This window comes from Barbatula barbatula (genome assembly GCF_947034865.1).
Source record: "Barbatula barbatula genome assembly, chromosome: 25".
Taxonomy (NCBI): domain Eukaryota; kingdom Metazoa; phylum Chordata; class Actinopteri; order Cypriniformes; family Nemacheilidae; genus Barbatula; species Barbatula barbatula.
In genome coordinates, this window is record NC_136788.1 from 9,865,195 (window position 1) to 9,937,283 (window position 72,089).

The 72,089-nt window shown below is 37.2% G+C and overlaps 6 protein-coding genes across 16 annotated transcripts; 1 reads left to right on the plus strand and 5 right to left on the minus strand.

The window, feature by feature from the left end:
* Positions 1–2,891: 2,891 nt before the first annotated feature.
* On the minus strand, positions 2,892–14,329 carry nptna (neuroplastin a). 4 transcript variants are annotated; one of them, XM_079449615.1, is made up of 9 exons: positions 14,044–14,329; positions 11,338–11,685; positions 9,970–10,153; positions 9,267–9,361; positions 7,107–7,240; positions 6,417–6,690; positions 4,319–4,340; positions 4,056–4,131; positions 2,892–3,844 (listed from the first exon to the last, which is right to left on the minus strand). In XM_079449615.1, exons 1-8 carry the CDS (start codon positions 14,114–14,116, stop codon positions 4,071–4,073), a joined length of 1,191 nt encoding a protein of 396 aa, XP_079305741.1. In that variant the 5' UTR covers positions 14,117–14,329; the 3' UTR covers positions 2,892–3,844; positions 4,056–4,070. The 4 variants fall into 4 exon arrangements, with proteins under 4 accessions (XP_079305741.1, XP_079305744.1, XP_079305742.1 ...); XM_079449618.1 differs by lacking the exon at positions 14,044–14,329 and adding an exon at positions 13,069–13,444; XM_079449616.1 differs by lacking the exon at positions 11,338–11,685 and having other exon boundaries at positions 14,044–14,260.
* A 1,719-nt stretch (positions 14,330–16,048) lies between these two features.
* ugt5a5 (UDP glucuronosyltransferase 5 family, polypeptide A5) lies at positions 16,049–18,680 on the minus strand. Its single transcript, XM_079450018.1, has one exon. The coding sequence runs from the start codon at positions 17,630–17,632 to the stop codon at positions 16,064–16,066; it is 1,569 nt and encodes a 522-aa protein (XP_079306144.1). The 5' UTR covers positions 17,633–18,680; the 3' UTR covers positions 16,049–16,063.
* Positions 18,681–18,949: 269 nt separating this feature from the next.
* On the minus strand, positions 18,950–25,502 carry LOC306890359 (UDP-glucuronosyltransferase 2B15-like). Of its 5 annotated transcripts, XM_079450017.1 has the most exons (3): positions 21,315–21,393; positions 20,208–20,783; positions 19,871–20,022 (listed from the first exon to the last, which is right to left on the minus strand). In XM_079450017.1, the coding sequence occupies exons 1-3, from the start codon at positions 21,350–21,352 to the stop codon at positions 20,001–20,003; spliced, it is 636 nt and encodes a 211-aa protein (XP_079306143.1). In that variant the 5' UTR covers positions 21,353–21,393; the 3' UTR covers positions 19,871–20,000. The 5 variants fall into 5 exon arrangements, with proteins under 5 accessions (XP_079306140.1, XP_079306141.1, XP_079306139.1 ...); XM_079450014.1 differs by lacking the exon at positions 21,315–21,393 and adding an exon at positions 25,397–25,502 and having other exon boundaries at positions 18,950–20,783; XM_079450015.1 differs by having other exon boundaries at positions 18,950–20,783; positions 21,322–21,428.
* On the minus strand, positions 21,825–25,497 carry ugt5a1 (UDP glucuronosyltransferase 5 family, polypeptide A1). The gene is made up of 2 exons (XM_079450019.1): positions 25,397–25,497; positions 21,825–23,523 (listed from the first exon to the last, which is right to left on the minus strand). Exon 2 carries the CDS (start codon positions 23,514–23,516, stop codon positions 21,933–21,935), a length of 1,584 nt encoding a protein of 527 aa, XP_079306145.1. The 5' UTR covers positions 23,517–23,523; positions 25,397–25,497; the 3' UTR covers positions 21,825–21,932.
* Positions 25,503–26,903: 1,401 nt separating the features above from the next.
* On the minus strand, positions 26,904–37,151 carry ube2q2 (ubiquitin-conjugating enzyme E2Q family member 2). Of its 4 annotated transcripts, none has more exons than XM_079450168.1 (13): positions 36,737–37,151; positions 32,481–32,585; positions 32,055–32,177; positions 31,897–31,953; positions 31,634–31,774; positions 30,655–30,739; positions 30,517–30,577; positions 30,329–30,419; positions 30,185–30,243; positions 29,909–29,957; positions 29,718–29,813; positions 29,528–29,594; positions 26,904–29,451 (listed from the first exon to the last, which is right to left on the minus strand). In XM_079450168.1, the coding sequence occupies exons 1-13, from the start codon at positions 36,887–36,889 to the stop codon at positions 29,420–29,422; spliced, it is 1,119 nt and encodes a 372-aa protein (XP_079306294.1). In that variant the 5' UTR covers positions 36,890–37,151; the 3' UTR covers positions 26,904–29,419. The 4 variants fall into 4 exon arrangements, with proteins under 4 accessions (XP_079306294.1, XP_079306292.1, XP_079306293.1 ...); XM_079450166.1 differs by having other exon boundaries at positions 31,619–31,774; XM_079450167.1 differs by having other exon boundaries at positions 31,634–31,777; positions 36,737–36,974.
* A 1,173-nt stretch (positions 37,152–38,324) lies between these two features.
* Positions 38,325–45,884, plus strand: il17rel (interleukin 17 receptor E-like). Its single transcript, XM_079450688.1, has 17 exons — positions 38,325–38,665; positions 39,437–39,464; positions 39,563–39,703; positions 39,986–40,092; positions 40,187–40,301; positions 42,348–42,392; positions 42,468–42,610; positions 42,704–42,775; positions 42,871–42,925; positions 43,174–43,334; positions 43,444–43,488; positions 43,833–43,890; positions 44,013–44,161; positions 44,444–44,509; positions 44,737–44,794; positions 44,888–45,010; positions 45,330–45,884. The coding sequence occupies exons 1-17, from the start codon at positions 38,564–38,566 to the stop codon at positions 45,371–45,373; spliced, it is 1,512 nt and encodes a 503-aa protein (XP_079306814.1). The 5' UTR covers positions 38,325–38,563; the 3' UTR covers positions 45,374–45,884.
* The last annotated feature ends 26,205 nt before the right edge of the window (positions 45,885–72,089 follow it).

Genomic DNA, 72,089 nt, shown 5'->3' on the forward strand with positions numbered 1-72,089 from the left:
CTATTAACTGCATCTACTCATCTATTGCACTGTAACCTCAATAACTGCATTAACTAATCTACTGCACTGTAACCTAATTAACTGCATTAACTCATCTTCTGGACTGCAACCTATTATTAACTCTTATACTGCACCATAACTTTAATAACCGCATTAACTCATCCACTGCACTGTTAAATCAACAACTGCATTAACGCACCTATTGCATTGCAACTTTAACAGCTAATGTCAATAATCTATGCACACTTAAATCACTTGCACTATTGTTTAGTCTAAATTATTATCTGCTCATATCCACCTGTACATTAATGTTCATAGTGTTAATGTTCATAGTATATAGTCATCTGTATATATTGTTCATAGTACATACCTACTGTCATATTTTCATAGAACATACCTACTGTAAAATATTTTCATAATCCATGCCCACTGTATAATATTTTCTCAATATTGTATTCTGTATTTATTCAAACTGTATATCCTGCACTTGCTAACTGCACTTCTGGTTAGACCTAAACTACATTTCGTTACACTGTACTTGTATATGTGTAATGACAATAAAGTTGAATCTAAACTAATCTAAGTGGGAACACTGTGAGGAGTAGCAGATCACTTGGCTGTTAGGGGAAAAAAACTCCACATTATGTGACATGCAAAGATGTAGACATTCTTGAAAAACGCGTCTGCAATTGTTAAGAAAACACGCACAAGGGCACGTCAGGTTTAAATGCATTATTTATGAATGACACGTGGCTTCGTGAACGATGACGTCACGGCTATATGTTTAATCAATTTAATGTAAAATGCTAAAATACATAAAATACTATGTTTAGTAATTATAAATGTATTTATTTATATAATAATATTAAACTGTATTTTCGCCATGCTTTTAAGCAAAATAAAAAGAGTCAAAGGGAATGAAATATGGTAAGGGCTACATTTCTTGATGTGACTTTAGTTTGACAGCGGATGTTGTGGGTTTACGCGTCTACACGCAATGACGCATCGAGGCGTCTAACGTCTGTACACGAAATTACGTCTTTAGGCGCAAACGCGTACACGCGTTATACCGTCTGTACACGTTACGTCTAAAGACATTTCTGCCTAAATGGCCTTCCATAGCAGGCGAGCGAAGTTGCTTTCAACCGACTGCGTTGATGAAAAGTCCACCGACTGCGATGTGAAGCGACTTGCTGACGACACAGCTTGAATGCTCATTGGGCGAGAATGTCAGCTGATATCTTTATCCTTAGGTGTTCCATTAATAAGCCCATTTACTGAAGAAGTTTTTGTGAATTATATGTGCAAAAAACACACCGATGTGAAATATATTGTCTTCATAGCCCCCTTCACGTAAAAGCAGTGGCAATTCAAATTGCATTGATTTTATCTGCGATAAAAAGCGCTTTTTAATTTTATTAAAGAACAACAAAAAAATACAAAACAAGATGGTAAACAGTTTACATTAAAAAACATCCATTTAAAGAGGGACTAAGACAAGGAAAAAAAAATAAAAAAGATAATACCACAAAGAAAACAAAATTATATATAATATCATTAATATTATCGAATAAGTCTATCAAAATTTCAGCGTTTTATTAGGCCTATTTGCTTTTGACAGCATTTTTTAATATTGTCCCAAACTATTCTTAAATACTGAATAAAATCATTCTCCAACAAAAATAAGTTATTAATATTCATTTAAAAAAGTTTGACACACTTTTTCAGTTTACATATTTATTTTTTTATTAACGACATGTATAATTCTAAAACATTTGACTAATTTAACCACAATTATTGCACATTGTCCAGGAAGGAAAGAACAATATGCACTGTGTTTTCTGGAGATGCGTTAGCCTACAGAATTTAAAGAATTTACAAAATATTGTAAATATCTAAATTCTTTCTTACAGCACATGTTTGAGAGTTTGTCTAATATGAGTCTTGCCTGCGCTGTTTTCCCTTCTCCCCTCACTGCAGCCACCTACCCTCGTCTTCTTTTCAGGCCAGGAGAGGTGCTTTTCAAACAAGCCTTTGTCGCCCACACCGGAAACAATTTAACATGTCAGATTGAAAAATCAGGGAACTAGATACACACTGAGCGAATAATGGCACGATAATCTGTAAGCGGCTTTGAGCAGAAAATGCCTTCTGTGACAAACGCTGCCTTTCTAAGAATCCTCCATCCCTATGGCTGGAGCAATGGCCATGAGATTATGGATGTCATTTTTGGATGAGCGTGACTGTGCAAATACCCTTTGTGCTGTCATATGATGATACCGTGTCCGTGTGTACCTTTATAAATAAATCTGTCAATTTCACGTATTAATATGTGTGTAGACTAATGAGTTTTTAATTTAATCTCATGTAGTTTGGACTTCATAATAAATAAACTGTGAAAACTGTTGTGTCTTGTAATGTCATTATATATATATATAAATAAAATGTATATTTATATATGGTTGAAATGTAATAGTAAAGGCAGATTATACGTTTGTAAATACTGTTATTCGGATAGGTTAAGGGTGTGGGTGTCTAAAGTTGTATCCTTGGTCAGCAATGCCCCCCTCTGGTACGCAGACATATTTATTTTAAGCCTGCACGCGTAACAGTGGCAATCTTGTGCCAACCAAACATTGCAAGAGTCTTTTTCTGCCGCTTAAATACATATACACCCACACAAACACTGAGCCAGATGCTACTTTTTCTTGAAAACAATGCAACATGAATAATACAAGCTTCTAATTTCTGTATTTGCGTGCTTTGATTTGCCTTTGATTTTTGAACTTGCAATCAAATGTTTATAAAGGTATTATAAAATGTATATAACAAAATATTAATTTTTTAAATATTCAATTGAGACCTATGATCAAATAAAAACAAGAACAAATACGACTTTGGACGTTTAATTGTTAAAAATGACATGTATACGCCTTAGTTCATTGACTATTAATTTCTCTTCATATTCTGTCCTTTATACGTGTAAGGAGCTCATGCAGTGACAGGTTAACCACGTGGAGTGTTTCTCCTGGTTGGAACAGTGCGCTCTGCTAAAATATAATGGTAAAGCTAATTATACACAACTGAAAGCTATAACATAAAAGATTTGTTCTACTGTATGTATAGATATTGCATAGAATAAAAGCCATGCTGTATACTATGCATACATAAAAAGCAGTCAGCCATGATAGACAGATCAAGTACAAACGTATAAAATGAAGTCACTGGTTTGCGAGAATATTTAGAAGATATAAGTGCATAAGTATGAAGAACATTCAGATTACTATAGATACTTCAAGTGATTTCATACATCAATGTACAATACATGTACAAATTAAACATGGCAGGACATTTTGCAAAGCCCTTAATTGTTTGATAGAATCTAATGCCACCATACATATACATACAGTTTACATAATATGATCCTCTGTACAAAAACTCTCATACGGGAAACATGGTGGCATATTTGCGATATGTTAAAGGCTTGCTCGAAATAGAAGTCATTCTTAAATGTACAAACAAAAAAGCCAGGAAAAGCCTGTATCAAACCGTAGGATATCTTGCATGCAGTTATATTCTTTTGTACTTTTGCGTGACATGGAAAAAGTTGACTTGAAAAGATTCTAAATGAAAAGCAACACAATCATGCAAGAAAATGTTCAGGATGTTCACGCTTTAAAATCAGGTTCAGTTCTGTTCACACACCATTACCACACCAGATTTCTAAGGCATGCCTTGGGTGCTCTGTTCATTCCAGTCTTCCGTTTTCACATTTGATTTGTTTACCAGTCCGCTGAACCGTTCATGAATAACTTTCATATGGTCATGATGTGAATGCTTTTATCTGTGAACAAAAAGAATAGACAAAAAAGGGTTAACATTGTGGCTTGTATCCTGCTTAAAATATCGGTATCAATATAAAATTTCAATATCTGTCAAAAGTTTTCACATTTTACAGCATTTTACTGCTGTAGTGTTCAAAAGTGTCCAAATACTTAATCACTGAATAACCATTTTAAAAATTACTTTATTTTACAGTGTCATCAAATACTCACATTGTGGTGAACAGATTAATTTGTGTTTCTCTGGCGTACATTTTTATCTTTGTGGTTGTTGGTGGAGTTGGTTTTCCTTGAAAAATGAGAACATGGCTAGAATTAGCACAAACGTAAAAGTGTCGAGTCTAAAATGTTTTTCTTATTACTTATTTATTATATACATTCACTACCTGCTGAGCTTCTGTATTATCTCATTCTGCTGGTATCACTTATCTGGCACATAATGCTAACTCTTATTAAAACGTGAATCTGATACTTACATTGGTCCAGCTGGTTCGTCATCTTTGGCACAATGGAAAGCAAAACAAAAGCAAATTTAGTTTCGAGTTGTAACAATCCCAACAATCCCAACTAGCACAATATTCCATTTATAATCCCTAAAGTAGACCATAAACAACTCCGAGACGTATTTTCTTTCATATTGAATTACTGTTGCACTGTAACACTTTAAGAAGCTATTGCCTATGGAATAAAACTGTAAACAAAGACTTTCTTCCATTAAAAGACTTCATTAAATGCCTTTCACTATACAGCAGTACAAGCGGAAACAAATGAACCATGCAACCTGTCTAAATCAACCCTTCATTTTAACACCCTACATGCATGTGTATATATACACATGCATCACATTTTAAACCTAATGTATAGCATATGTATAGATTGGCCGTCCTTTGCTGTAAGCAGTTACATTAGTCATTAAATTTGTACCCAAAAAAAGGAGAAAAGGGAAAAATGGTAAAATTTCACGCTCATGCCAACATTAACAAACATCTGAACAGACTTTAGTGAAGACAATGTTCTTAGATACAAAGGTCGTTTGAAGGTTAAAACAGCAACAGATGACATTCCAAAAATGAAGACAAAATAAAAAGCCATTGTAGCTTTCATAAAAAAGATGAGAGTAAACAGTGTAAGTGTAGACATGTAGTAGAATAATCTATACGGGCGATGTCTGTATAACAAATCAAGCAGCATGCAAATCTTTCACTTACCGCGGTGAAACAGGTTGTGCCATACAGAGAGAAAGAAATGTGTTACGTTCTTAAATATTAAATTATATCACGTATTTTCTAACGTTAGTTTTAAATGTGTGATTTAACAGTAAAAAGAAACGGTGCAGTGAGTTTTGGAAAAAAAATAGCAAGGTCACAGTGGAGCACAGAATATACAATAAACAAAATGTTTGGAACGGTAGCTGAATTTATACATGTTACAGCTGCATTTGTACAAATACATGTTTGCATGCACACAAAATATATTAGATTGTACAGAATATAGTTTTACGTAACGAAAAAAATGAGTTTTTGCAGATTTAGGCTGGTGAAACGATTGCCATGTAAAACCGCTAGGAGGCGATGTTAGACAACGTCCCACACAGCGTTCAAACGTATGAAAGATCAAAGGCATAGTGGAATGTGCACAGTTGAAAATTGACTACATAAATGTCATGGGAATCACATATGTGATAATCTTTTAAATGTGGATATGTTTTCACTGCTTTAAGAAGGTTTTAATCCTAAAAAGAGATCAGATGGACCGATAAGGTCCACTTCCAATATATTGTTGGTGAGTAGGTGAGTTATAAGTGGCGTGGGACTACACCTCCACACACATCAATAATTCACTGCCCACTACACCTACACTACAGACTCGTATTTCCCCGTGAATATCAGATTGGTCTCCAGAAGACCTGACACAAGTGCACAACAGAAGAAGAACTGGTGTGTGTGTTTGGGCTGGATGTGCTCTGAGTGAATTATTGAGTATTGAGACCAGGTCAGGATCACATAACACAGTACTGTATACGGTTTCAATTAACTTTGAGTTCAAGGTCTTGTGACATCTGTGAGAGTGTCGTTGAATTCATCAGCCTTTTCAAAACAGGTGATTGGTACGTGGAAGGTTATAACACGGATAACAGTGTAGCACTTTTGAGGCTAATGGGAGTCTTTTTAAAGAAAAATATTTATATAATATTGTGTAAAATAAGCGTTTATTTCCTGTAAAAATATCTTAAAATAAAAAAAATGTTTTACATGTGTTTTTATTTTTATTTTCAGAAATTTGCAGTTTTTAACGTATTTCAAAACTATGTGAAAAAGCTGAAAAAAATGCTGTTAATTCTGTAATATCAAGGTTTTTTTAAAGTGGACAATTTCCTCTGACTATATCTTATATGTAAACATTAAATTGTATTGTGTGTGTATATATATATGTAGATGTATAAATATATAAATATGTATATATACAGTGGCCTCAAAAAGTCACTAAGTTACTGTAGTTTCAAGCACTTGTTTAAACACGTATCCAATACAGTACAATTCAGTCGAGACTACCATAACACCCTTTAACACTCACCATCAGGTACCTCATCTGGCTTCTTGCGCTTCTCGTAGATGACGATGACGAGCACCAGAATGATGATCTCGGCAAGGACGCCCAGGAGAGGCCACAGGGGGGCCAGGTGACTCCTGACTCGCAGCACAGATGTCATAGAGGTGGAGCCGAAGACATTGGTGGCGTTGCACTCGTACTCTCCAGGGTCAGATGTAATGTCCAGATTGATGATGGAGAGCTCGGTGTAGCCGTCCTTGCTGTTGACAGAGAAGCGGCCTGTGGAGTTGTCAATATCCTAGAGATTGGTTAGATGAGGTGAAAGAGGGTGACGGTAAACCGGATTAATTTACTGACAGCATATACAGCATGTTACTGTTTATTATAGAAAACTACATTTAAAGGAACAGCACATACAAAGTTATTAAAGGGATAGTTCGCCCAAATTAATTTTTTTAACCCTCATGTTGTTGACGACTCTTTCTTTAGTGGAAAACAAAAGAAGATATTTCGAGAACTGTCTCCATACAACGGAAGTCATTGGGGGCCAATGTTGTTTGATTACCAACATTCTTCAAAATATCTTCTTTTGTGTTCTGCTGAAGAAAAAAATCATACAGCTTTGTAATGACATGAAAATATTTGAGCGAACTCCCCCCCCCAATGACGTATCAAAAGGCAGAGTCTTAATATGACTTAGAACCATGAAGATACCATGAAGACGCCGTTATCAATTTTACGCCAGGTCCACAGTGGATAAGGATATCCAACAGATTTGCAGTGGAGGATGGCTTTCTCCCCCTCATTCTTATTCTCACTGCGCTTGTGCCCCGTGATGTCTAGCGTGGCTGAGGAAGGACAGAGAAAGGACAGTGACTTTCAATATCACAACAGATTTCATTGCCGAAACCTTATTAGGCACCTTGATCTAATTCCGCTGTTTCTTCTTATGGCATCTGCAATGTCATTTTGCGGTAAATATCTTAAGATATATTAAGGAGACATTCAACAGTTGAATAAGCTATTCCATAGTCCATAGATATGCTGATATGATATACTGTCATGCAAGCTGATTTAGTTTAACATGTTGCTAAGAAATGTGAAAACATTCAAGCTTTATGTAATAATTCATAAATCAGAGGGCACACTTACATTTCAATGTAAAAACCACATACACTGAATATATGAGGACACAATGAGATGATTCACATCTCAGCAGTTAAGCCACTGAAACCAGCAGGACAATTACATTTGAAGTGTTTTAATCAAAAGAAGGCTAATCATTTATCACACAGCCAATATGCACACAAATAGGCTATGTGTCAAGCAGATTCTTCATGTTTTGTGAATCATAACTCATGATTTTTAAAGTAATTTTTTTTAGTTAAGAGTAAGACAGATAGAGACAGCAAGCGAGAGAGAGAAAGATTTCCACCCCACCCCCTCAGACAGGCAGGCCACCATCTGGTGCCTATGAGCTGACCGCAGGATAACTAGAAAGAGGTGACCAGGATACTTTATCAGCCCATGATCTCTCAAATACAGACCCAACAGCATATTAGCTTTAAAAACAATGATTTAATAAATTATGACAAGAACATCTAAGATGCCAATGCAATTGACCTAAGTGCTAATACTGTAATGCATTTCCAAAAAATCTAGGACCACATTAAAAATCAGGGTTTCAAATGTACAAATTGAATTAAAATATGACATTATACAAAATCACTTAATAAATAAGATTTTACAAGTATGATGTGTGTAATTGTTCATTCTTTTGTATAAAACAATTTTATGTTTTTCCAGGCACAAGATGTTCTTTGGAACATTCTCAAATCTTGCTGGGATAACATGTATCATCAGGTTTTGAACAAGCTTGCGCAGTCCATGCCAGCTTATTAAAGCAAATGACATAACAAATCTTCATCCCTTAACTAAAGTCACTGCTGTAGGAAGGTTACTAAAGTCATGGAGATTTTTCAATGCAATGGCTGACGCAAATTATACTGATAAAAATCTCTAAATGGCATTGCAAGAGGTGAAAGAGCATTTTTTCGACTTTAAACTATAACACATTTTTTAATAATTATAACAAAATGTACCTAAACACGAATTCATTTAAAATTCATTCAGCCTGTTATGCCTAGTGAACAAAACCTAAATGCCTTTCCCACCCGCCAAGCTAATGCTGAATGTCATGCTGTTATGGCCTAACTGACCGTCCAAGCTCATCTCTGACCCAGCATGAGCTGTGTGGATGAGACAGAAAGACAGATTGACCCCATAGACAGCTTTAAGATTTTGACATGCATTTAGATGACATCTCTTTAAAACGTCAAAAAATACTTGATTTGACACTAAGAAACTATTGACCAATGTCAATAGTAAAGGTGAAGTGTGTCATTTTGGAGCAACAAAATAAGTTTTCTGAAAACTCCCCCATCTGCCACCAGTCCAACAAAGATGCCACACTGAAACCCATACCATGGTTTAAGTTAATGTTGAAAAGTTAGAGAAGTCATTTTTTGATGCTTAAAAACCAAAGTGATCGTTTGTAAGCACCAGAGAGCCAATGTGTTTGCTCTTTTTGTGGAAAATCAACCTACAAATGACTTAAAAACACTGTAAAATTAATATATAAAATATTTTCCAGTACATTATCTGTAATTTTTTGGATGTATCCGTTGACGCTAAAACACAACGCAATGCAGTGCAACATTTAAAATACAGGGGAAACTGCTGTCAGAATTCACACAGGGTAAATTCTTTCATAATTATATCATTATATATCCTAATATGTTACATTTTTCACACTGTACATTGTAGTTTGAATATTAGGATATAATAGAAAAATGTTTTGAGATATAGCCTTACCTTTAACTTCAATGGTGGCATTTGCTGCGGGGGCCATGTCAAATAGGAACACACACATATACTCGCCTGCATCATCTGCCCTTGGTTTAGGGAGTCTGTGTGAACGATAACATCCTTCACTTAAAAAAGCACACTGTATTATCATGTTTTTTTTTTAACCAAAGCAATCTTGTTATTTTTAGGATGCAATATAGTCAAAGCTTGTTGACATAAAGTAACAGATCAAATGTGAATTGTACAACAAATCCTGAACAAATAAAACACACTCATGAAGGGTAAACATTACAGCAGTTCAGATGTTTGCAGTGTACTAACTAGTGAGTATACAGTATCTAAACTGATTAAATCAGGAGTCAGGCAGAGAGATTAGTAACACGTGCCAGTGAAGAGAGAGAGAGATGCCCAGCCTTTAGTCAGAACAGCATCAACACAGTCAGCAAGGGCTTGAGAGGCATTGAAAATAAAAGCTTATATTGTGTACTGTAATACGATAGTGACACAGAATTGTGCATTATATTTGGTCTCACTTTTTAACATTAGGCCTACCTTTTTATTATGCAAGAATAATGTTATCATGCAAGCAAATACAGTATAATTAATACTTAAGAATATTAATTCATGTAACTGTAGTCTTAGCTGATGTTGTCTCAGTTGGTTAAGTTGCAGCTCTACACAGAATGTTGAAAAACACAAAAGTGCATACTTGTACTCAATGTTCTTGCCAGTGTCTCTTGTGTCAGAGATCTCCTCCCCGTTCTTCATCCAGAAACTCTCACTGTGGGTGTATTGAGAAGATGTGAGGTTGCACTGGAGCATGATTGGTGGGGTGTGATAACCCATCACATGCTGTGGTATGATCATGTGATCTGACGATTCGATGGATGGTTCTGTAAATACAGATGCTTTAGTCAAGACCAGGGAAATACTTCAATACGCTGATTAATGAGGATTGGGAGTATACCTTAATATAGGAGTGTGACTGGTTAAATTTCGTAAACCAACAATAAAAAAGTGTAAATAGAGTAATGGTAACAGCCTTTATGAAAGATATAGAATTGTCTGGTACATAGCTAGCTTTTGTTGAAACTAGTAACTTTGTATTAGCACCTATTGTACTATTGCTCTTTGTATGACATATCGCTTATTGCTCCCCGAACTCGTTGTAAGTCGCTTTGGATAAAAGCATCTGCTAAATGACTAAATGTAAATGTGTTTTATGATTATATATTTGAATGGTAACAAAACTTCTGGTTTAACAGCAAACCTGGTGTAAAAAAATAATAATTTCAACTTCATTTTCTAAGTTATTTGACATGCAACTAAATTATTTATGTTTACTTTAATATAATATAAATTCAAGTGACTTCAGGTGAAGTTAGTTTGATTTTATCTAAATTTTTGTGTGTAGATGGATTCATCTGACGAATGCACGGCACCTGGCCTGAATGTCCGGTCTCTGGAATTAATATAACTATTTGTTTTATATTTAATTTATATTAATTGTATTAAATTACATTAAAACTACTCAACAATTGATTCTTTGCGGAGTTCTAGCGGTAGTAACGTTTGGGCCACATAACGTTTGTTACTGTTGTTGCCATTGAAACTGTCTGTATCTCATACATATTATTATTATTATATACTGTATGATGTGTGTCTATATTAGACTGGACTGAACACCATATATACTTTAAGCCTACGTGACATGCATGAATCAAATAAAATCAGCCATCTCTGCTCTCTAAAAATAAGTACTGACTATTAAAAAACGGGACAAACGAATTCCAGGAATTCCTTGAATCAGAAACTGTAACCATGTTATGGTCAACAACACAAAACAAGAAACAATGTGATGTATCACAAAGGGCAAGAACATATTACACTAAATAAGGATAGGCCTACTTAATTGCTTGTATCTAGTGGCAAAAAAGGCAGGATCGATCTAACTTTGTTTACTTGCCCCTTTGGCTGGAAAGAGAGAGACAATCCACTAAAGCAAACACTAGCTTACTATTTACTATTTGGGGGAAATAAAGGGGGCATGTGGCTTGTTTTGCCTCAGTTAACTCACTCTGCAACACAGTAACTGTTGCCTGGGCTCTTATCCAGGTGGTGGATGGATTCTGGCGTAAATCGTTACGCCGCGGGTCGTTACTGGCTCTGCACTCATAAATCCCAGAATCCTCGATGGAGACGCGCGTGATTGCTAACACGCTAACACCGTTGATGCCGTACGCCGTGTTGATATACACACGTTGCTTGCGCGCGCCATCCCACAGCTGAAAGAAGCTGTCGACCCGGTTCACCTCTGCATACCACCACTGGATCTCAGGGGTGGGCTTCCCCACGACATCGCAGTACAGTTCAAAGGTGTCACCCGTCAACTTAGTTTCAGAGAGGGGAGACTTTATAAACCCGGCTGAGGGGTGGCACAGATAATGGACAACAGAGAAAATGGAACAAAATATTATGAGAAAAGGGGAAACAAAGGGCAGAAAAAGAGGGCAGTGGGTGGAAAACAGATAACAAAGATTAAATAATAATGACTTTTTATGAGAAAAAATTATGAGAAAAAAATGTATGAAGAATTAGCTTAATAGAAAATTACAGAAATCAGGAAAAGTGTCCCTAAATACTAAACAAGCTTTCTGCATACTGAATACTTCCCAGTTTTATGGAATGTGGTGCGATGTATTATGGGATACATTACCCAATGTAATGTGCTATATTCTATGCACATTTTAGCAAATTTAGGTCATGCAGATGCATATAGAAAATCCACATAGATGCAGTGTGCATTGAACATACAATATATAATAATAGTTATATGCTGGTATGCTATAAAGAACATAGACAATAGCCATATCGTTTGTAAATGTATCAGAGCTGCTTACAGTTCAGAGAGTTACAGCGTGTGTATGGCCTTGAACAATGCTGTCTGAATCTTAACACCTCAGTGCAATCTGATTCATGTGTGGGTGTGCTGATACACAGGCTGTTTCAATAGAAGCACACTACAGTAGTTGAGCAGGTAGGCCATTTAAAATAGGGAGGGTAGCAACTTTGTATGTCTGCCGCCCCTCATGAACTCTGCAGAGACCGCATTCAGATGCAACGCCCAGTGTTAACAATCCATCAAGATCAATGAACAACTGTTATGTGTACATACTGTATAGTATAACCGTATAGGACTATTGATAGAACTGATCGAGACAAAGTGGTCAATGAATAGTGTTAGTACTTGCAGATTTTCAATATAAATAATGGAATACAAATGTATATATATATATATATAAATGTATAATACATAATGTAAATGTATTATAAAAGAAAAGCTAAACAATTGATGTTTTGCAGAATTTATACATATATTTATATATATTTATAAATTGCAGTTTATAAAAAACAATGTCAAATAGCGAGAGAGAGAGAGAGAGAGAGAGAGAGAGAGAGAGAGTGAGAGAGAGAGAGAGAGAGAGAGAGAGAGGGGAGAGAGAGAGAGAGAGAGAGAGAGAGAGAGAGAGAGAGAGAGAGAGAGAGAGAGAGAGAGAGCAAGAGTGAGAAAACGTGAGATGAAAGGTGTCTGTTTGATCCCCATGAACATTGAAGAACAATTTATTTTCACAAAAATAACTTCAATCAATAGGTCACCTTGAATAGCACATAACCCCCTTTGCACGCTGATATATTGCATTTTCCCTATAACTGATGTGCGTTAGAGGTAATAATTTAAGTCTGAATTATTTATGACGTAATACATCGTCAAAACAGAGAGCACATCAGTTAAACGACATAAACTCACGATAGTTTATGCGCTAATGTCCTTTCCCAAATTCCTTCTACGCATTCTTAAAAGCCCCTGGACATGTATCCGTCGGACGGCCTCGCGCGTTTCAGCTCATTAACCGAAAACGTCCATGACGTCATAATGCACCGCGGCGCTGCTCCGTTAATACTTTAGCGGGTCCGCGCGCACTGGGACATTAACGCCATGCATCCCGCTGCTGCAACGGCTCTATAAATAGAAACATGCAGCAGAATGGACTGGTGCTATTTACGGCGCTGCAGACGGCCGCTGCGGGTACCGTTATTCCCTATTTAACTTGTAGGTTAACGACAACAAAACGTGAAATAGTTTCAAAATCGACGGTGATTCGAAACGAACGCTGTGCGTGTGCGCGTCGCACCGGGGGATTGCATTCCTGAGTCATAAGCTTCGGCATTTGATTGTCACATGCAAATCGAGCACACGTGAGAAAAACAATAAAGCAGAAGGATTCATCCCCAAATCGTGTCGTATCAAGCAGATTTGGCTTTAACTGCAGCTAATGATCCATATATTCTGCATCGTCCCGTGTGCGTGTGAAAACGACGTACCGTTAAACGAATCTTCAATAAATCACCAAAAATATAGATGATAAAAAGTCACCAAATATTAAGATGTCGTTTGTGAGCAGTGACATTTAAACTGCCGCTTCAGGTTGATATGTTAACATTCCCTCACCCATAAAAGTCCATTGCAATGCGCTTTGCCATTTAAATCTACAAGGACACATTGTGTCCTACATTTTTATATCCACCACTGTCACTTCTAAGGCTATAGTGTCCTGGATATAGAGGCAAGAGGTTATCCTGTCCACTGAGTCGAGGCATATATCCTACTGCCGCAACCACGAAGACATCCCCTTATCAACCATAAGACAATCCGTCAGAAAGCCTTCATAATTTGCGTTAACACCATTCCATCAGAACAGCGCATTTTTTGCAAAAGCCTTACCTCTCTGAGCAGAGACCGAATGCAGCATCAACACTCCGAATAATATCATCAGCGGATTCCCCGTGCGAGACATTTTCTAGAACGTCTGGCTACCTGGAATATGCGTGGAGGGATGCGGAGGAAGAGGCAGCAGCGGCCCGCAGGTTTTCAAGGAGGATGTGAGCGGAGCTGCTACGATGACGAGGCGACCCTGGATGGAGCTCGAATCGGGTCAGGCGAAAACCCGTCGCCTAGCAATAGCGGATAAGTAGATGCCGCCGCTACTCTTACATCCGGTTTTAAAGAGGTTAGTCAAGACGATGGCGCTGTCCTCTTCACGCGATAGTAGAAGACCTGTCCTGCCCACATCCCAAATAGATGGATAGAATCATCAGGTGTGCAGATGATCAAATTAAACGTCGTACTTTACATGCAAGTCCTCGGAGAGATCATGGAGAAAATGAAAAATCATTTAGTTAGTCGATAACTTAACGCACCACGTTTAGTCTTGATAGAACAGATTAGTTAAAAATCACATGTTGTAGACTAGTATAGTCTAGAAGTCATATGCCTATATATGATGAGTTTGGTTAAAATTTTTATTGTGCATTCCAATGAATATCAATCAAACTGCAGTTGGTTTGTTTTTATGAAAGCCATAATAACTCCTAAATTAAGCTAACTAACATAATAAAACACAACAAAAACACACTAACATCATTAGAGTTATCTCATTTTGGAACCAAACTCTTCAATATAAATAATGTTATGATTCATGTTAATCATATTTCCAATGAATGTATCGCATGAAAATATTTTTAAGACCTAAATTCCTAAATTTAGTGTTTCTTATACATCTTCTTTATGCGCTTTCTTTCAACCAAAACTATTATACTTTTGACTAAATATAGCTGTATCTTTTTTGTAACGTTTAATTTATGAATTAGTCTAGAACACCACATCACCACAGTTTGGCGCATCGTAATGTCTCCATTGTATTTACTTTAATAGCTCAGCATTGTTACACTCGACCGTTTTATTAACACTACTGTTGATACATTGCAAATATGTTAACACATGAAAGTGGCATTCTTAAGGGGTTGAATGGGGTTTGCTTTTTTCTCCCCATGACAACTGTCTACTGCCATCCTCTGACCAGTGAACGTATCACATCAGTAGATCTTGTAATGCGTCTATGGACTTCAGAAATAGATCTTTAATTAGGCATTTCCTGTTTTCACTGTCATTTTATAAATGGGGTGTGATTTCTTACCTATTTTTAAAGAATTCAATGAGCAACTAAAGGACCTTATTGCAAGTTCGGTTACAGCCAACTGATAAATGCCTGGTGATGCATATCTGGTGTTGAAACAGTAATATCTTCCCATCAGGTAATTAAAACAGCAATTTGCATATCATTTGCACTCTGTCTGCATGCAGCCTCTAGACAAGGTGAAGAACAAGCACTACATTTTTTAAATTAGTAGGCATGAGTATTGCCTAAATAATATTTTGTGCACTAAGGCCAATATTTACAAACTCCATTCAAAAAGAATTTTGTTGGAAGATAATTTGAGCCATAACAAATGTTTATTTGTAGTTTTTATAACCTATATATTTTGCTGTAAATGTAAAATAAGAGTTAACAAATCTCCCTTTAATGTTAGCATTGAAGACAACGGACAATGATGATGTCATTAGGATATTTTTGCATGCTGCAAGTGGGAATTTTGTTTGCTGTTTATTTTTGTATTTTTCAGAACAGACCATTTACATTTACGCATTTGGCAGATGCTTTTATCCAAAGCGATTTACATTGCATTATTCTATACATTCTATACACAAGTATGTGCAATCCCCTGGGATCAAACCCAAGACCTTGGCGTTGTTAGCCCCACGCTCTTACCACTGAGCTACAGGAGCAGTAAAGTAAAATAAAGTAAAGTAAAGTAATGCAAGAGTGTATATAAAACTCTATATATATATGAGTTACGGTTGTAATCTTAATGTAATGACCATAAAAGTTAATTTGCGATATTAATCAATCAGATTTAATTTTCTTTTTAAATAAAATTGTACAGCATAGATATCTTACGAGAAGGTAAATCAGAAAACAAAACATTGCAGATATTATTAGAAGTGTGAAAATAACGTCTATAGAGTGGTAAGCGATCCAGGACATTCTGAAAGACTGTGTTCGTAAATGAGGGGCTCCTCCGTTCCTCATGACAAACTCAATCCAGAAGACAGCACGATCGAGAGGTTTCATTGGCTGATCCCGGTGCAGTCTGGACAGTATCTCCATATTCTGTCTATATGATGTGTTATGCAGCACTTCTTCCAATGCCTGTAAAAAAGAAGTCCTGTCCAACTCACCAACATCCACAATTTTAGCTGTGCCTTTCACCTTCATTCTAGACAGATTGTCAGGTTGATCAAATACTAAAGGCAGACCCAAAATGGGCACCCCATGGTAGATGGCCTCTTGAATTCCATTTGTGCCGCCATGTGTTATAAAAACTTTAGTGTGGGGATGTCCGAGTAGATCATTCTGTGGTAGCCAATCGATAAGTAATGTATTATTACCAATATTGGCAGGTTGGGATCCAGTGTGTCTCCAAATGACTTTTTGGGGCAATTTTGCAAAAGCTGCTGCAATTTCATCTGTGATGTCCTGTGGAAGATTTCTAAATAAAGTACCTAGAGACATGACAATGACACCGTGCTCTTGTGCATTTTGCACAAATTCTTGAAGATCACTCGGAAGTGGTTTAGCGGGTTTGCACTGGAAGCCACCCATGTAGATGACATTTGGCATTGTGGGACGTGGAAACTCAAAGATAAAGTCATTTCTCATGAGCCAGATGTCTGCATTTTGAAGGAGGGAAACGTAATTAATTTTGTCACCGAAGTATTTGGTGCAGAAGGAGTGGTAATGTGGGTAGACGGTCCTGGCTTTATGAAAATGCTGAAAAATGAATCCCATTACATTCAGAACTCTCTGACCAAAAGTCATTTTATCTGTAAGCTCCATACCTGGTATAGGAACGTAAGAAAGAGGCGAAGGGGCGATTTCAAAGTGTGCCTCTCCGTGCATAGTCCAACGTGCGTTTAATACAAGCGGCAGGCCAAGGCGGTGAGCCAGGAAGACCCCACTTCCAAAAGCAGGATCTGTCAGAACAAGGTCATACTTTGCGTCTTGGATTAAATCCATTAAGGTTTTATTTTCAAATATTTCTCCCATCATAGCAAGTTGATTTTGATGCATCTCTTCGATGACCTTTCCAGCCTTTGATATCAGCATGAGATGAGCCCGGAAAGACAATTTCTCTCGTCTGTTGACCAGGATCTGTCTTGTAAATGTGTCGAGTAATTCTTCAATATCACCGTCGTCATAAACAGTAATGGAGATGTAAAAAGGAGACATTTCCTTGATATACCAGCTGTTAGAAGCTCTCAGAACAGTTACATTGTGCCCCCTTATGTGTAATTCTTCAATAAGGACCTTCATGTTTACCCAGTGACTTCCATCTACCGGAAACACCAGCACTTTACCTCCAAACACTAGTGGTAGAATGCCCACTAACAACGTAACAGAAACGTAATTCATCTTTTAGGGAAAACAAAGGAAATCTACCTCTTGAACCGAAGTTGAAAAGCAGCCCACGAGAATACAAGTCTGGAAATGACGGAACAGGCATGAATGTCATAGGGAGTGTACAAGCCAGAGTTACGACACTCAAATAGACGTCCATTGGAAGAATGGAATGCGTAGGTAACTCGTGTCCTAGGGCGAACAATAGAGGGTATGGATGTGTTGTCCCTTAACCATGTGAACACCACGTGAGCGCACCCCCATGGGTGGCAAAACACTCAGCAAAATGACTGCTTACAATATCAGGAAATGCAATTCCACGCAACATTTCAGTGTCCAGGAATACCTGATTCCGTTGTAAGTCGTAGGGAAGCTGTAAGGATCGCCGTCGAGTCCAGTTGCTTGTAATTTGAGCAAATAATTGCGTGTTTTAGTCCCAGTTTCTTTATTTCTTCTATTCTCCTCAGAAATTTTGCTGCGTGTTTTACCACTCAAGGAAAGTGTCCTGGCGCTCAAGATGGGCATGTCCCAGTGTGTTCAAGTGGAAAAGTGACATCTATGCATACCCTCTACAGACACCTTTCTTCATCGACGTCACAGCATTAGCTAGAGGCAAAACAAAGGGAAAACTGGAGGCGGCCAATACAAACCAGCACAGATTTGGCTACATAAGGAGTGTAAAATATCATCTTGTTGTGTTGTTTAGTGCCACAATAAACAGAATCCAATTTTATGTTTTAACACATACCTGCTGCCATAGCCAAACAAAAACATTGACGACAGGTGTAGTTAAACTCAATAAAAAGAGCGGACCGAACAGAAACGATCATCAAAAATGCTTCATTACATTAAGATAAAAAACTACTGTATGTTGATGGTGTGGATCATGTGGATATGTGTCTAAAAATATCTCACCATATCTCATGCCCATATAAGAAACTGGGGAACAAGGTTATTTTCATGTAGCGTTAACTTTTGAACGCATAGGGTATGCTAGCGAACTTTGTTAGTTATACAACTAGCAGTTACCGATTTGTTTGGAACTGTTGAGGGCTCCATGAACCACGTGACCACACGGCGGCTAGATCGAGTGTCGCAACTCTCATATTCAACGGCTCTGGCACAAGGAAATTTTACACCAGCGATGACGTCACAGACATTCTTTGTTTGAACAAAACTTGCTCAAGCTTGTAGGCTACATAATATCTTGAGAGGTACAAAGATTAAGCATTCCTTGTCACTGCAAAAACTCAACCTCACTCTTTTAAATACACTTTCCTATACATAAGATATGCATTTATGATAGAGGGAAGATTTGAATTAGGTCATGTATTTTGTCAAAGATTTATTTTTGGACATATTAATGTTTTGTTCTTAAAGTCACCATGCAATCAAGCAGGAAGTGTTTCGTGAATAATTGAATACAATTAATATACAATAAATGATTAATAATATATATTAAATATAAAGAAATGTGTTATATAATGTAATAACCAAGCACAGACCGTAATTTTACTTCGGCCATGTGTGTATGTCAGATGAAACCATCTATACAATTAATGATCAATGATATATACTACATCACTCATGTTTGACTTTCTTCCTGAGAAAAAACGCACAAAAACATCTTATTGTATAAACTGTCACAAATACATATATGAAAATTGCAACTAATAGAGTCAAAATAACGTCTATAGAGTGGTAAGCGACCCAAGACATTTTGTAAGACTGTGCTTGTAAATGAGGGGCTCCTCCGTTCCTCATGACAAACTCAATCCAGAAGACAGCACGATCAAGAGGTTTCATTGGCTGATCATGGTGCAACCTAGACAGTCTCTGCATGTTCTCTCTGTAAAATGGGTTATGCAATACCTCATTCAGTGCTTCCAAAACAACAGTCCTGTCCAGATTTGCAATATCTACTATTTTTGCTGTTCCCTTTGCTTGCATCCTGGAGAGATTGTCAGGTTGATCAAAAGCTAGAGGTAGACCCAAGATGGGCACACCATGGTAGATGGCTTCCTGAATTCCATTGGTGCCTCCATGTGCTACGAACACTTTAGTTTTAGGATGTCCAAGCAGGTCATTTTGAGGGAGCCAATCTACAATCAAAGTATTATTTCCAAGCATGGCAGGTCGTGGTCCTGTATGCCTCCAGATAACTTTTTGGGGTAGTTGAGCAAAAGCTGCAGCAATTTCATCATTTAAATCACTCAGAAGCTGACCAAAAACAGTTCCCAAGGACATGATGATGACTCCATGCTCTCCAGAGCTCTGCACAAATTCCTCAAGGTCAGCTGGAAGTGGCCTAGCGGGCTTGCACTGGAAGCCGCCCATGTAGACCACATTAGGCATTGTGGGGCGTGGAAACTCAAAAGTGAAATCATTTCTCATGAGCCAGATGTCTGCATTCAGGAGTAAGGAAGAGAAATCAACATCGGGACCAAAATATTTCTGAGTGAACTCTTTGTAAGGATTACCAAAGAACTTAGAATGTTTATAAAGAGTTATTATATGTATCACCACATTCATGACTCTTTGACCAAATGTCATTTTGTCTGTATATTTTAACCCTGTAGCAGGTACGTACGAGAGAGGAGATGGCGCTGCAACAAAATGTGCTTCACCATACATTGTCCAACGGACGTTTAGGACAAGAGGGAGTCCAAGACGATGTGCCAGTAACACTCCACCTCCAAAAGCAGGATCAGTAAGAACAAGGTCATATTTGGCATCCTTTAGTGAATTCATCAGGGTCTCGTTGTCAAATATCTTGGCTGTCATATTGCAAATATCTTGGTGAATTTTTGTAAACCTGCTATACATCTCATCGGCAAGAGTCATTTCATTCCAAAATGAGTTTCCTTGTCTCTGAATCCGTAGTATGCGGGGCAGAAACTTTACCATAAAATCATTATTAAATTCACCAATATCCACAGTAATGGAGGTGTAGTAAGGAGACATATCTTTAATGTACCAGCTACTAGATCCTCGGATCACTGTCAAATCGTGGCCTTTTGAATATAACTCCACAATCAGGACCTTCATATTGATCCAGTGGCTTCCATCCACAGGAAAGACCAATATATTACCACCATAAGATCCTGACAAAGCAGATAACAGGCAAAACAAAATAAGACTGAAGTGATGCATCTTCATTTGCAACCTTTGAGGAGAGAGAAAATATTCAGAATTAATTTTTTATTTAGTAAATGAGATTTGAAATATTGCAGTGATAAAAAATTAATTGACAAAACATTTGTTGTCCTGAAATATCCTGAAATTAAGTATTTAATCTATAATTCATTCTACTATTAAACTATAATTTGTGAATTGGAGCTAAAGCAAAATAAATAAAATACCTGAGGGACCTGAACACAAATGCAAAGGTCAAACGAATTATAATGTGGAGAAATAACTTGCATCGGTAATCATGGATTTAAATAAGATTTGCTGTAAATTCATTGGATTCTAATACAATAGCTTGTTGGACAGTAAACCTCATCCATTTTAGGTTTATAAAAAGAGTAAAACTAATTTTAATAGTAAAAATATTGAATACGCATTGGAAGAAAATGTTTTTTTACAAATCTTGCAAACACATTTAACTAATACTTTTAGATTTAGATATAAACAGGCACATGCAATCATAATCATATAAAAGTATACACTTATTTCCACTCTGTACATCACTCACATTTTACCTTCGTTTTGAATACAACTCTCAAGAGACATCTGATCAGATGTGTAGTAAAAGTGTCAACATTAAAGTCAAAATAACGTCTATAGAGTGGCAAGCAATCCAGAACATTCTGAACGACTGCGTTTGTAAATGAGGGGCTCCTCTGTTCTTTGTGACAAACTCAATAATGTTGCAGTTATTCAGATGCATATTGCCTTGTAGGAAAATTTGCTTCATTGTTTCAGTGCATCAAGGAATGTAGCTCGATGTTGCATCTGTAAATATAAGAAACTGTAGTACAATGACAGATATTTTGTCCAACAATGCATGACAGCCTGTAAGTGATAACACATGCCTGTAACCTTTAGTATTTTTATGGTGTTTGAAGAACTTTATGACATTTTACACCTACAAAGCTGATAAGGAGAATCTACTTAGACTTTTGTATTGTCACTTAGTTATGATTGATATCTGGTAATATGAAGCTATATTTATCAACCAGTCAGTCAGTCAGTACAAAATGATCAATAAAACATAAGTTTATCTGAAATATAATTTTAATATCATAGTTTGGATTGCAGGATTTGTAAACCTAAGAGTTCAGAATACATTGGCTAGTTTCCAGTCTGCATATCACTCACTTTTTACTTTCTTTTTGAATGTAACTCTAAAAACACATCTGAATAAACACACGGAGAAATATACAAATATGAAAACTACCACCGTTAAAGTCAAAATAACGTCTATAGAGTGGTAAGCCATCCAGGACATTCTGAACGACTGTGTTCGTAAATGAGGGGCTCCTCCGTTCCTCATGACAAACTCAATCCAGAAGACAGCACGATCGAGAGGTTTCATTGGCTGATCACGGTGCAGTCTGGACAGTCTCTGCATGTTCTCTCTATAAGATGAATTATACAAAACCTCATTTAATAGCTCTAGAAAAACAGTCCTGTTCAGAGTTGAAATGTCTACATTTTTGGCAGTTCCCTTGACTTCCATTTTGTAGAGATTATCAGGTTGATCAAACACTAAAGGTAGACCTAAGATGGGCACACCATGGTAGATGGCTTCCTGAACTCCATTGGTGCCTCCATGTGCCACAAATACTTTAGTCTGGGGATGTCCAAGAAGGTCATTCTGAGGGAGCCAATCCACAAGCAATGTGTTGTTGCCAAGAGTATCAGGTCGAGGCCCTGTGTATCTCCAAATTACTTTTTGAGGGAGTTCAGCAAAAGCCGCTGCTATATCTTCGGTGACGTCCTGTGGAAGCTGAGCAATAAGAGTCCCTAAAGACATGATGATGACTCCATGTTCTCCAGAGCTCTGCACAAACTTCTCAAGGTCACCTGGAAGGGGTTTAGCGGGTTTGCACTGGAAGCCGCCCATGTAGATGACATTTGGCATTGTGGGTCGTGGAAACTCAAAAGTGAAATCATTTCTCATGAGCCAGATGTCAGCATCCTGGAGAAGTGAGAGGTAATGAACATCTGGACCAAAATGTTTGCGGCAGAATGAAACGTAGGGAGGATCAGCGATCATTGCAATCTGAAAAAGGGTAAAAATGTAGCTCAAAACATTCTTGACTCGTTGGAGAAATGACATTTTATCTGTCAACATCGCTCCAGGGACAGGAACATAAGACAATGGAGATGGAGCAATGGCGAAATGCCCCTCTCCATTAACAGTCCACCGAACATTGAAAACCAGAGGAATGTTAAATTTGTAAGCTAGTATCGGACCACCTCCAACAGCTGGGTCCGCCAACACCACATCGTATTTCGCATCTTGGATTGCTGTCATCATGTCTTTGTCTTCTATCATTCTGTCAATCATTTGAACCATATCTTCATGCATGGCTTTAAATTTCAGGACCACTTCGTACTCCACCTGAATGCGGTTCCAAATGGAATTCCCCTCTCGTTTGATTTTTAAGAGCTTGCCGATCATTGAACCGAAAAAGCCCTCGTCGAACCCTCCTGTGTTTGGAATGGTGAGTGAACTGTATAATGGAGACTCCTCTTTGATATACCAGCTGTTAGAAGCTCTTAACACGGTGATGTTGTGTCCTCTGTTATACAGTTCCTCAATAAGGACCTTCATGTTCACCCAGTGACTTCCATCTAGTGGAAATACCAACACTTTACCACCGTCGCCTCCAGATAATGTGCATAAGAGTGTCAGCAAAGTGACAGGTACTGAATGATGCATCTTCATACAGAACCTTTAATGAAAGATGATAACAAAAGAGAAGAAATCAATGAAAGAGATACAGAAGGCAACGGAAGATAAAGAAAATAAAAGTAATTATTCAATTAAACAATATTAGTGAGTACCAATTATAAGTTATACAGTAGACTAATGGTAATATTGTATTACTATTATACATTTTGTTCTTCAGATTTAAAAATGTGTTTTATTGTGATATGAATTTAATTTTTATATTAATGTTATACCTAAAATATTTCCAAAATAAAACTTTACAAAACTCAACTGCAATGCATGTCTACTTTAAAAAAAACAATACAATGTGTGGCAAAGACTACATCATTTTCAGAAAAGAAATATAAAAATTCTCACCTTTTTATGAATGGTATCTCAAGCTGCTTTTTATTGACCCCAATCAAGTTTTCCTTACTTATAAAAATGGTTCCTTTTATCTCAGTGGAATAAGATTGTGTGACTTCTACATTTCCTATCTGTAAACTAGGCTTTATACGGTTGTTCTGTAGGTATGTAAAACATTTGACCTAATCTGGCTATTTGGCTCATATAATGTGAAATGCGTACTGGTACTAGAGCACATATGCAATGTAGAAAAGACGTGAACACACACACTTGTACATGTGGTTTACGAGGACTCTCCATAAACGTAATGATTTTTATACTGTACAAACTGTATATTCTATTCCCTAACCCTACCCCAAAACCTTACCATCACAGAAAACCTTTGGCATTTTTTCTTATTAAAATATCATCAGTTAGTATGTTTTCTTTATGCGATTTAGTTTACAAGGAAACAGGACGTGTAATTACGTTGTTATGTCTACAAACACAAACATCAACAGCGGCCAGGGAGATCTTCAGCAGCACGAGATACAAAGCTGACATCTCAAAATGCACCGGAAATGAAAAGAAATTGACTATTTGAAAGAATGTTTATTTTTTATCTCTTTTTTAACGTTTATATATACATAAATTCACAAAATGTATCACAGAAGTTGTGATAGGAGCAGTTGGCCACTATGGCTCCCTAATGGCCCTCCGATGGTTAAAACAATTAATTGTATTAATCCTTTTAGGTTTATCTCTAATCAGCAGATGTCAGAATTCTACATCTAAGACCTAGATCAATATCCAGAAAAAACTTAAATACATTTGTATAATCATTTATGGATTTTTTCATAAAAATTTTTATATATCCCATTCAAGCTACTGGTATAGTTGAGGAATTTTGTGGTAAACAGGTAAAAAAGTACTTCATATGTCCCAAGACACAGCATTAATGTATAGATGAGAAGAAAACAAAAATAAATTATATATTATCTGTATAATTACAAATGTTTAAATTGTTTACAATTGCTTCATCAATTGTTGTGGTCATACTAACCCCAAAATACCAGTAGTGCAAACAGGACACAAGGACCATATGAGGGTTAAGTAAGAGAACGTTCTAAGTATGACTCAAATAACTCAGTTGCTCCAACATCTGAAAAAGCTTGGAGTAACAATTTATTGACTGTTTAGAAAAGTTAAATATTGCATTGAAATCAACATAGAACAAATACTAAAACATGTAACCTTTGCACCAAATATCTTTCACAGTAAAAGATTGTTTAACAAAATGTTATTTTGTTTTGGAAAACAATTCAGTAAATGGAAAAACAGGACACCTAAAAGTATACAAATATAATCAAAGAAACGTATTGTAGTTGGCTGCCAAGGCTTTTTACAATACTTGTGCTTAATAAACTCTTATTCGATTAAGCAATTTCGATTTAGAAAAATATTAGCCATAAAATTCATTTTTACGGTTACTCTTAAATCTGATCTACAATTTAAATTAAATATATTTTAGAAAGTATTTCAAAACTCACCTGAAAACATGCACACGCACTTGAAATTCACCTTCGTACAGTGTAGTCCTTTTAGAAGCCTTTCTAAAAAATGTTTATTGAGGGAAAAGGTTTCTTTGAGTGCGTGACCATGGGTAAAGTCTATCAGGTGCCTTTGGGCGGGGGCAGTTAAATAATGCCCAGATAATAGGGCTCAAAGATCATATAACCAGCAAAAACAAAATAACAGCCGCATAACTATTTCAATTATACAGGGATTCTTTGGTTTTGTGTAGCAGAAGGTAATAGTTCACATGATAGTTGTCCAAACAGGTGAGATTAAATCTCTGCTCTCTGGCTTTGTAAAGACAGAAGATCATGCTGCAGTCTCACTGACCACACATTCAAAGGAGACTTGAATGGATGCTTTTAGCAACATTGTTTAGGTTGGTTATATAACGGGCACAATAAAGGGTGGGAAATTTGTGCAGTTTGATTCTTGACACAATGAACTAGGACTCTTAAATGAGACTCAATGTTACACAATCACTAATACAGAAAACTCACACTTTCCAAAACTGTTTGAAACATTCAAATCCGTTCCAATAAAGCAAGAGTACATTTTTTATTTAAAGCAGTATAATGTTCTGTACCGCTTGTAAAACACTGTTCCTTAGTGTAGTCATGTAATTAAACATGTAGTGTTATAAAGTCATAGTTCACCCCCCAAGAATTCGACTCACTCTCTTGATGGGAAATCACACAGTTTGAAATGAGAAAAGGCGAGTAAATGATGAATTTTCGTTTTTTGGGGGTGAACTATCACAAAGTTCACCGTCTGACGCCTTCGGAAATGGCTTTTTTATTTATCAGTTTCTATTGAATTGTCAAAATAAGAAAATCAAAACATTTATTACAACAGCTAAAGGGATATTGATTTTTTAAATACTATTACAGCTAGTTTCATCACCAGCCAGAACAGTGATGCAATCGTGTTAAAAGACCAAAAACCATCCACATATTTACACCTGTGACAATCTAAATTATATAAATACTATAAATTTAATTAATTCCTCTACCTTTGTAAAACATATAAAACTAATTGTATTTATAAATATTTAAGAAACAGTGTTCAAAGACTCCTTTAGCATATTTAAAAAAAATAGAGTAATAGAGCCACTGCGGAGTTACATATTTAGCTGTAGCTAACTATTTTGACCGCCTAATTAATAAGCAAATGAAATAAAAATGTTCAGGCCAAATTGTGGAGTTAGAGGACTTTCAAAAATGGTAAACAGCGACCCCGTGTGGCAAGCAAAAAATGCTTTTTATATAATCTTCCATTTTGGTTTGGCATTTCAAACATGAGACCAGAGAAATTATAAATACGTCACAACAGTGTATGGGGCAACTGTGTGGAAAAAAAACATGAAACTTTTTCTAGTGAGAACATCACAGAGCACTTGCCAAATAGGTCTCGGCAAGCTAGCTTGGTTGTGTTGGAAATGGTGAAATGCCATTTTACAAATACATCACGCAGAACAACCAATAAGGTTCCTCATAAAATTATTTATTCATAAACTTGATGCAAGTTTACAAATATACTGTACATGGTCAAAATTCTCATCATGAAAAAAACCTAAAATAAAAAACCCAGAAGGCATGCGGACTGTGTGAGCGCAGGGAACCATTCCATTCTGAGAGTGCACAAAATTCTGTTATTGGTTATGTGAGGTTCACGTTCAAAGAAAATACAGAATATGTACTGTTCAGACATGGAAATAGACTATTGACTATCAGTCACAGAAACCTTGGTCAATGCAGACAACACTGTCATTCACTTTTAGAGAAAATGCAGCTGTTTTTTTCAGAGATGATAAATCTTTTATAAAACTGTAATATTTAAAGAAACATCAGTTGGAAAGGTCTTCTTAATTCTCATTGATGAAACTGACGGAGCACAAAGTTGCAGAATTAATTTCCAAAACAGACTAGAGTTATTTAAAATATTCTGTAACAACTCCTGAAATACAACAACGTGTGATTGTAGTACAAGATTACATTTGCATCCATGTTTAAGGATAAAAGCAACGTATCCAAGAGTCTGTCTGTTATGTGATGCTGGACACTCAGGAAGGATTAGAATTCAAACTCAGGACCCTCTTTACACTGCAGATCAAAGAGGCACAATCACAACATTATGTGCAAATACTGAACCCAAATTATTTACAACTGGAAAGGTTTTTCAATCAGAGGGGAGCCGAAAAAATAACCGCTTGACCTCAAACAATAAGGAACATTTAGATTTCCTTTGTATTTTTGAGCCATTGCTTTTCAATTACCATAGGCATTCAACACTTATCAATACGGAATAATAAGCTCCTTAATTAAGTACTGGCCACAGGAAGCTGGTAAAAATACTACTGCTTTGCTTAATGGAACCAAGAGAGGTTATTTTCTTAACAAACACATCAAAGAAAGAACAGAATGGATTTCCTGAGTTTTCAATGAAAACTGAGAGAAACCTTCAGATACACCAGCCTTTGATAATTCATTTGTTTTAATTTTTACGCTGCAACACACAGTTGTACGGGGACAGAGCAATATGAACTTCGATGTGAACGTTGAAGCACTGACCATTAAGACAATGCAGTAAATAAATCTGAGAGGTATAACACAACGTCTTAGGTATAATGAGAATTGTCCACATGGCATAAAAAGCAACAGTGCTCTTGTAGTGTTGTGCTATGAAAACAGGATTATTTGCAAAATTGTATCTATCTATGCTCACAAGGAAACTAATGGTACTTAAATTGAAGTACTGCTGAAACAAAGAGGTTCATTCACGTAAACCTCAAATGCATGTAATCTGTAACGGAGCAGAAATTGAACACCTTTCAAAACAGCAAAGATTATGAGTTTGTGTGGGAAAAATGTCTGTTCATTTCACTTATATAAATACAAATTTTTAAGATATTACCCCCGTATTGAGCAATTTTTTGAGGAACGACAACTCCAACCCCCCCCCCCCCATTATGAGATTCAAAGTCTCACGTGAAAACAACTCTGAATACTCCCCCACTTCACATAAACACCACATTTAAGACGCCTCATATCCATTTACAAGTATACAAGTAAAGCTCTGTTCAATTGTAGAGCTATGGCATGTTCTGCTTCACCCTTTCAAAGCCAGACTTTGCGTTTGTCCAATATTGGTCTGATCAGCCACATGCTAAAATTGAGAGATAAGGAAATCGAGTGGAATTCATCCTTAGTGGAAAATGAGAGCTTCGAAGCTGAGGTCATATAACCTCCCCTTTTTTCTCGTTCTCGCTGTTAACATTATGGTTGCTTAACAAGCTTGCGCATATAACTGTGGCAAGGAAAGATCCATCAGCATTAAATGTACCAGTACATGTTAACTCAGAATGCATGAGCAAAGTCAGATAGATGAGCGGTGGCACATTGTCTTCACATTGTCTCTAATTGCATCCATTTCCTGTTTTAAGTTCAGTAAACCACCACTTGAGGTCAAAATGGCAGGGCCATAAGATCGTCCTTAAAAAGCCAACAGAGAGGATCAGATCCAGCATCATTGTTGAGCATATCCATCTACGTGTTAATCCAGAACAGAGCCGTTCTCCGAACAGAGAAGTCAGGAAGGGCAAGGAAGCAACAAAGAAAAAGCACACCTTTAAGATTTCAAAATTCTGTGTTAGATGGAGCCTGTTAGTACCAAGGCTCTGAACGTCCTGTCAGTGTATGAGAAAATAATCGAGAGATGAAAGTGACCATAAGGAACAGAGAAAGATCCAGATGCCACGCATCGAAGTGCGATACAGGCATGGGATCTGGTCAAAAAAGTCTAGCCGCACATGAAAATAAAAGGATGATGCAAATTTCCGAGCATTCAAGAGAGCAAGAGGCCAAACGCTTTCCCTACTGATGGTTTCCACTTGGATGAGAGCGCATCATACCCAAAAAGGTGAATACCATTAGTAAAATAAAGCAACGTTTTGCCCAGATATCCCATGTTTGCAGTGTGCATGACGATCGATGCTTCTTCTAGCCATCTTCTTTAGGAGGTGTGTACCAGCCTAAAAAAAAGAACAAAGAAGGTCAGTTCCTTATTTCCACCACGTATACCTATGGAGAGTAAGGGTTTTTACTTACCGTTCTTTTCGTGAATCTGAACCAATGATTTGTATGACTGTTGTGCTCTGGCAAGATTGTATTGATTCTGTAAAGAAACAAATGGAAAGGTCAACACTCCAAGTCCTTCAAAGATTCAAGCAGGCAAACAATACACAAACGATAATGCTGCAATATTGAACTTGACGAGGACAAAAGGGGCTGAGCAAACCTTATTTGCTCCAAACTGCACTCTGGCTTTCCCTTTGACTAAGGTGGCGTTGATTTGCATGATGACTGACTCTATTGAGTAGGCACTGCTCCAGCCCTATGATCACAAGCAAAGACCAGAAGATTCACTTCAAATCCAACCAATGTGTGCACACTGAAACATTAGCAATGTTCATCTGCAGGAACTCATACCTGTTTTGTAAGTAGCTCCATACATAAGGCTCCTCCTCCAAGAACATAGCTAGAAGACACAAATGATCTTCATAAAAATCTGATTGCAATTTATTTCTATTCTTAGTTCATGAAAAATGTTTTATTCTTGATGACAATGAGCACTGATGATACAAAATAATACCAGGCATGTGTATTAAGAAAGTAAGCTGGTGATTTAGATTTTATGGTACTAAGAATTTTAAACCCAGAGAGCTGAACAAAACGATTTAGTTCAAGGAAGAGAAAAACACTCACCCTCCAGACAGAACAGGAGAAATAACCCGTACAAAGGGAGGATCAAAAGGGAAATTATCCTGCCATCACAAATACAGAAATTCAGAAGCAGTTCTGCATAATCTCTCCTCCTTATTTGATAAAAAATGGAAACCAACCACTAACTTTATAAGAGAAATTGAGCAGAATGTAGTCCATGCCTTCTTTTTCCTTCAAAACCTGCAAGTCGCTGTGCAACGGACTGTCTGGGTCAACACTTAAAAGAAAACAGCAGAACGTGGAATACTCAGATCTAAACACACATAACATTAAAAGCAAACATTATTGGACAACATGTACACAACTGTACTTACGTCCTTAACTTGACATGCCACTCATATAGGCTATCATTGACTAATTCCACTGAATAGATACCTTGAACAGACAGAATGAAATGGTGTAAGTGAGACAAAGCCAATGGAAAATCAAAGGGCATAATATATTGAACTTACCCGTCTTATAACTCTGTGATCTATAGATCTCCCTGAGTTCCTTCATGAGACGGTCAGAGGCCTGAACTGAACCAGAAACAGCACCCTAAGAGACCACCAACAGGGCAGGATTTAAGAATCGCACGCAGCACAGCAATAACATTTCCATGTTTCAAACATTTCCTCTGTATGGAAGGGAAACTAAAAGTACAGCCGCATAAATATTTAAGAGACCATTTCATTTTTTAGGTTTTCGGAATTTACTATTCAGGTGTTTAGGTAAAATTATCAATTTTGTATTTCTCCACCATTTCTTCCCAATCTATTGCTTCCATTTGTATTTGCATAAAATGAAAACTGGACAAAATAGCTGAAAATTATACTCAAATACTCAAGTTCATATTTCCTTTTAAGCAATACCAAAATGCATATTTTTTTTATTTTTTATTATGTGATAACCTTTTGTCTTTCACATTGCTGTAGGATGACTTTGTAACACCGGATGTTTGATTTTGTTGAAATTAAACAGACTGGAATGACCACAACAAATCTAGAAATGCTGATTATATGAAAATTGGAATGGTCTCTCTATTTTTCCATGGCTGTATATACAAAAACAACATCTAAGTAGTAAATCTTTACAGACGTTATTCACGTTTATTTTGAAACATATATAATGAAACAAAATTGTCAGCAAAAATGTTAAAGAACAAAGAGTACAGTAATGATATCGATTTAAGTTTCTCAAACCTTAAGTCAGTCATGACTGAAAAAAAAAAGACTTGCTTTCAAATGTTAATTCAGGAACCACATGACAGATGTATTCCATTCATTCAGTCAGTTCATTCAGTGAAAGTTGCGTCCAAGGTATTCAAGCCAATAGCTCATAAATCTTTGAGCAATTTATTAAAAGAGCTCGGAAAACTGCTTTTCTAAAATGATAAAAGAACCACCCCACCCAAAAGATGTAAAAAAGGTACCTTACCGAATGGACACTTACGTTCAAGTGGTCCTGCCTCTGATTCTTGCGGATCTTCTCCAAAATGGCCAAATTCTCTTTCTCAATGCCATCATCCTCTGACTTTTTTCCATCGACCGGTTCCTCCTCTTTCATCTCATAGTGGTCGAGATCTTCAATATCCTGCTGCCCCAGGAACAAACCAAAGAAAGGTGTTGTGTGTCAGTGAGGTATCAAGAGTCTTTCCATCACAGGAAAAAAAAAGAATGATCGGTAACCCAATAAAATGCCCTGAAGTTGAATACCTCTGGCATTTCCTCCTCCTCTTCTTCCTCTGAGGTCACTTCATCTGTTGTTCCATGCTGGAGGGGAAAAGTGAACAACAGAACATTTGCGTTAAGTTACATATCTTTAAATAAGTGGGTGTATTAGGACTGCATACGGCTGCGCTGATTTATCTCACCTTCCTGTCTTGACTTATGGGTCCAGCAGGAAGTGGTTGGTCCAGCATCTCCACATCAGGATGCTGGGGCAAGTTATAGAGCCGGCATAAATCACAGATCAGCCTTTTCAGCTGCTGCAGGAGCTGCATACATTTTTTTGATAATTCTTAGTATTAAGATCTGCCTCATGTGATCCGATTACAATCGACCAGGCAAGACAGGCCATTGTTCAAAACCCTTTTTAGTCCAGAGGATGCAACAGAATTGTGTTTTTTTCTAACTACTTCTGAATGTGGTTTAAGTGAACTGATTCCAAAACATTTTTCATCTCATTTATACCTGGATTTTGGGATCAGATCCCCTCAAAAACGAACAGCATATGCAAGCCTGGTCTTAATCCAAGACCATGAATCATGGTTCAATACACAAAGGAAGCGTATTCTTACCAAAGTATTGCCTTTTCTAACGTCATCTAGTCGTTCAAGGACTTCCGCCAGACTTGGGTCATCGGAGTCAACAAACCATATTGGTGGGGTGGAAGGGTAAGACTCCTACGAAAATAAAGAGGCACAACATCAGCATCTTTATAATTGTATTATTTCACTTTGTCCTTTAGCAAGGTTATTCAAGTCTGAGCTGATCCATTGAGCCAGCTGCATGATAAACCGCCATTTAACTGCCAAAAAGCAATGAATCAAACTCTGTTGATGTACAAGCTGAATTTGAAAGAGTTATGAGTAAACAACCAGAAGAGACTACAGTAGGGCTGTCACGATTGGTCGATATAATCAAATGCGTCAACACTGATAACTAGTCGACTTCCAATATTTTTGACAGGTCGTTTTTTATTATTTAACCTTCTAAAATTTCTGAGCCGATTTCAGTCTTTGTCCATCAGAAAGGAGCACACACACATAATGACCGTGCTAGACCACACATTTACAGTCATGACTGGATATTCTGCTGTACCATCAAGTCTGTCAATCTATTTACTGATATACAGTGCCCTCCACTATTGCTGGCACCCTTGGTAAATATGAGCAAAGGCGGCTGTAAAAATGAATTTGCATTGTTTCTTGTTTTGATCTTTTATTGTAAAATCTACAAAATTCCAACACTTAATTCAAGTAAAACAATTTGAAGTGAGGGGAATATCACATTGTGAATTTTATTTTCCTCTAATACACCCTAGCCACAATTATTGGTACCCCTAGAAATTCCTGTGAGTAAAATATCTCCCAAGCATATTTGCATTTTCTGAGCCCACCAAGGTGACTAGAAGTCATGACTTCTTGTTTCAAAGGAGAATAACATTAAGTAAAACAAAGCCCATCCCCCTTAATCATTCATCACAATAGGTAAAACCAAAGACTATAGTTCTGAAGTGCAGCAAAAGATTGTTGAGCTACACAAAATAGAAAGTGGATTTAAAAGGAAATGGTTTAAACAATAAAGATGGCCATTTCCAACATCAGGGGAATATTTAAGAAGTTCTAATGGTCTGGAGATGTTGCAAATTGCCTGAAAGAGAATGTCTACGTTGTCTTAATGCCCAGCAAAGAGAATATTTTGAGTGGCCAAAGACTTTTCAAATATCACAGTTATTGCAGAAATTAAATACAATTATAATAAAGGAAACATGAACCTCCATCACCACAAGTTGTTTGTATACTGTTCAAGAAACAAATCTTCTGCTCTCATGCAAAAATATACTCCACCATATTAATCTGCCATACTGGAACTTCAACCAGGACTGGGGGTCTACGGCCATATGAAATTAAAAAGTTTTAGGCAACAATAACACGAGATCGGTTTGGTGCACACAGAGATTAATATATGTCCAGTTAAATATACCACTAGATCTTCGTTGTGGACCTACTTTTATACCAGACGTTCTGGACAAGTTGATCGGATACATGGCATCATGTATTATATCAAATACCAACAGATATAAAAATGAAAACCTGACTTGCTATTATGTAAATATTATAATGTTTGTGGTTAGATCTTTCATCAGCACATTAGTTTAAAACAAACATCCTAATCAACAAAAAATTGGTAACAGAACACAAAATCAAGATCCTGCCATAGCCATCCCAGTTCCCTGACCTGAAGCATATAGAAAATGAGTGGGATGAACTGAAGAAGAGGGAGCACTAACATTTGATGGATCTGGAGAAATGGATGACTCTCAAACCTCATCAGACTGAAAGGAAAACCATCAGAGACGTTTTCCTTCAGATTGTAGGTTAAGGAGTGTATTAAATACAAAGGGAGCCAATAATTGTGCCCAACATGTATGGAAGAAAAACATTTTTACAATGTGATATTCCCCCTACTTCAAAATTCCAACATTTCATTGAAGGAAAACAACTTGCAGATTTTTTAAATTAAAGATTAAAACGTGAAAGAATGCTGATTTATTTTTTCAGCCTTCTTTGCTCATATTTACCCAGGGTGTCAATAGTGGAGGGCACTGTAGATTGGCAAGTTTGGAGTTATATTCCCGTTTTGTCAAACGCAAGGCAACCAATATGTTCACACGTCCTTGTTTTTTTCAAGGTTATGCGGTGTCGTATAGCTGCCTCTAAATGCCGTTTTAATGTTGAAAATCACTTAAGTAAAAATATTCAGCACAAAAATATAATCGTTTAATTAACCCGATAAAAAAGCAGCCGTAATAAGGTGAAAGTTATGCATAGCGTTAATATGAAAATGGTGCTGGGCAGGCACACTAAAAGAATGAGAGCCCTGTCAGGAGCGATAAAAGCCCTGTATCACCACACAAGGAGACTAGTTAATTTTACCCTGAAGAAAACATCAACTTAATAAGTGTTTATAATGTGCCTATCTTTGCACTTTTGATCATCCCGTGTTGGTGTCGCGATCGCTCACACGGGCAGCAGCCCACCGGGGTAAACTCCCGAAGCTTCAGGCGGCGAGCTCCGCCATCTCACGTATAAAAGAAATCCTAATTCCTGAAAACCTCCCTCTGCGACATCTGACAGGGTTTTCCCAGATTGCAGCCTTTTATATAAAGTTTGTTTTCCCAGATTGCATCACCTCGACTTTCAACCATGCGTTTTTTAGATATAATTCAATTTTACTCTCCAAAGCATATAAAAATTAAATGATGATTTGTTCTCTACTTTAGTTATTGTGGCCAGTCTGCTTTATTATTATTAACGGGATTTCGTTTGCTTTGCTTGAGCTTTGAATGCTTTTTGATCTGAACCCTTTTTCTCAAACTCTGCATATTTGCACAATAAGAAACTCAGGATATAACATAGGATTGTTGCAAATATAACTAATACGCAATAGGCCTATTAATTCATGACTTAAAAAGCCATATCTTAGCCTAATATCCATTGATTTTTGTTGCATTTGTTTTGCAGTTCCAGCATGCACATATATACTGGATATTTCATCTAGAGTTTATCAATAGATTAAAATTATATATCTTTCTTTAAAGCTACTATTTTTGAAATGTCAAATTGTGGTTGTTGATAAAAAAGATTAGTTTATAAACAGATATAAAAATAGTGGCAGCCCTAGACCACAGGATATCTGTTAATGACGTTCCTGGGGTTCAGTGCCATGGCGTAACAACGTTTGCACATTCTGTTCCCATCATCTTGCTAGAAATCTCCTCCTGTCTTTATGTCCACACGTCGGGCGCGATTCTCAAGCAAAATTGTGGTGATTGTGAGTCACTTCTGCTTGTCAACGTCATACAGCAATACAGTGCTAACCAAACTAGTAACTAATCTGACTCGGACCAAAACATGAGCTGGTACCACTGCAGCGTTGGAAAGCTTTTATTGTGAACATTTAGGAAAATCCGTTATTAAATGTCTCACCACTTCCAATACGCTCCGAAAACCAAAACTTTGATCATTTTGTCCATTATTAAGCGGCGAACTTTAAACGTGTAGAAGTTAGAAAATGTGCTAATGTTACTAACAAATGTAATAAAATGTTTGAAATGTAAATATCCACCTGAAATCTCTAACAGAACAGTTTCTTACACATTGCAGTAGCAATAAACGCACAAAAGTTAATCGTTTTAAATCTACGCATTTCAAAGGCCTAGTGACTTGGAAAAACTTTAGCAAACAAGCTAATCGCCGCTACGTTCGCTAGCCCTGCTTAAATGAGTATGTCTACATAATAAAAGCAAATGTCTTACGGTTAAGAAGTCCGCAAAATGATGCCCGAAGTCCGTCCACCGAGATAAGTCACATTTTATGTGCTAAATGTTTCTCAACTGGCTAAAGTATCAGCACAGCTAAACTCGAACTCTAATTTCTAACTAACTTTTCTTTAAAATACCACAACAACGCTCAACACAACAGTCTCTTGCTATTTTAATTGTATTATCTCATTTCGGATACGTGCACGCAAGTCGTTATGTTAGCTAGCTGGTTTTCGTAGCCAACAAAGTTGAAACGATAGCTAACGCAGACAACTTTGTTAGCGAAGCAGGCTAGCAAGCTAACGTAGCTTAGTGCTACGAGTAATGATACTTCTCGCAAGTTTTTATTTCGTCATTACAATTGCGAAGATATTCGGAAACGATGTCCCTGCGTGTCTTTATTTACGCTACGAATGCTCAATTCAAAGCTTCAACCGGATTGCGTTGGGTGTTATTTCACTCGGCCATTTCTTGGTCGTCTGCTACACAAGGGCTGCCGAATCTTACCGTGATGTTGCAGTGAATAATTAGTAGCTTTTCTCCCGTCACGTTAAATTGGCAGCTGAGTTCATCGGGCTTCCAGTCTATTATTCGGAATCGTTCATGGTTTGGGTCAAAGATTGACTCCAGGAACTTTAGTTCGGCCTTCAGCCCCGACATCTTCCACTCATCTCATCAGCAGCCAGGCCGCGGGGGGAAGGGACTCAAGGACTACTGCGAGCGCGCAGCTGATCCCAGCGTGTGTGTGTGTATGTGGAGCTGAGGCTGGATGAGAGAAACAACAAAGAGGGGGTGGGGAGAGGCGCACTGGATGCAAGGGAAAAGAGAAAACAACGCCCGCGAACATTAATGCAAGAGGGACCAGAGGGTGCAAAAGACCGTCTTTACTCGCATGCGTGTTTTTTAACAGCAAACAAGCACCCAGAATGGGCATGCCTTAATTATTCATATTGGTTGCCTTTAAATGTTTAATTCATTTTTATATTTATTCGATACTTATAAATATACTTATATATTTACATAGTTTAATTGATGTGTAAAATGAACTATAAAATGAAGGGTAAATGAAAGTTCATTCTGTTCAATTCAATATTAATCTAACGTTTTCCCTTTGAGCGTATTATTTCTGTTTGTCTCCATCTAGTGGCGTTTTTTTGCACTATTCTGCGGCGCATTCATAACTTTTCATTTTGATTCATACGGTCCATGCCATGGTACAAACAGCACTGTTAGTTATATCAGTCACCAATAGGGGGCGCCCGCGAATTTGCTTACCTGAATTAAAACGCGCTTAAATAATCATCACGAAAATGTCAAAGCCATCAGGGGCTCAGTATCGTAAAAACAGGATGAGAAAAAGAAAAGGAAAATATATAGGTATGCTACCAATTGGTAATTGTTTTGTAAACTGGTCTATCATCATTACCAGCACAATATGGCACTGCATATTAGCACTGTAGCACGTGAACATTTCAGCAACGAGATATAGTAGTAACGTAGAATTAAAATAAACTTGACATGAAATGGAATTCGATATAAACAAAAAAATAGCGTTTATCAGAATTTATTGAATATCAAGACAAGAATAATTTAAAAACATATCAAATGAATTAATTTTTAGACTGTGGGTTGTGGATCAGAAAGTTTAAGATACCAGCTATATGTTAATGGTATAAACAAAACAATCATGACAGATGCATTTGGGAGACCCTCAGGCAGAAGAAGCATCAGAGGCAAGCCCAGTCCTTCCTGTTAGTAAGACAGTAGCATATGTTTATAATGTATATGTGTATTTTAGTCATTTACCTGTTACTTCCTTTGTGCATAGTTTTTTTTAAACTGGTAACTGTGTTTTACTGTATAATACTTAATAGCTGATTTATTGAAGTAAAATTGTGTTGTTCAGCTGAAGTTTAATATACAGTAAATGTTTAAATATTTGCATTTAGCAATAAGTATTAAATGTGTTTTCCCGAATGTTTCTTTTTCTTTCTGGTCGGTTGCAAATGATTTGTATTGGTGTAGAGGTGGAGCATGGTGGTAGGAGGGCACAGCCATTAGGGGGTGACAATGGGAATCTCGCTGGGAGCCAAATAGTCTAGAAACGGCCCTGCCTACATGCATGACGAGTGTTTAGTAAAGCCAGAGAGTGGTTTTGGAGTTGATGGTTGAAGTTGCGCTACTTTTTGGCATTTTGTATCTACTCTTTGAGATTTTGAGGGGCGGGACGTCTGTCATTGATATTCAAATTGCTACAAAGGTTTTTAACCCAAGTCATATACATCAAATGAGCAAGTTTTTACGAGAACCTCAGCGCACCAACACTGCACGAGCATGATATGCCTTCTCCTTTATCTACTGATAATTCTCCTGAGTCAAAGAGCCCACATGGAGCGTGTTGAGAGGAACACAGACTGTACATGGCGTTGTTCTGAGGTATGAATCTGACACATTATATCAAATACAATTGCATTAAGTAAAAAAAATATATAAAATATTTATGATATGCAGATATTCAGTTTTTTGTAGCGATAACCAGATGCAGGTTCCTAATAGCAGTTTTTCTAATATTATTAGTAAAACCGGGTTTCCATGAATTATTCTTCTAAACCATAATTTAATCATTATTTATGTATTTTTCATTTATTTATTTGGTCTAAGTATTTAGTTTAAAAAAAGCAAAAAGCAAATTTAAATCAATGAACAGCATTGATGCGAAGAACGCTAACCAGCAGTGACGTCTGTAAAGTATTCATTTGCATGCGTCAATATGTAGCCTATCTTAACTTTCAGTCCTTATTATTTGTTTGCACTACATGCTGTATAGGATAGCGACAGGTTCAGCTGAATTTATAATATGATCTCATCTGTAACAGTGAAACCTTCAACGTGACGTAATATTATAACTAAATCTATTTCTTACAAACCCAGGCTGACACATATCTGGATTGTGGATAGTTTTTACGTTCTGGAGAAATGTAATAGGGTATAAACAAAAGATTGCCATCACACATACACTCTTGAGTAACCAGGAACTGTGGATGTGTCATGAGTGGGGAAAACCCTTATTATAGTAGGCTATCATTATGTTATATTTCCTGTTAGAGAATAAAGCAGAGTCTGGCACAGGGCATGGATGGAACAAAATCCGCAATGACTCAGCTTAATGCTTTAAATAAATCAAATAATTTATATCTTTTATAACAGGGTCTACAGTGTAAACCTAAACCTTACTGTGAGTATCCATCCATCACTCAATAACCTCAATACAAATACACCATATCAATAGAAATGTAGGCATTTATAAGATGTATTTTTTTCTGTATCTTTCAGCTCCGCTTTCATTATCTTACTGCAAGAATCAACCGGTTAGAAGTGCTGTGTTTGACAATGTGATGCTGTCTACTGTATTGGGATGTGAGGGGAGGAAATGTTCACTGCAACTCAAAATTGCAACATCAGTGAATGTTACTGGTGTGTATCATTCTTTTCACACAAAGCCATTAGAAACCACATGCAGAAATTAGGAAGTTAAAAGAAAAGACAAAGACAAAGAAACGTGAAGTAATTATCCAAGCCTATGCATGACTGGCACACATGACTCATATCTCATTGTTCAGTCTCATAAATCAGTCCGACTTAAGTAACACATTTACCGACCATTTCCATCCCATTAAAAGGTTACATTGTTAAAACAACATCTGCACATTGTCATTCTCGGTATTTCTGATTAAAATCTTGTCCTTTATTCTTCAGGCAACATTCGCGGAATTTCAGTGTGTGTCGACTCTGCAGGAATGATGGGACACTGTCAGATTTATAACTTTGGCCATGGTGCCCGAGAAAACTTTACTGGAAAACAGGTGCACAAATCTGAAGGATTCATTCGTTTTCAAATGTGTCAATGTAGCTTAAGATCGCTACTATATCTGAGTATGATTTGTTTGTTACTTGCAGGCTGATGTGCAGTTGAAGTGTGTTCCGGTTAGACCCGGCCAGCATGTGTTTGTTACTCTCAAAACGGTTCCTAACTACTGTAAAGCCATAAGGATGCAAAGATACGTCGTCCCTGGTAGGAGTGTGTATGCTTTTTCTTCCACCCTTCTCATTACAGCCTTAAATGTGTTAAAGAAAATCCCCCAAAAAAGAGTGATTTTACACATTTAACCAACAAAAAGTATTAAAAAAAGTATTGGTCGGGCGGGTAAAGTACCTAATATAATTACTGATTAATTGCGGGTGGATAAGATCATTCATTAATTATGCAAATATTAACTACATTCTGTAAAATATGAACGTGTTTTAAATGCATTTTCATCAGGCAGACGTCCATTCTTAGCTACACAGTCTCACGGAAATTCGTGACAGTTTCACGAACTGGAATCTATTCATTCGTGTTTACTGACACGAATTTGCCCATTTTTTCGTGTCACCCAGCACGACTTTTAATCGATTTAATTTTAATACACGGTATCTTTCATATGTATAAATATATATCAACGAAATATGGTGGGGGTTCATACCTATTTTACAAGGTGGCTCATTCGTGTGAATTCCTATTTCCTGCGATCTCATTAGTATGTTTTGTTGTGATTTGACTTCTCAAGTCCGTGTGAAGGTGTTGGTTAGCCGCCCATCACCTAAAATATGTACGACCTCTTTTATCAGGCTATACATTAATGTAAATACACACGCTGTGACACGAAAAGAGAGTCGTGGTGAGTGATATTTAAAAAAGATTGTGTTAACTGACACGAAAAAATGGGGATATTCGTGTCCATGAACACGAATGAATAGATTCTAAATTTCGTGTCTATGCCACGAACTGCTGAGACTGGGTTGCAGCAGACATCGAGGCGAAACAGATCATGGAGAACATTTAAAAAGGGGAATTAAATCAAATCGGCGTCAACTCCACAGTACTTGGCTCCGATGTCTATTAGTTTATCCAGTCATTGCTTGAGCTGAACATATTTTGTGTGTTACAGTGAAAGAAACAGCGGTATTCCTATACAAGTCTGAAGGGAGTAATAACGCCTGTGTTTATATTATTGAAAAATGTAGGCAAATCTGGGCAAAGCACTTCTGTTTTGTAAGTAAAAGTGTTTAAAGCAGCCTAAGATCAGTGTATTATTTATCAGACATTCACAAATTAGGTCTAATGATCCACTGAATTCACACTTAAATCAAAGATTTACAATTGGAATGAATAATGTGATGATCTGGTGATCTAAATCAGAGAAAATTATGCGGGTGGGTGATTTGTGTGAAGCAGCGGATATGGGTTACATCTGTGCTGATCCGCGCATCTCACTGCGACTATAATAGAAGTATACTGATAGTACATTTTTAGATGAGAGTACACTTTGAAGAACACTTTCAGTACATTACGTGTTTAATGTTTTTTATACTGCAAGTATACTAGTAAGTTTTTATTAAGTGAACTTAACCTCATACTTAAAGTTGACTATTTATATATAATGTTTGCACTTTAAGTTTATTACTATGTTCCTGTTTACTGTAGGTATGAATTTTTGTACTGGAAATGTAGCATTGAGTGTACTTGAACACTTTAGGTAAACTTTCCATTATCGCAGTGTACAAAGAAGATCAGCAGTTCAACACATGTTGTATTTATTCTAAGCTATTCCTTTTCAAAGTGTACTTTTTGCTATATAAACTACATGTAATTTCATGAGACAGTATGTAAAGAAAATATGAAAAGGCTCTTCAATCAAAAGAGTAAACGCAACTACAAGCCAAGTATACGTCATTGTACTTTAAGGGATACTGAAAATTCTGTCATCATTTACTCATGTGATGTCTTTGTTCTGATGAAAATATGAAGAACAAGATTTTTTAAGAATGCTTAGAACCAGACAGATTTTGCCCCCCATTGACCATAGTTGGAAAAAAATCTGTTTGATTATAAATTAGTACATGATGACAGAATTTTAATTTCCTTTAAGTATACTTTTATAATTTTAGTTTAAAAGAAGTTGATTAAACTTGTACTAGTACTTGAATAAATCAATATAAATCACCTTTTGCAAATGAGATCATGGTGAAGCCACATGTAACATTAATAACATTTAACATTTTGTCTTTTTCTTCAAAGGATGCAACCATAAAGATTTCAGAGATAATATCTCAGAGTGCATCAGTAAGTTTCTTAATTTTTATACTATAATACTCAATGGAAATTCTTGCATGTATCATTGCACTGTTATCATTGCAGCTGGAAAGATGAACTATACTGTGGATAAAGCCAGAAGAGAGATAACCGTGACAGTGACTGATGCTCCTGTAAACACGGATTATAACCTCAGGCTCTGTCATAAACGCAATGTAATCTGTGCAGGTGAAGGAATACACAAAACTGTAAGAACCCACAGTACGGTGTTTCCTTGGAATTTTTTCAAAAGACTTTGCCATTGTGACACTGAACCCATTTGTGTTTTACACGTGTTTCAGATAAAACCACAAGATCTACAGAATAGCATCACATTTCAGTACTCTAAGGCTCTACCTTGTTTGTGCATTGAGGTATGAAATTTTGATTTGGTGAAAAGTTCAGGTTGACGACATGCATTGCCTTTGGTGGAGATGAAACGGTGTGCCATTGCTGTGATTTATTTCAGGGCTGGCCTGCCAGGGTCGATGCGCGGCGAGTTCAAGCATGTCCGTTCAGAAAAGGTACGTGAGGCTTGCTATCTAATTATCTTAAATACATGATGTAAAAAGGTTTTGCCAGGTAATATAAAAATGTGAGTCATGTGGTAATATCTAATTTAGATGCAAGCTTAGTCTGGACTCACTATAAACAAAACCTGAATTATTACAATTCAATTACAATTCATTATGTATTCAAAGCATGAAGATTTTAAACGATTATTGGGTATCTGTCTATTTTTTTCTGTAAAATATTAAGTCGTGTTTCACAGATTTTGAGGAGCTGTGGTCTGGAATAGCCTATGACCCCAACAAAGAGGAGTTGATATGGGAGCCTTTGTGTCCTATCAAAGCATCCGTTTCTCTGTGCCATGCAGAAGGAGAGAACAGTTGCCGAGACCTTGGAGATGTTTTTTACTCAGAAGGACAAAAAGTATGTTCCTCTCTGATTCTTTGTTCCTTGTTTTTACTTGTTTTCATTTATACTCATGCCTGTTTATTGTTATCAACCCTGTAATAATTTCATACTCTTTTGACCTCAGGTGATTTTCTCTTCTGTGGATCCACACCCTATGCTTTGCACGAAGGTTGAGTGTTTCTTACTGCAGCCCGTTAAACTTTTGCTTTTAACATCACTAGCTTATAGGAATAGTCCACCAAAAAATGCTACTTTGGATATCATGTACTTACCCCTTTCCCCTATGTTGTATAGTAAATGTACATTTATTCTGGGCCAGTATGACTGAAATGCTTCTAGTGTGTCTTGACGAAAAACAAAAAACATATAAAGAATTTAATTATTTCAGTGCTTATTTCTAGGTGAACTGTTCCTATATGTATATATGATGGTTCACTGAAATCTTGTAAATAATTTGCTTTACTTCCTGGAATTCACCGTTATCTTTTTCACGGTGGTTTGATGTATTTGCAGTTTACCACCGAAGTGGGTACATGGATTAAATGTCCTTTCATCAAAGGGAATTTCTCAGGTACCCACAGACCACACCTTCAGCAAACAGTCTGTTAACGCACTACATAGAGTCTGCTTTATTTACAGTTTTCACACTATATCATCCATTGATAAATGTCTTGAATTTGTTTATTTTCAAAGTGTGGAGCGTAACGCTGAAGTCAAAACACGGTCAGCGTTGGGCAGAGATTTTATCGTGGGTGAAAGCTAACTTCTCCTTTTCCCTCTGTGAGACAAAGCCCTTCTCAACGTGCAAGCCGACCAAGAAAATCACAACACAAACCCTTGTGGTAAGATGTCATAAACAGGATTAACAAGCTGTGAGATCATCTCTGATCACATCGGGATAACTGTACAAAATGTCAAAAACACATTTTAAAAATGTTATCTTTGTGTATGTCGTATGTTGCCTGCAGGCTTTCATCAAAAGCAATTCGCTTTTCAAAGAACAAAATCACATTTTAAGTGTCTGATATGACTGACAAAAGAGTCTGTTCAAAGGAAAATTAGACCATAAAGGCATTCCTGTTTAAGCTTGTTTGATGTCACTCCACTTCTTATTTGTTTCATAGGACAAAATGAGGTACACAACTTTCAACTTGTCGAGAGGTGCGTGCGAAATGTGTGTTTGCATGCAGGTATGCCAACAAAAGAAAGTTAACAGTGTTGACAATTGTGTTTTTTTCTCTCCGATTAGATTTATTGCATTGCTGAATAATTGACCTGTTGATTGACAAATTGCCATCAACGTTGTAGTAGCTTTGCATTTTGTTTTTTCTTTTTATCATATTTATACTAAACGTCCCATATTCCATCCACATTACTATGTTTGTTAATCCGTGGTTTAAACACTTTCTGTTCAAAGGTGCAGAGAGTAGATGTTCAGTTTTCAGTTCCAGTCCTCAAGTGTGACTTGGAGTGTTGTGAGTAAATATTTAATGATCATAAAACTGCCTTTTGAGATTTATCGTCTCTGTATTGCTACTGTTTATAGTGATGCATGCATTTTGTCTCAGCGAATTGGTGCCGTGACCCAGAGAGAAGTTACTATGGAAAGTTTGAGAAGATAATAGTGCCTGCTGCTGTTTTTCTGACGGTGCTCTTGGCAGCTGCTTTCATCACTAAAATGACAATAAAAGGTAAATTGACACACCTGTTGCCACGGGCAACAAGGAAACATTTTGAAGTTCAAATCCATAAATACTTCTTTAGTTCCCCCTTTACTTTTTTAAATGATAAAACAAACAGCGAATGACAGATGAAAGTCATACATATAAATCTAAGCTTTATCAGATCGTATAATAGAATAGGTCAAATAAAAATGATGAGTTCTAAGCTTACCTGTAAACCCTGGCAATCAATAGGATGTAATAGTCTTGATAAGGTTGAAAGGTGCTGTTGGTGCATTTGATGTTATCTAATGCTTTAACTTGTTTGCATTTGATGCTTGTTTTATAGATGGGAATAAAAAAACATTGTGGAAGAAACTTAGCGAACAGTAAATATAGACAACAAGTCTTCAACCATCTGGTTTTCGATCTGTGATTTTGATCAGTGGAAGTTGTGACTCATATGCTGCCCAAGACAAGATCAGACAGGAGTCCCCTTGAAAATCCCCTCTATACAAAACTGTTTGTGCAACATTTATATTTGTCTCAAAGATATTTCTTGTTAAATAAATGAAAAAAATATATATTTTCAAAATTGTTTTTAACTTTCATGCCATATATGTATATCACTTTCTTTCCTCGGTTGAAAGTATGGGGGTACATCGTGAAGCTTGGAAAAGCACATATAGTACATGCATCATTAAATTAATTCATATTGACTAATGGATTAACATATGTCTGAACACTAAATTTGTGAGAGAAAATTATTATTATTTTAAGCTTATTTAGTGATCAATATGATATTAAAAAAAGTTATCTGTGTGCCACCATATTTGAATACACCACATTGATCTTTATATTTTTATGGATATGCAATGTATCGGCAAATAAATAACCTCAACATATTGAATGTTTTCTCTCATAAATGTATAATTTTGCTTTATTATTACTTTATTTTGAACAGTTTTTACACAAACATAAAACAGAAATTGTACAAAATGTATTTTGCCATACATGTATTTAACCCACATAGGCCTTTGAGTGGCCTATGAGTTTGAGTCCCGGCTTTTGGTTCTTTCCCGATCTCGCCTCTCTTATTTCTCTTACTTTATTTCCTGTCCTCTCTACTAGTCCACTCTACTGAATAATTAAAGGGAGAAAGCACAACAAAAATAGTTAAACAAGAGTGTGCTATACATAAAGTATGCTTTATTATTATATTTCTTACGTTATTTAAAACAGTGTAATAGAAACATAAAACAGAATTTGTGCAAAGTATTCGAAAAGTTGCTATACACATATACATAGGCCTAATGTATGAGTTCGAGTCCTGACTTGTGGTGCTTTCCTGATCTCACCCCTCTTATCTCTCCCCCTTTGTTTCCTGCCCTCTCTACTACTCTACGGAATCATTAAAAGATGAAATACCTATTGGGGTAATTTGGTTCAGTTAAAGGACGATTTCTGTGCTTTCTAGAGCTTTGCCCCTAAGTTTCCTATGAGATAATAGTACAGTATTTTAATATAAAAGGATTTGTTTGAGTTCAACTGAAGAAAGAAAGAAAGTCGTATACACCTGGGACGGCAAAAGTGTGAGAAAATTTGAAAACTTTCATATTTGTGTAAATCCTTTAAACAACATATCATTCTTTTTCTTTGGACAGAGACAGTGACACATGTCTGTACATCAAGTGAGGGTGTTGGTTTTGGAAGAGTTCTACAACACACCTCTGACAATATTATTAAGAAATACTTATATTATCGGTCTTTTCTAATGCACACATGAATATTTTAAAACAACATTTGTTATATTTGCATTAAATGCATTTTCTATGCATTTACTGACGTGTTACTTCACAGGTAAATAATGTATTTGGTTCTCAACAAACACACAAACTGACACACAAATACCCCGAATGCACTGTAAGACGCTCAATATAAAAAACATCAGGCAAATGCAGTAATGTAAATATAAACATTGATAACCTAATGTAAGTGTGTGAAGCAACTAAATAGTTTCCTGTCACTGAACACCTGCATTTCCCCCTCCTGTTTCCTGCTTTGCACCATCAAATTGCATGTTGATGTTTTACCTTCACCGTTTGTACAGCAGGGGGTGGTGTCGCTCTAAAAGGAAAGATTATAATGTTTCGTTCATATCTTTTCTCACGTAGTTCTAGGTCACAAATGGGTGGTCAACGTACAGACACGTGTTTTAGCCAATGTAAAGTATGTCACAGAAACGTCTAACATCTATATATAACAATGTGCACAATGATAAAAGCTCTGGATGCAGAGATACTGTGGCATTCCTGAATGGTGCAGTCCTGGGAGGGGCTGGATGAAATCAGCTTTGGGGTTTTCTAATGAAACATTCCTGAGGTATATAGTAAAGCCCAGACAATTGAGCACATACAGCAAAACAATGTGTGATTTTGGAGAGATGATAATCAGGTGGTGTATTCAAGATCCTAGGGTTCACAGGGTTTAGATGCGTGTTGGTGCGGGGGTGACTGAGGTAAACACTGTAAAACAAACCCATGCGAAAATAGTTGGCCTCAATGACCTCATCGTTGCCTCTAGACTCCACCTGCTGCCTGTGCTTCTTCAGCTGGGAGCAAGGCATTTCAGTTTGATGCATTCCACACGTTCGGTCGCATTTCAGTGCCAAACTCTTCTCTACCCCACGAATAAGTGCCCGGCTGTTTTGGAGAAAATTATTAATAAAACAACTTTGCTGGATCAGAGCTTTCATATAGCCTTCTCTTAGCTGCAAACAAGTGTTATGACCCATATTGACCTTATTGGTTTGGGTGAACTGCCACCAGCCCTGACTTCTGACCTTTCAGAGTGGTCATCAAAGGCTAACAGCATCTGTTGTTATTCGCACCCTCAGGTCTCAATGCAAAGATGTTAAAAAAGATAGAGATAATGTTAAAAAAGATAGAGATAATGTTAAAAAAGATAGAGATAATGTTAAAAAAAGATTAATCATATGATAAACACACACAGTGGGGATTAAAGCCATGTGCACAATGTGCTATTTTAAATAGTCCTTTAGAATTGATAAGTGTATGGTTGTCATTGATGAAAATTCTGCCATCATTTATTCACCCTTTTGTCGTTTCAAGCCTGTAGGACTTTCTTTTGCAGAGCACAAAGGAAGATATTTTGAAGAATGTTAATAATTGAACAATTGCACCAAAGCACAATTGTGACATTAGACGTGTCAACTTTTAAGGTCAGATATTCTTGCTTAAAGTAAGATGCAGAAGAGAACAGATGAAAACATTGTCATGCTTAAATAACATGGATCATCAAACTTGTGCAAGAGGATGTTTGATCCCCGCTGTATTTGATTCAGAGTTAATTGGTTCAATACTGCCATGTATACATTTGGAACAGATGCTTCAAGCCTCATCTTAACTGAAAAGTGACAGAATAACATTCTGGAACACTGGGAAACAAGAGAGCAATGGTGAGTGAGGGACACAGCCCATAAATTTATGGTCCGGTGCCTGCAAGGACATCACAATGGTCCGTTGGGCACAACCCCCTGTGGAGGAGGCAGTGGGGTCAGGCTTGCATTCAGCACCCTGGGACCATCTATAATGATTCTTGCACTGCCCGGAGACCGGCCAGCTTGCTAATGCACAAACCAGTACACCAGGACCCTGTCTAATGGTGATAACGGTCTGCTGGCACTGGGCATGGGGTCCTTTGCGGACACGACTGTGTTCACAATGATATTGCCTGGCAGAGATACTCTGATAAAACAGGCGCGTAAAGGGGACGATTTCATCAAGTTTAACCTTTGGGTATGTACATGTACTGTATGCTTACAATGGAAGCACTTGTGGTCAATACCGTGTCAAACCACATCAAGCAAAACAGTACCCGTACATTTAGGACATGTGCAAACACAGAATGATAAGAATCGTTATGAAAAGGCTTGTCTGTACATGGCAACCCTTCAACAACAATAATCATTCCTGGAAATTATATCTGTAGACGAAAGTTATTTCCTAGAAAGTGCAAGCTCTTCCAGAAAAAGGATTTGTTATAGATGTTCGTGTCGAGGCAACTTTACAATATAATTTACATAGTTTGGTAATGTTACATGTTTAATTACAATTTATAATGGTGCCTTTGAGCCACGTGAGAACAATAATGTAAATTTCAAATTAGCTATAAGTTATACATTTTTATCATAAGCATAACAATGAATACATCTGCAGTCATTTTTTGTAGGACGAAATAAAGACTAATTCATAGTTCAGGCCCCAAACAATCTCACACATGTCAAAGTACGTCCCGACAGCATAACTTACCCCAACGTTATCTGGCTTTTACATTGGCTGTGATTTATGATCCAGCATATGTTAAACCCAATGTTAACCAATCCTTTAAAGCAAACCCTCCGTATCACATCCATAAATAGACGAGTAAATGATCAGTGATGAATGACTCCATAGCATATGGAAAAAGATTTGATATAAGTGCAGTGCTCCACCCCACTCACTCTCACTTTCACTGATATTCATGGGCTCACCCCCCTATTGTCTGGCCATTCTGAAAAGGGATGATGCTTGTTTTTAAATAGAGAACAATAGGAGACACCTGTTACCAGTCTATGGATGTAAAAAAAGCTGTGAGAGAAACATCAACGCAGGTTGTTGTTGTAATGCACCTAAAAAAGAAATTATAAAGATAAATAAAAATACCTTTTGCATAAAGGGAAAACCTGTGGAGACTAGGGGACCGCTGTAGTCACCATTTACGTTCATTATACGCAAAGCAGCAGCTAGTAAATTCTACAGAATAACTGTACAGAAGAAAGTCATACGGTTTTGAAACAATAGGAGGGTAAGTGATGGATGTATTTTTGGTTGAACTATTGTCACTTTTTACAAAAGGTCTTTAATTATGTGTATAACAAGCATTTGACTTATTTGGCATTTAAAGGGACAGTCCACCGAAAAATGTCATCATGACATTTTAAAACCGTATGACTTTCTTTCTTCTGCACAAAACAAAAGAAGATATTTTTAAGAATGTTGGTAACCAACGGCCTCCATTGTCTTCCAATGTGTCGACAGAAGACCACTAAGACATTTCTGAAAATATCTTCTTTTGTTTTCCACGGACAAAAACAGTCTTATGCAGGTATTCACATGAGGGTGAATAAATGATGACAGAATTTTTATTTTTAGGTAAACTGTCTCTTTAAGACTTTTCTGTGTGTTTTCTGACTTCCTTATGTTTGCTTACGTCTATATTACCCCATCACCAACAAAAACACCCAATGGTCTGGACAGATGGTCTCTGCTGAACCCCCCAGACACACTCTTAACACTACATCACTGTCATTTAATTACATAAGTGCACAAATTTTAAGTAGAATAATATTAAATGTCAAAACAACATTAAATTTTTCATAGTGTTAACTGAAAAAACTAAAGTAATTTGTAATACAAAAAAATCATTGCAAATGACATTATCAGCAGAACAATTGGAGTGAGAGGGTCATTGCAAATGTATATATTTCATATTTGGAATGTCACTCTTTTGCAGTAATACTATAATTCACTCAAGCTGGCATTGACTTCACAAATTTGTACAAAATCGGATGATTCATGTAATCCCATCATGGTGTGAGAATGATTCAATGAAAATCATGTGTGCTTCAATTAATGCAAGGAAATTGTTTGATCATTAATACTCAGGAGTTAAAATTCAAAATGTTGAATGTAGCTTTAAGAAAACATTAATTTATTCATCATTAATAATAAGAAGGTAACTGGTAACGTATATAAGTAACTTTAGGCTACATATAGTGCCTATAATATGTAAAAATACATTTAAAAAATGTTTGGTGTTGAATATGTTGTATTGTTTTCAATTTTTTTTATAAAAAGTGTAATTCTGTTTTCAATTTTACAAAGCAAAAACTATAAAAAAAAAAGAAAACAATTACACTGATTCCCCACCCACAGACTCTATTCCGTGCAAACAATTGAATCAGTTTTCGACATCTATTCAATCGAATACGATTCCCTTCTTTCCCTTTTTAGGCCTTCTCTTATTTCATACATATGATCTCATGCCCTAGAGTGCCGACACCTAGTTGGGGTAATTAGTGAGCAACAGTGAAGGGGGAGGGGGTTGGGGAAGAGGTGATTGACAACCTTACATTCACTCCTACACCTTAATTATCTCACCGGAGAGAAGCCTGATGTCCCCAGCCACCCCCACACCCTGAAAACACATGCAAACACGCACACACACACACACACACACACACACACACACACACACACACACACTCACACACACACACACACACACACACACACACACACACACACACACACACACACACACACACACACACACACACACACACACACACACACACACACACACACACACACACACACACACACACACACACACACACACACACACACACACACACACACACACACACACACACACACACACACACACACACACACACACACACACACACACACACACACACACACACACACACACACACACACACACACACACACACACACACACACACACACACACACACACACACACACACACACACACACACACACACACACACACACACACACACACACACACACACACACACACACACACACACACACACACACACACACACACACACACACACACACACACACACACACACACACACACACACACACACACACACACACACACACACACACACACACACACACACACACACACACACACACACACACACACACACACACACACACACACACACACACACACACACACACACACACACACACACACACACACACACACACACACACACACACACACACACACACACACACACACACACACACACACACACACACACACACACACACACACACACACACACACACACACACACACACACACACACACACACACACACACACACACACACACACACACACACACACACACACACACACACACACACACACACACACACACACACACACACACACACACACACACACACACACACACACACACACACACACACACACACACACACACACACACACACACACACACACACACACACACACACACACACACACACACACACACACACACACACACACACACACACACACACACACACACACACACACACACACACACACACACACACACACACACACACACACACACACACACACACACACACACACACACACACACACACACACACACACACACACTCCTTAAAGGGCACATTATGTTCATGCTGTGCTATTGCACACTTATGACATCATCATTTCATCACAGTGTCACAGCGAAATGAGACTTCTTCATATAGTAATAATGATGTAAGATCTGTTTAACGGCAGTGGCACATATGTCTTAGGAATCTAATCTTCACACCAGTGCAGAATATCATGTTTACGGCAGGGTGAAATCTGATTTATTTAGTACGGTAGTTATAAACTATAGATTTGCTTTCGAATAGATCACAAAACAATGCATGATACAATTGTGTTCATACAGCTCACCTCCTTACATCATCATCACTATGGGAAGTTTTACAAAGGAATTGCAATAAAATTGTCAGGAAATGTCCAAGACATATTTTACAACACAACATGAACAAAACACAGATAAATACAATTTCTAATAAAACATACATCTGCATTCTGGACGTTTACAACAAACCACACACACATTATCAAATGATCTCCATTGAAAACTGTATTAAGAGCAAGAGAAAACTTACAACATGGGAAAACACTTTGATTTCAGAAGATTCTTCATCATTGCTTATATGTGATCTGTTAAAAGTATCATGTACTTCTTAGATGTGTGTGGGAGACTGGAAGCAATGGAAGCAATTGGCACAACATAAGGACTGGTCTCATATAGCCTACCACAGTATACAAAGCTAGGGTTTTCCTTAAGGATTGAAAGAGCAGATAGAAGATAGATAGAAGTCAGAACTAATCGGTCAGGTGCTGACGGAAGACATGTTTTCAGCCTACTCTTAAAGAGGGCTACAGAATCTGCTGATTTTGTAGCAGCGGGCAGATCATTCCACAAATGTGGAACAGATCCAGAGAAGTTACGTGAGAGTGATGTTTTCCCTTTTTTGGGATGGCACTACAAGACGTCGTTGGTTTGCAGAGCGTAGGGATCTGGCGGGTACATCAGTCCGTTAGCGAGTGAAGATATGGGGCTGCTGAACCAGTGGTGGTCTTGCAAGCCAAGAGGAGAGTTTGGAATTTGTTCAAAGACATTTTGAAGAATGTTGGTAACAGAACAACACTGAACTAGTGTGAATAAATGATGACAGAGTATTTATTTTTGGGTAACTTTCTCTTTAAAGTGCCATTGTGTTTTCATCTTATATCATGACTGTAGCAGTGTCACGTTTGTGTAACAGTACACAAAAGGGTTTTCATAGGGCCTAAAAAATTACTTTTCCCTTTTGTAAGAGTAGCAATGTCACATTTGCGCTCAATTTATATTTCTAGCAATCTGTTCCAGTATCTCTGTGTATGTGAGTACTTTCTGTGTAGTCTTGGAACACTGTAATCAGTCACCAGCTTGTTTCAGGAACACGGAACATGATGCACCAGGTGAGTAAGTTCCATTTAGTTTCTGTAGCAACCCCATAAACTATCAGCTGTGGGTAAGCTTCTGTCACATTTGTAAACAGCTTCATATGTGGCCTTAGAAAAGTAACCTCATTAGGTTCTTCATCACCATCCGTACAGTGAATCCAGTTAACCCAGTGTGGAGACAAGAGAGAGGTGTGCCCATGGTAACACCTTCATTAGGGAAACAATGTGTTGCATCTTCTCTCGCCAGTTGAGCACGTGAAAATGGATGCCGTCACACTATTGATTCAATATAATCCTGTTTGTGTTATTATTATTCGTTTGAATTTACTATTAATAATCCAAACAAATTGAATATTTATTTATTACTCTATTTAATTTGATATATATATATATATATATATATATATATAATAAACAACAATAAAATTAATTAAGACCTTTCTCATATCTGTTTTCTTTGAATTTGAAAGAAAAATTTTATCCACAATGTGACATTTATCTTTTATGCTGGACAAAGAACATGTGGTGTATCCATATATCTGCTGTGGCACAGATTGATTCACCAGACATGAGCGAATCCTTAAACTGTGGTTGAGAGTAAGTTTAAAGCAAACATTATTGTCCAGATGAAGGCCCAGCTGTCTGTGATTCACTGCTGTCTGCCTTTTCAGGGAATGTTCTGAACCTATGTATATAAATATGTTTCCCTGCAGCCCACTGAACTGCCTGTATAATCTACAGAGAATGTTAAGTCACATCTGTTGCCTATGGCAGTGGGTGGGCACCCTGGTAAGTTTGATTCGTATGACTCAAATCTTTTTGATGAATCAGTTGAACCAGTTCACAACACCAGTCTAAAAGAATATTTCAGGAATCTGAATACAGTTTTTTATATTTGGGGTTCTCAAGGCAACAAGTAACAGACTTACTGTATTGATAACGTCAAAAATGTCAAAGTCTAACTAAACAAAGAACAGATGAATTTGCATTGGAGTGTAATTTGTTTTTTAATAATCCAATAAATTGTATTTCACAAGACATTGGTAAATAATCAAATCATTTTCTCAGCCATGTGATCTGAATGAAATTATACGTGGGATAAATATTGTATTTATAATGCATGTTACATTTTGGTTGTAAAGGTTGGTATTTTAAAACTGCTAATGTATGGCTTTGAACTGAGCTGAAACATATCAAGAGGCAAATGAATAATAAAAAAAACACATAATAGCGCTCTATGTAGTATGTAATGCCTGGACATCAGAGACCAAAGCACTTCTGAATCTTGAATCTCAGAAACTGTTTGTATAAAATGATTCCTAGAAATCATTTGGACTTTTAAACACCCCTCATGCTGTCTCTGTACTTGGTAAGCTGTTGTAGTCGATTGCTTTGTTTATGTTCGAGCTTGAGATAGACTAGTCATGTCCTTTTAAGGACCGGGACGGGACGCGTGACCCCAGATCTCAGTAAAATGTCACACAACCTGCTACAGAGCTCTCTGAGAAAATGTCCAGGCCTGGTGAATCAAGTGTTCGGAATGCAATATATGGTTTAGGAAAGAGATACAGAGGAGAGATAATGGAAGGACTCTCTTTGGCTCTGTTTTAGAATCTAGTGATGTACTTTGCTGTTTACTGCCTGCATAGACAGATGCCTTTTAAAGCAGCATCCTAACTGAACGAAATCTCTGGAATTTTCTAAACCTGTATGACTTTCTTCTGCAGAACACAAAAGAAGATGTTTTGAAGATTGACTTCCATTATATGAACACTTCTCAAACATTTCTCAAAAGATCTTCTTTTGTGTTCCACAGAGGACAGAATCATACAGGTTTTGAATGACATTGAGGTGAAAAAGTGATGACTGATAACTTTATTTTTGGGTAAACAATCCCTTTAAACTTTTCTTTATTTATTTTTGTTTACTATACAATTAAGTTGAATTTGATTTATTAATTCATTGTAGCATCACTAAACTCTATCCGGGTACCCTAGGGGGTACTCAGGATGAGTAAACGATGACAGAATCACTTTAAGGATATTCATTCTACCTATGTTTTGGGTTATACTCATTTTAACTGAATACCGAATAGTATTTAGAATGAACACGCACAAATATTATGAAAATATTTTTCGGCCATTTGTATTAAAAAAATCTCATTTTTTCTGCAATGTTAGATTGCATTTGCCATGCAGAACATGTGATGCTGCCATATAACTTCACATACAGAACGTATCTTAGAAGATGAATGCATAACAGACCAGTCTTCCCGTACTGAGCATGTCTTTATGGGCATCTTTACAAAATGTAGAATAAAACTCTCTATTGCCTTTATTGTCCTATCTCTACTCTTATTTTTGTCTGGAGTATAATTCATCTGCTTATTTTAGTCAATATTGCATGCTAAATCAAGCAGTTAAAACACATTCTCCGAAATTAAATATGAAAATGTGCAACACTGATGTAATAGAAACTATGCGAATGCAAATCTAGCCATAAATACTTCAACATTGCAATATCCTGTTTTTAACAAACAGATTCCCTCTCGAGTCGAATGCCACACGCAGCAGCATGTCTGTGAAAGAGGCATTCCTCGCCGTGCAGCGTGGGAACAACCTGTACCATCCGTCCGGAATTCCAACAAAGAATTGTCACACGGGAGCCAGCTGTTGCCATGGCGACCGCCACAAGTGCGTTAGTGCGTGTCCCTTTTTATAAAATGAGATCTAAAGTGGGAAGTGCCTCGGAAGAGCCAATCGTTGGCCATCGCTGTGCGTTTATAGCGCCCGCTGCTCCTTGAAGCCCTGAGGTTACAGCACATTTTTCCAAACCACCTGCTGGAAGGCAGGTTTATGTGCCGCTGTCGGCTCACCTGTGGTATGGCATATAAAGAGGTTACTTCATTTTAAAAGTCTGTATAGAAACTTAGATTGGATTCCAAGTGATGCAGGCGAAGGGTTGAGAGATGGCCTAAATTAACAGTTTGCTGCAGAACAAGCTTTAAGAATCAAAGTGCTGGCAGCAAACACACACACTGACATGCACACACACCTATTACCTCCAGTCTTGCACAATGTAAGTGGCACACTGCAAAGCTTCCTCTTTTCTGAGCATCTGCTTTGAAAACAGAGAACACAGTGTACCCGACGCATGCGCTGGCGGGAGGGCAAATGTTACTCCAGTTCCTGAGGATATACATGCATTTACTATATGTATAACACAGAAATCTATAGCATTTGAACTGCACCGTTCAATCTGTCAGCATTGCTGATGAATAAAGAAAAATATAAAGACACTTCACATTTTGTCAACAGTTGATCCGTCTTTCTATTTTGCAATATAAATGTATTCCGCTTCATGTCGGTAGCCGGCCTTTCAGTTCACTTTATGAACGTCTGTCAAGAGCATTTTCTTGAATTCTGCTAATCGTGCCATCTCTTGATGCCATGTCAGACAGCTTGACACCCTCTCTCACCGCCCGTCTGAACTCGGAGACAGGTCGTGATGCATTTGATTTAAATTTGATGAAGTCTGCAAAGTAATTACATTAACAGCGCTGGTGCCCGGCAGGGTTAGATTAATTAGCAATGTTAGGGCTAGGCCCGAGCCAAAGCAGCACTCTTGCTTTATGTATGAGCTAGCCTGTGCGACTATTTATTTTCCATGGCTGTGTGGTTTGCAATGGAACTTATCTCTCAGTTATAGCCAGGCACATGGAGGAGCATGAATTTTCCAGGGCAAAAACGCAGGCGTTCACGAGAGTCAACATTTATTGTGCACACACACTGAGGCTTTGTCCGGCCACTGGAAACTCTAAAGTTTTCTCAAGATGGATCGACAAGGCTGAATTGCACTGTGCAAGCGTGGATGTGTGTGGGTGAGTCAGTGTTGGGCTGACGGGGGGAAACGGGGACGTAATAGAGATTTTGTTGTCCGCTAGAACCCAAATTGTTCTGGACCTCTGAAGCTAAGAAAACAGTTTGTGTTTCTTGAAGAAAAGAAGCCCTGTTTAAGCACAAAGAGTCTGTGTTTGTCCGCTATTCCATCTAAACTGTGGTTTCTGTATGTGGAGAGTGAGAGAGAGAGAGTAAATAAAGAGGTGATGCAAGTACAAGCTATATGGGAATAACAAATGAAGAAGGTGCACAAAGTTTTATGGAGAAGGAATTACATTTATTATAACCACTTACATTTTATACTTATTATATAGGCATCAAATATGAAATATCACACATGTAGTAATTTAGCAGACATTTAATCCAAAGCAACATACAAAATAGGAGCTTTTAGCATTTTGCCCAATGAGCCATCATGAAGCTGAGTACACCAATAGTAAGTAAATTACATCTTATACATGGTACATAATTACATGAACGCATTTTATTAGCGACATTTAAATAAAGTTTATTAGAGAAATTTAACTTGTTCTGCCTACTGTAAATTATGTACAATCCTAACCTTATGGTTTCATTCTATAGAAAGTAATAAAGCAAATGGAAACTCCCCTGTCTCTCCAGCAGGGGGCTCTGGTCTCAGTTGTCTATCTGTGAACATGTAGTTTGAGGGGAAAGGCGTGGCTGAGCATGCAGGTCAGTGGGTTCGTTGTGGTGATGGGGAATGCAGCTACACAGACGCTCTGTTAATTCAATCCACAACCCCATCACACACTCACACACACCCTTCCTCGACCATTCGCGAGTCTGCAGACGTCCCACTGACTCCTGAAGGACGGGGCTACCCGCAACACAAAGAAATGCAGAGACTAAAGGTCATCCATCTCCAATACATTTGAATTAGAATTATATTATACTCGAGACATCCGTTTTAGTCACGTATAATGTCTTAACATCATTTTATTCAAATTGATTTCACTTTCATTTATCATAATGCATAAAATAACATAAATATATAATGCATAATATAACATACAGGTGCAGGATTAGTTATACACAACATTGCAGTTAAGTTTGTAGACTTGTTTGCAGAATAATTTTTTACTTTTGTTTTCAATAGTCGTGCACTTTTGCTCAGACGTCACATTTGCTTTGTTGCATCAACGGCGCTGCCATACTGGGGAGGGCAAGACTTGCTATATAAACGTACATTTTTTATAGGATAAATGCACCATAACGTTTACATTTCTAAACAAAATAAAATATTATTTAATAAACAAGAGTTTTTTTACTATAAATAAGTAGGACTGTTGAGTCATGGCGATGCTGATGTGAACGATTCTGCATCAATGCACAAAAACAAATAATCACAAATGCAGGTAAATATCATATGTGCTTAAGGTTACTGTTTTTATTGTAAATAAAGTATTCTTATTATTAAGTCTTATTATCTTAATTAAAAACTTACCATATAAATGTAACCATATAAATACATCATACGTCTAAATACAGCGCATTTTCATGTATTTTACAATATTTCACGATTCACACCGCTGTAAGTAAATACAGGTAGAATGTTTTTGTACTCCGCATAGATCATAAAACACTAAAGTTGAGAAACATGTTCACCTGTATGAGTTGATCCCTCACTCAACTGTCTTCCTTTAAAGTATGACTACAATTTCAAAAACCAGTACGGACACAGTAAAACACTTGTTACGACAGTAGCAGCTTCATTGATCCAGAGATGCTTCCCGTTTTGCAGCAGAATGGGAAGCGTGACTGTCTGACTGTAGTGGAAGAACGTGACTACATTTTGAAAACCAGAGACAGGAGTGCGATGTTCCTTTAAGACTGCTGCAGTACGGCAGACAGGTGAACTGAGGACACGCTGGCACTATATGTTCCAGGGAGCTAGAGAGAGAAAGAGAGAGAAAGAGAGAGCGAGAGAGAGAGAGCATGTGTGAGTGAGATGTTACACCCCATCATTTCGAGACACGAGACTTAAACCACACTCCTGCACATAGAGAAGAGAAAAAGTCAGTGATTGTTCGCTAGTCAGACTCTCTACACTTTCAAAAACGGCCCACTGCAATTACACTCCGCTTATAATTTACATAAGCCCTAAATAACCTCATAATTCTCAGTTCTATCGATGACTTAAATGCATAAATGCATGCTAACGCCGAGGTGGAGTAACCACACCAACAATACCAATGGAGACTAACCTGTTCTGACACACTGTTGTGCAGGTCGCAAAAGTTTTTGGGACTTTTTTTACACTTGAAATTTAACAAGCAAAGCAATTCATTTTGCTATAAAAATTATGCAAACAGGCATATGGAGCCTCACCCAAAAATTAAAATGCTGTCATCATTTACTCACCTTTAAGTGGTTCCAAATGTCTTCGTTCTGATGCACACAGAGAAAGATATTTGGAAGAATGATTATAACCACACAGATTTGGTCCCCCATTGACTACCATAGTAGGAAAATATACTTTATCATTTTGTTGTTCTGCTGAACACAAAAGAAGACATTTTGAAGCATGTACTGTAGGACAGCAAACAGTTCTGCAGCACTTTAGACTGCCATTGTATTTTTTCCTACTATGGTAGTCAATGGGGGCCAAAATCTGCCTGGTTATAAGCATTCTTCTAAATATCTTTCTCTGTGTTCATCAGAACACAAATGTATACAGATTTAGAACAGCTCGAAGGTGAGTAAATGATTTTTGGGTGAAGTATCCCTATGCATGTAGCTTAAACATATCATTATTGACAGGTAAGACAGGTTTAACATCTATCTATCGTATGAAAAAATGTTTATACAATCACGCTTTGATTTACAAGCAGAGGGTTTTTTGGTTGATGTTTGAACGATTTTCGTTAATGGAAAATGTATAAAATCCCACACATCATTGTGGTCATGGTTATCGCTCTAGATCAAAGCATCATGATTTCATAATCAAATATGAGTGATTATGGTTTGGGTGTAGCAGTTGTAGTTTTAACACCACTGCTCTAACCGTACAGTAGAAAGGGAGTGTGGAATTTTCGGGTCTCTGCGCTCCAGTCTGGCATGCACCTTCCATATCTATTGTGTTCCATGTTGTTAGATTCCACAGGCATTGTGTCATAGAGTAGGCCAGGGATTGGCTTCATTCCTGTGATTGAATGCTTTCAACCTGATTATTAAACTCCAGTGCTAAGATGAGATGAGAGAAACTGTTGAAAGAAAATTGCAGGGGCAGAGATTCACAGTTACTTAATCATTGGTTTACTTTCTTATAAATGTGTCACATTGACAGTAAATGAGCAACCTCTCTCTTTTATCTGCGTGTAGTAAAGAAAGAATACAATGAAGACTCCTTTATTCAGCGATTGTTTCTTCTACACAGCAAAGCACAAAAAAAAAGTACTTCTCAGATTTTAATTAATCTTTGTACAGTAGTGGCCGTAATTGATGTCTTGGTCCGGGGCATGTTTGTAAAATATTTGCCTTTACTACACCTTCAGGTTAGAGTGAATCATCAAAATATGAGGTGTATATAGGATAAAAAAGGCTTTAGTAACAAGGATTAGTTTAAGCCAGTACTATGCCTTAAATTAGGATATTTAAGTAGTTTTTACAAACATGCCTTATGAAAAAGCCTTACTGGTGTGCATTTTGGGACAAAATAAGGGCACTTATGTGTTTGTGACTAAAATATGTCATTGCAAGCTATTTTAATTTTAGACTGCTCATACATTTGAAGTAGTCTAGGAGTATCTTAGGCCCTGTCTGGGAAACCACCCCTAAACGTTAATAGTATTTATTGGACAAACTTATTTAAAAAGGCAAACCACAGCATTTTATGGAATAAGGGTTTTATTAAATAATGCATAGAAAACTTGACTATAATTAGCTCTTATTAAAATATCTTTATGAACTTTGCACATGTGTGGTGTAAAATCTTAATCTTTTCAAAGCTGAGCTTCAGTTTATACTACGAATACAGTATTGAAGTTTTTTTCCATTATTTGAAAAACAGCGGTTTTGGACATCCAAGGTTTCGGAAGTACAGTGATTAAAAAAAAGTGTTTTTAATCAAGAATGTTTGAATTAAGAGCTAAGATGTCAATTGTCCAAATTTGCACATCACTTCTGGCCACTACTGTAAGTACAGTATGTGTACCTCATGCTCAGATAGAATATTCACAAACTGTGCTCAGCTTTGCCAGAATGCCTGCAACCAAGTCAAAGATTTTAATATGAGCACAATCGTTTTTATTGAAACATCCAAAACCAAATTCTATGAGCTATGCAATGCACACCAACTTCTTAACTATAGATGAGTCAAGAATACTCTTGAGGTTTTGTCGAAAAAAGTGTCTTAGACAACGTCACTATCTTAACAAAACATGACAGAATTAAACAGATGTCAAATTGTTCCACCACATTCAGAAGAAACAGAGAATCGAATAGCCTTCTCTTTTCCCCCACCAACTTTGTATCACATCAAACGCCCGCTAACTGTGGCATCTTAATGCAACATTTGTTTGAGCTCTACACATTTTCTGTTACCTCAGATAGAGCCTATAAACAGAGGCTTTCTATGAGGGGAAAGCAAACAGAACAGAACACTCCGCACATTGTCGTGAAGGTTGATTGCGAACAACACCGGTCTTGTTTGACGATACTCAAGACTGCGGAGAACTTGATGGATGAGGGTTTTATTTCTAAACTCGACAGGACCTGTCAGTTTTAAACTGCTTCTTGTTCCTCTTAGGAGCTTGCCAGACATTTTGGCTCCAAGGAGGTGGCTTTGCGCCTGGCTCCCTTGGAGAGCCCAAAGATTTAAGAAAACACACCATGTGAAAAGGGCATTTCAATATGGACCCCGACACCCACGATGTAAGTGAGTGAGGTCATCGTAGCTACCTCAGAGAAACCTTTGTTAGCGTCTGGATGGTGAGGAGATTTCTGGAGCTTTGCCTGAGCCGCGGTCCCACTCCTCTTATGGGAACCAAACCTCATTAAAATTACTGCAATTGTTTATTGTTTTGTAAATGTTCACATTGACGTCGATTTTCGCAGACTTTTGCATCATTTTTTATATGATAACTTGACATCAGTTACATTAATGTCGGTGAGGAAACGTCACAACACAGAGTGATTGTTGGTGATGTACAGAGGCGCTTATTGGTACAATAATTCTCCGTCGTCTCTCCAGCCTCCTCTTCCGCCCCTTTCATCTGTTGCCTGTCTGGGTGAGAAAAATTCCTGGGTGATTGTTGAGGGGCCCACTGTGTGCAGGAACAAAAGGTCTCCTCTCTCTCAGGGCGGCAGAGTGCTTAGTTTCCGGCATGAGGTCATTCTGATGGAGAAGAGAGGAAGAGCTGTCATTTAGAACTTGAATCGGAGATTATGCTGGGTTCTTGAAACAGAGGGAGGATGAGCGTGGTTGGGTTAGGGGGAGTAGATGTGTGTAGATGTCCCAGCCTGGCCCGGTTAGTAGAAGCCCAGTGTTGGATCATTCCAAACTGTATAGGTTGCCAGGCATCTCGTAATTCAAAGTAGTCAAGATACATTTGAGAGACCCTTTTTGAAGAAATTGTAAATTACACTAGGAAAATAATGACGGCAAAAAACGGTAAAGCAGCTTGGTACTGTGTTTTTTTACTAAATTCCAGATTTTCATGTTATTTTACAACAAACGTATAAACTTGCAGTTTATTTATGTAATTTAACATTTTACTGCATTTCAATAAATTGCCTTTAAAAATTCTGTAAAATTAAACAGTAAAAGTTTTTTTTGACAGTGTAGATTACAAGATGTATTACTATTTTGAAAACATTTATTTGGCAGAAAAACAAAAAGGATCTCGAGCAGGGTGACAGTATTAAATGTACAAACCCCATGATTGAATATTTGTACACTTCCGAAACACACCACTGCTCAAAAGTTTATGGCCCCTTGAGTGAAATTTTGATCAAATGTTTTAAATTAAACATTATTGACTAAAAATGAAAAAGTCGGCTAATAAAGCCCATCATACTGAATATATTAGCCCTTAATATATTTACCCTTAAAGTTTTAATGCTACTGGTTACGGCATAGAAACAATAGTATAAAGAAGCAGTAATTGAAACTGTTCAAATGCGTTCTTTTTTTCTACGTTATAAAATACGCAGACACAAACTTTATTGTGCGAATACTAATTTACATAAATGTAAACTTTATCTAGTGGCTGGACACATTGCATCACCAACACTTATGTTTGTTTATGTTAATATGTTAATAGAAATATCTCATTGAAAATGAATGGATACATTTATAATTGTGTCTGTCTAAAAGGTGTGAATGCAGCTGACGGAATGCTACAGGTGATCCAGCTTCATCTCAACACAATAAAGGGAAACTCAATGGTTCTCTTATATAATAAGGAGGCTTAAATTATTAATTTTAAAAACAAGATTGGGTAATATTTCCTTCGATAGCTCCTAAAGAGCTTCTGGCAAACCAAACGTCAGTAATTGGTTAACAGGACAAAGACCATCAGAAACTGTAAAACTCCAGAGACGTTTACATCCAGCCCCGAGCCATATCTTAAGAAACATCTCTCATAAAAGCTTCACTTTCGACTCGACAATGAGTTCATTCAAATTAACCCCCCTCCGGTAGTTTAACCATCAATATGGCCATCGTAAGTCGATATGTTCCCATAAAATCTGACTATGACTCAAGAATATTGTCAACCGATTGCGTGTCGCTTCCTTCTCGCCTTCCCCAAAGCTCTTGGCCTATTTTATATGGCAGTTTATTTAACAATAATCCCCCGCTTTGATCTATCACCGCAGTATGTGGACGGGGCGGTGAGGCACAAATCCTCAAAGCTCCACTATCAGCAAATTTATGGCCCTGTCTGAAGGATACAGATCGCTGTGCAGTGCTATAGATCGGTGAGCGAGTTCATGTCTCTCACTCAGTGCCACTCAGAGACCGGCAGTGCCAGCCTTAGTCAGAAGAGGCTGTTCTGTCGCTCAGCACATTCAGAGCCAGCTGTGAAAAGCTGGCACACAGTGCCAATGTTTCTTTACTGTCTGTTTTACGATGTGCGAAGGGATGGAAAACAAAGAACAAGTGAGTTAAAGTGATATTAGCCCAATTGACTACACGGGTGAATTTTTGTGGGCATGTGGCTTAAAGGATGTAAATCTAAGAGGTGATGTATGAACTATCATCGTTGTCCCCCTGAAGAACACACTTAACCCTTGGCTTCTGCAAGTGTTTTTAAATCAAGTAAATCATTTTGGCGGCCATCTTTTTAAAGCCCCTGTGCAGCTATTTCCAGCCATTTAAGTTCAGCACGTTTGTACTGGAATGGGGAAATGTGATATCTGTACAACTCTTTGCAAAGCATATGTCAGATTGCCAGTAAAATCTGATCAAAATGATATCATAAATTATGCATCAGTAAGTTAAACCAGGACAAAAAATGAATACATATAAATGTCAGTTATTATAGTTTTGTTTTTACTTATAAAAATATTTTGAATTAAGTAAATTTTTTTATTATTCATTTGTTTGTTTTTGAGGTTGCTATTAAGAATTTAGCTTTATTTACTTTCAGTTAGTTCCTGAACTGAACATGTTTCAGTTCAAATGCAACATTTCTAATCTTACATTTTTTAAATACTATTTAGGCCAATATTTTATTTGATATCAATAAACAGAATTTTAGTTTTAGCCGTAACTCAGACAGTTTCTGCATATCTCATCTTGAGTATCGCACCCTTCAAATATTCGTAGGTCTTTAGCTTGATCACATTTATAAAAGACAGATAGAGCATGTGCGCACCCATTGCCAACAAAACACAGACATATGACAAAATTGCACTTACCACGTGCGGTTCATGTCTTCTTTTAGTGCTTGGCCCGCTCCATCTATTAGTTTGAAACGATCTCCAAATCCAGCGTTATATGCACCGTTTTTATGACATCCATTAATGAAATGCCATGAACAAACAAACACACCTCAACTTTTATCACTATCGCAACAGTAACGAGCTGCACCTGCAGGCCCATAGCGCAGCAAATCTTGATGCAGCCAACCAATATTGATGGTAGTGGGCCTTCCTATCGCTTATAGGTTGACGCATGGGCGGGCTATTTCTTTCGCCTTGTCGTGGGCATGCTTTTCCAGGTGAATTGCACAATAAGGGACTAAAAAAGGTTGTTATGTAACGTTTTTTCATGTTCTAAAAAAATCTTTCTGAAACCTATACTAACCTTGTATCAAGCACAGAAATACTATCTAACTCGTTCTTTGACAAGTTGATCATGTCAAGCATGAGAAGATTTAAAGGAATTATTCACTTTCAACATACATTTTCATGATAATTTACTCACCCCTGTTGTCATCCAAGATGTTTATGTATTTTTTTCTTTAGTCGAAAATAAATTAAGGTTTTTGATGAAAACATTCCAGGATTATTCTCCATTTAGTGGACTTCAATGGACTCCAAACAGTTGTAGGTTGTGAGCGTGGTTTGCAGAACAGAGCAAGGCAAGCATTTGTTTTTATAAAGCATATACATTTGTTTTTAGAAAATCACTCATCGTTTCACTAGATAAGTCCCTTATTCATTGTCTGGTACCCTTTAAAGATGCACTGAAGCTGTAATTTTGACCTTCAACCGTTTGGAGTCCATTGAAGTCCTCTATATTGAGAATAGTCTTAAAATGTTTTCATCAAAAACCTAAAAAGAATTATTTTCAACTGAAAAAATAATTACATAAACATCTTGGATGACAACGGGGTGAGTAAATTATCATATAAATGTAAGTTGAAAGTGAACAATTCCTTTAACATTGTTAATAAGTCAGAATGCATGAAACACCGTTGCATCCCCCTTTTAGACCACTTCCCCAAATGCAGTACAGTAACATTTGTCAGTTACATTTTGATTTATTTTATTTTTAAAACCTACATTTATATTTTGATTCAGTCATAAATGTTGTGTGTATTTCGTTCAAAAGTTTGTGTTGTGTTAAAAAACTGAAAAGGGAAGTTCTTCTAGAATAGAGTCGGATCAGCGTTGCTTACGTTTTCCAAAGTGGTCTATGATAACCTTGATAAATGCACATTCTTAACAGTATGTAATATTGTAATATCAATGAATGGAAATATGAAAGTAATGAAAACAAAAAACTTGCCATTAAAAATGTATTTTCGATTTAAAGTAACCAGAGTTGTCCTTGTGAATGTGTTGTAGTCCTGCAGTGTTGAAGTCCTGCAGTGCAACTTGATGACTGTGTCGTTTGTATTCGAGGAGATGAATAAAGTGCCTCTTTTCTGGATATCCTCCAAACCACGGTGGTAATTGCCACCTTATGTATGTCAAAAGACGTACCTGAATGAAACAGATTCCGGAACGACCACCATGCCATACATATGCGCTATTTTGTGTTACAATTAGAAACATTAACACAAATAAAGACCCCCATCTCCATCCCAACTTTCCGGTACATTTGGGAAGAGAAAAAATAAATATACAGATACAGCAAACTGATTGTATTTGTTTATAAGTTAAAATGTGTATATGTGACCTGTGAGTAAAAGGAGTCAGAATAGGGAAAAACTAGGGTGAATTTTATCGTCAGTTTAACAGAACTGGGGATAACCGCACAACTGCATGATCCATTCCGCCTATGTCATTAACAGGAGCTTTATTTAGCATGACCTAATTCCCCCCTTTTATCCCTTTTGTGCAGTTAGTCTCACTACACGCAAGCTAACATAGGTATTTAGGAGTGGTTCTAGTGTAAATAAACACAGAGGAAGTAAATGGAAGTGTGTGGAATGTCTTTTTCACTTTAAAAGGTACCATATAGATCATTTATGTTTGTGTTACCAAATGAGATTGCAAAAATAATGGGCTGCATCCCAATTCTCATTCTTTTTCACTATTCTATTCCATTTGGTAGTAAAAACAGTATCATACATTACACTGGTAACATCATTTAAAAGTCAAAACTATGTCCTCATTTAATCATCCTCAAGTTGTTTCAAACCTGTATAAATGTTGTTGTTTTGCTGAACACAAAAAAATATTTGAAAGAACATATGCAACCAAACCGTTCTGGGGCACTATTTGACTAGTAGGAAAAATACCAAGGTAGTTAATGCTGCCCCAGAACTGTTTGGTTTCCCACATTCTTCAAAATATCTTCTTATGTGTTCAACAAAACAAAGACTTTTTTACAGTTTTGGAACAACCTAATGATATAATGTTTATTTTGCGGTTAACTATCCCTTTAAGGTTGACTGCATAATAAGCTGGAATATGAAGTATTCAAACATATAAAGCAAATGAGCTTTTTATTTTTGGAGGATGGTCTACGATTCCAGTGTTTTCAATTCTGTTGTTGTATTATTGTTTGCCGTACAGATGTAGATGCAGCTACAATGATCATTGTCCTGACAGCTCGAACCGAGTGACCTCATCAAAACAGGGAGATTGACAAACGGTCTGCTTCCGCCGAACTTCCTGTTGTGAGGCGCAGACCCTAAATCCTCCTTTGCCGTCTTCCTGTTTTTCTCACGCCTGCTGGGAGTTAGTTATTGTCATCTACCACAGCTGGGCTCTGGTTGGACACGTTCTCAAATCACACACGGTTGTGCTTCTAATATACACGCTTCATTCATCTTCTACAACTCCAGATGTGCATATCTGGGAATTATGATGCAGATATTTCCAAACTCTCCCTTCCCTATTAGCAGACAACGCTGACAGATACTCAAATAAATATTTGAAATAGTCTCATCTGCTTCTCTGCGCAAAGGAAGGAGGTCAATGCGAACACAGCCCACTTGTTTTGACACGTCGCTGGCGTGTGATGATGTCAGTCACGTTTGACCCTGACCAATGGCCAGCACTTCCTGCCAGCCTCTGGGCATGTGTGTCTGCTCGATCTGTCAATGCACACATCCTGTGCACACATCAGCCAATGAAGTGCAAGTCATTCAGCACTAATTCTAGCATTGTGTTCCTAAAAGCCTGGATGTTGTTCCCCCAAAACAAAACGGGTAAGCCCTCCTGTATGTTCAAACTATGTCATTTGTCATTTGAACAATAGGTCAACACTCTGACAATTTCATTAAAGGGACAGTTCACCCAAAAATAAAAAGCCTGTCATCATTTATTCACGCTTCTATCAATCCAAACCTGTATATGAGTATTTTTTTCTGTGAAACGCAAAAGAAGATATTATTAGAAATGTCCAATACAATGGAAGTCAATGGGGGCCAGAGTTGTTTGGTTAACGTTCTTCCAAATATATTTTTTTCTCCGTCCCATAACAAGTTATCCATATAGCCTTGTTTTCCATAGGCTACGATGTTGACTGATGCAAACAACTACAGAATCATGTACAGTATTGCATATTGTTTCATAACACCTCCCTAGGGAACACAGTTATTGCTGAAAGGGCTTTTACATAAAGAGACCATGTATTTTAATCCGCCTTTATAGTCAAACACTATAATCCAAATATATCAAAAACATAGTCCGTGAAACACCATCTTCATTATTTTTGAGTTTTTTTAATATTTTATATATAAAACAATGCTACACTCTGTAACAATGTAGCCTTGATGTGTTTAATATTTTCCAATAGGAACAGTTTACCCAAAAATGAAAATTCTGTCATCATTTATTCACCCTTAAATTGTTCCAAATCTTTATCCACAGAAAGATATTTGGAAGAATGCTCTTAACCAAACAATTCTTGACCACCAATGACTACCATAGTAGAAAAGAAGATATTTTGCTTTATAAAGAAGATATTTTGAAGAATGTAGGAAAGCAAACAGTCCCATTGTAATTGTTCCTACTATGGCAGTCAAAGATTACAAAGTGGTTTGGAAATATAAGGTTCTATCTGCATTCTGAGCAATTTTGAGATATTGAGCTTCAAAGTTTTTGCACCCCATTTGACTTTGCAGACATAACCTTTTTATTTAATAAAGTCCCCAAATGTACACAGCGTAAAGAAAAAAAAACATGCTATTGGAGGACCAACATGACCTCTAAATTCTTATTGTATCATTATGTGGGTGATTTAGACTCATTATATATTTTATAAGAGCCTTCATGTGGGTGCACGGGTCAAAAATACATGCTTGGCTCTCATTACACAGGACCAATTGAGCTGTTCTGGCATGCGCCTTATTTGCTCATCACCAAATGTTTGCGGTTACAAGGTAAAAGCCGCATGTGCTCTTGCAACACAAGGCCATAACGCCACTGCATGCCATTTCTGTGTAAGCCAAAGCATTAGCCCTACAAACCTGTGCATGCAAATCTCACAGAATTGTTGTGACAGCAGAAGAAAAAAGATCACATTCTGAAATTATTTGAATAAATATTACTCATGCCATTTCACCATAATGGTTTTCTAGCCTGGCACAAATTGTGTTATGCAGAGGGACCTCATGTGAACTGTGAAGCTACGAAATCTAGCTGCCACCTTATAGTAGAGAGATGCACAAATATAAATGTGTCCTTGAATACAGCCTGACCTCAAATGACTGCCTCCGAAGTTAAGAATAATGCACAACCGCTATGGGAACAACTCTGTGCATTGTTTAGGCAGAGTCATTGAGAGTCATTGTGGTCTCTCAGATATTGTTTCCCAAAGGCAGAGCAATCTAAACACGCTAAATAGTTCTCATTTGTAAATCTCAATAGGCCAGCATTGAACCACCCGGGGTGAACTGAATCCAAAACAAAACCTGAAGTGACTTTAAACTTCGGAGACATATTGTTTACATTGGGTCAGATCATCACAATTTGGAGCAACTTACTGAGAGGTAAATCGTTTTCTGAATGGGACGTTGGGCATCGTGGGAATATTCAAGGTTCGTCGTATAATGTATAATTAGGTACTGGTTTGAATAGGGAAATAAGCTCAACAACTGTAGTTCCAAATTTTCCTATAAGCAGAGCCCAAAATGTATCACGCATTAATATTTTTTACCAGTCATTAAACTGTATTTTGCCATGTTTTATTAATTTCATTTGATCTTCTTGACAAAGTCATAACTTATTGTAGCTGTTTGTTGTAGGGGAGGGCGGGGACGAAAGTAAAGCCGGACGAAAGTAACATAGCGATTTACTCAGAGCCCTGACTAGATTTGCATTCCAAGATTTGAGGTCACATTCAAGCAACCTTTGACCTTGCTGCCAAATATCACGTGATTTCGTCATCGTTTCCCGTGGTTAGGTCCGGAAGTTTCAAGCACGGAAAGTAAATTTCTGAACCTGTGCTTATTTGTAATTACAAGCTGTGTTTCTCGTTTCATGTGTCACAGTAATGATCAATCTACAAGTGATTCAGAAGTGATTCACTTCACATCCTGAAGTTTGCCTTGTCAGAGTTTTTCATTATAAAAGTAAATCAGGTTTAAATGTCAAGAGTTCCTGTCGGGACGAAAGTAACACTTCGTCCCTTTAATGTAATTAGATTATGATGATTTAATTTCATTTAATTTTCATATTGTTCATAGTGTAAAACTGAAATTTAAAATGAAATGTAACTTCATATTTTTTTGCAAAGATAAAAGACACAAGGTGTTTGCAGTTACATATTAACAAGGTCATAGTCAGTTAAATTAATAAAAACCAGAGTAACAAAATTAAATCTAGATTATATTGGAGTGTTACTTTTGACCCACCTGCGAGTTACTTTCGTCCCAACTGATGGGGTTGAAAGTAACAATGTGCAACTTATCTTCAAAGTGAAATTATACAAAAGTGATTCAACATTTCAACAAAATACCACCTGGTATTGCTAGACCACACTTGTGAGTTATGGACCACAGCAAAAATTACCTTTTAAAATTACCACTACCTTGGCGTTGGTAACGCCAGGCTCTCACAACTTAGCTACAGGAAAGGTCCAACAACTCTTTCTAAATCCAACAGCAAATCACTCTCGAAATCTGTGTAAATTAGCCTTTAAACGGTTACCAGCCAATATTAAACGAATGCTCGCCAAGGGCCAGTTTGCTTCCCGCAACATCTATCAAGTACTGTTAGATATGCTAAGATATCAGTGAGATATCTGACACTGAGTAACAAGGCACACAGATCATGCCGGATTCATGTCTAGATGTGTCATACAGCACCAGCTGTACTGAGATATCATCCCGTCGAGTTCCTAGCACGCTTTGGACGAGCCTCCACAGCCTGGCAACATCCATTCTGTCCTGAAGTGACCCACATGATGTTATTTTCAGTTGAAACGCATTTACCTCTTACCCACTGAGTTCGTTCCACTTGTGCCTGGCAGTAAAATTACAAGCTCATTGGTTGTACTGTTATTCATCCCTACCAACTGGTTGTCAGAATGTATTATAATTGAGGCTCTTGTGTATATTTCAGTCACTGCAGCACATGAAAGCACCGCTGAGTTTGCCCGAAATTGTTACGGCCACTGTAAATGATCACTCGTATTTACCAAACAAATATTTGCAGTAAGCAATCCAAGGAGTAATC

Excerpts from the sequence above, each read along its gene's own strand:
- nptna (XM_079449615.1), bottom strand. The coding sequence starts at position 14,116 with ATGTCTCGCACGGGGAATCCGCTGATGATATTATTCGGAGTGTTGATG. Across the intron at positions 11,686-14,043 it reads TTCGGTCTCTGCTCAGAGAG|CCGGGTTTATAAAGTCTCCC; the intron begins GTAAGGCTTTTG and ends GCCACCCCTCAG. Across the intron at positions 4,341-6,416 it reads GCCAGATGAGGTACCTGATG|ATGACGAACCAGCTGGACCA; the intron begins GTGAGTGTTAAA and ends ATTGTGCCAAAG.
- il17rel (XM_079450688.1), top strand. The coding sequence starts at position 38,564 with ATGATATGCCTTCTCCTTTATCTACTGATAATTCTCCTGAGTCAAAGA. Across the intron at positions 42,611-42,703 it reads GTGAAGGAATACACAAAACT|ATAAAACCACAAGATCTACA; the intron begins GTAAGAACCCAC and ends CACGTGTTTCAG. Across the intron at positions 43,891-44,012 it reads CATCAAAGGGAATTTCTCAG|TGTGGAGCGTAACGCTGAAG; the intron begins GTACCCACAGAC and ends TTATTTTCAAAG.
- ugt5a5 (XM_079450018.1), bottom strand. The coding sequence starts at position 17,632 with ATGAATTACGTTTCTGTTACGTTGTTAGTGGGCATTCTACCACTAGTG.
- ube2q2 (XM_079450165.1), bottom strand. The coding sequence starts at position 36,889 with ATGTCGGGGCTGAAGGCCGAACTAAAGTTCCTGGAGTCAATCTTTGAC. Across the intron at positions 32,178-32,480 it reads TTAGAAAAGGCAATACTTTG|CTCCTGCAGCAGCTGAAAAG; the intron begins GTAAGAATACGC and ends AAATGTATGCAG. Across the intron at positions 29,452-29,527 it reads TCAGATTCACGAAAAGAACG|GCTGGTACACACCTCCTAAA; the intron begins GTAAGTAAAAAC and ends TCTTTTTTTTAG.
- ugt5a1 (XM_079450019.1), bottom strand. The coding sequence starts at position 23,516 with ATGAAGATGCATCATTCAGTACCTGTCACTTTGCTGACACTCTTATGC.
- LOC306890359 (XM_079450013.1), bottom strand. The coding sequence starts at position 21,352 with ATGTCTCTTGAGAGTTGTATTCAAAACGAAGGTAAAAT. Across the intron at positions 20,784-21,314 it reads ATTCAAAACGAAGGTAAAAT|GTTGCAAATGAAGATGCATC; the intron begins GTGAGTGATGTA and ends CTCTCCTCAAAG.